The sequence below is a fragment of the Vitis riparia genome, chromosome 8 (genome assembly GCF_004353265.1).
Source record: "Vitis riparia cultivar Riparia Gloire de Montpellier isolate 1030 chromosome 8, EGFV_Vit.rip_1.0, whole genome shotgun sequence".
Classification (NCBI taxonomy): domain Eukaryota; kingdom Viridiplantae; phylum Streptophyta; class Magnoliopsida; order Vitales; family Vitaceae; genus Vitis; species Vitis riparia.
Window position 1 is genome coordinate 5,883,614 of NC_048438.1, and position 72,089 is coordinate 5,955,702.

The following is a 72,089-nucleotide window of genomic DNA, read 5'->3' on the forward strand; positions in this document are numbered from 1 at the left end:
AATTTTCTCAACCGGTAAAGGAATTTCCTCAACCGGTAGAGGAATTTCTTTAACCGGTAAACAAAATTTCTCAACCGCTACGCCTTGTAAGTTTGCAAAAATGTAGGATTCATTTCATATAGGTCGACTGGTAATGAAGTGCTTGAGTTCATGCAATCAACCGACACACACTGCCAATTTTTGGGGTCATTGTATCATCTCTGCAGCCAAATACCCATCTTGAAACCCATTTTTCTCATCTCATCATTTCATTTTGAAAAATGAATGTCACGTTGGTCTTCTATGCATTGAACTATTTTTTTTTTTTTTTTTATAGACTCTATGCATTAAACTATTGCCCCACCATAACCATAAAATCAAGACCGAAAAAACCAATAACCATAAAAATAGAGCCCAATAATCTCCAAACACAATGAATTCTAAAATGTTTAAAAATATGGAAAAAAAAAAAAAACCATCCATAAACATATAAAAAAAAATATTTAAAAAATAATAATTTTTCTTGCTTGATCAACTCTGGAGTTGGATGATGAAAGTGGTTGAAGACGACAAGGATCTGGGTTGAGAGTGAGACGAGCGTGAACTATTGGAACAACTCTTTCTTGCCAAATAATGGATCAAACGGCTACGACATGGTGAGACGTGGTCAAAGGTTTTTGATATCTTCCACGACGGTTACGACGATGAATCTGATGATAAAAAATGGAAGAAGATGCACAAAATGAAGTCATGAGGGAGAAAGAATGAATGAAGAAAGACAAATGAAGAAGAGAGAACAGGAGAACCAGTTACTCCCTTAACAAGTTAACTTGTATTTTTTTTTTTAATATTAAATGGATGGCCAAGATCTAATCTTGGACATCTAACGAAAGAAAAAAGTTTCGGTACAATACCCCCATCGGTACTGTAGAATTTTCCTCATGAAAATCGAAATTTTAAGCACTAAGTCGTTGGTGTACGCAGTAGTAGATTTGTTTTGGGAGAATTATGTTTTACACCCAATTGGGCTTAAAAATTGGCCCAAGATCCTTATATCTTTTATATTTAAGCCCAATACCTAATGAAAGAGTGAAAATTAAGTTGAAGGACATTATTTTTCAAAATTTCCTGAAATGCCCTTGGCTATCAAAAATGAAAAAAAAAACAATGGGCTTCCCACTTCTATCTCATTTTCTCTTTCGCTTTCTCTCTCTCTCTTTATTCGCTTTACCTTTCTCTCACATATTAATTGGTAGAATCATGTAAATTAATTCCTAGTTAAGGAAGTGTCACTATTTCCACCAATTATTTTTCTCTCAAAAAAATATTAGAAATCAATGGTTAAATATGATTATTACTACATTTTTTTAAGTAAATATTTTTTAAACACCTCCTAAATTATTTTTTTTTCAAACTTACAAAATGTATAATAAATATTTTTTAAACACCTTAAAATGGTATTATTCTTTTTTATCTAATATATATATATATATAAGTTATTTTTTATACTAATATCTTTAAGGTTATAGAAAATTATTTGAATATTTTCTCTATTTTACGGATAATACATAGATATTGTCTTAATATATTATTTTGTAACCTGGTCATCTTTTAACTAATGGTGATAATTAATTTTTAATTGAATAATGTATTATAATTTAATAATTTGAAAAATATTAAAATACCCTTTTAAATATGGAATAGATGTGGACTTGACATGATTTAAATTATTAAAACACGATGTCATCAAGTCAAACAAATGTATCATAATTTTTTCTTCTTCTTTTTTTTTTCCTTATACATGATTTCACAAAAAAGGTAGTACCTAAATATTGTGGCTAATTTTCCTTTATATGGGATGTAAATGTACTAAAAAAAAATTGTTAAAACTACTCAAATGAAATATGCAATTACAAATTTTGGATGATGAAATTTTAAAATTCAAATTGTAACCATTTTTAGGTGAAGGAATGTGTGGGAGGAAAGTGTCTAATCCTTAGGTAACAAGAAAAAAAATGGTTCAGAATTGATTGAAATCTTGTATAGAAGGTAGCCTTGTACACCCCTTGTACAGTTAGTATTTTTGTCTTATACAGTTAGTACATTTGTTTTGTATAGTGAGTATAACACCTTTGTACAATAGTGTAAATTTCATATATAATTCGTAAGTGACAAGAAAAATAAAGAAATGATTCAAAATCGATTAAAATTTTTCATAAATGGTAACCTTGTACACCTTTGTACACTTAGTACATTTCTCTTGTACAGTTAGTGTAACACCATTGTACAATGATGCAATATATCCATCTTAAGTTATGTGTCCACGTAGGTATGTTAACCATATTTCCAATGGTTTGGCTGAGAAAATGGTGGATGAATTAGGGCTAATTTTTTTCCCCAAACATTATTATTAGGGAAAGTATCGAAATTTCCATGTGGGAGTTAAATAAAATGCATGATATGGGTATGTAATCCGTAGGTGACAAGGAAAATGAAGAAGTGATTCAGAATTGATTAAAATCTTTCATAAATGGTAGCCTTGTATACCTTTGTACACTTAGTACATTTCCCTTGTAGAGTTAGTGTAATATCATTGTATAATGACGCAATATATCCCTTCTAAGTAATGTGTTCACGTACGTGTGTTAACCATATTTCTAATGGTTTAGCTGAGAAAATGGTGGATGAATTAGGGTTATTTTTTTTTCCTCAAACATCATTACTAGGGAAAGTATCAGAATTTCTATGTGAGATTTAAATAAAGTGCATGATGGGTATGCAATTCATGGGTGACAAGGAAGATAAATGAGTGGTTTATAATCGATTAAAATATTTTACACCTCGTGTACATTTAGTGCATTTCCCTTGTACAATTAGTGAATACCTTTGTACAATGATACAAATTAAATATGATTTTAGTAGTTTGATCAAGAAAAAGAGCGGAAAACTTAAATCCATTTTTTTTTTTTTTGTGAACATATTTGTGGACCCCACATTTCGGCTCATGCGTTTCCCACTCGATGGCGAGCTCGATTTTTATTTGAAAAAAATTGATTTTTATTTATTGTTTGAAAATGGCTTAGAGTCGCCACTTATTTTTGTTTTATTTTTAAAGGGTAAACAAAATAAGAAAGCAAAACCCTAAGTGTGACTCCTTGTTTTGGAAAAGGTGGTCTGTGAAAAACCGGATCGGGTTCGGGGGTCAGGTTACTTATCGGGAAGGTACGGTAAAGACCATAGCACCCCTCTAAGTCCCTAAAGTCAGGTCTCTACTAATAAAATGAAGCCGACATGACAACCAATGAGAAAGTCAATGAATACTCAAATCGATCATGCATGTATGAGAATTAAAACAAACATAAGGAGTGACCATGATGCAAGAAAATACGTACCTGGGTGGCGAACCAATATGCGCTATCAAGAAGAGAGTTAGTAAATCAATATAGGAGGAATATATACGTAACACAAAGCAGAACAAAACAATCACGCATGACAATTAAATCAATCAATCAATCAATCAATCATAAAATCATATATGTGGGGCCCCCACCAAAGCCCGTTTATTTTAGCATGAATTAATTCCATAAATTCCATTATTCGGAATTACGAAATTTAATCTTTGCTTATTTTAAAACATTTTTAAAAAAAATCAAATAACATGTGAAAAAGGCTTGCCAGGAAGAAAAATGACGGCAAATTTTATTTAAAAAAATGAGGTATTTAGAACCTAAAAAAATGTCTAAGGATGAAAAATTTAAGAAGTTAAAATTATTTGAAGAATTTTAAAAATTGGAAAACTATTTGAAAATTGGGATTTGAGGGATTATTTTAAAAACAACAAGGATAAAATAATAATAATAATAATAAAGAAGATGATAATAATAATAAAAGGTGAAATGAATGAAATAAAAATGAAAATATGAATAAAAATTAAAAAATAAAGTAAAAGATGCATGATTAGTGGAAAATGATTGGAATTGATTTATTAAAACTAGATTTATTTAAAAACAAGAGAGAGAAAAATTAAGACTTAAAATCACCTGAAAGTGAGATTTTCTTTTTGAAAATGGGTTTTTGAAAACATGCATGAAAATATAAGGTGAGTCACGTGTGTCCTAAAGATGGCCCAATCAAAGGTGGCCATGCTTAGCATGCTGGAGTGGGGTCCCCTTCTCATCATGTACTTCTGGTCCATTCTCAATTCCAGGAGGTTTTCCTTTTAAGAGGTTACATAAGGAGGCCTCAACGTGTAACCTGGAACCGGTTGAGGAAGAGACAATTTCCAGGTTTTAGACTTTACGCTGACTGTGTGGCAATTCCTCCAAATTACTCTAATCTCATACAAAGGGAAGGAGAAGCCGTAGTTGTAAAGACGAGACGCCCTCCATTAATCTGTTAGTTCCTTGTGCAATCCTTCCCATGACAGCATCAACAAGACTTGGGCTTGTTTTCAAATGCTGCCAAGTGTTCTCAGCCAAGTCCTCTACAGTCGGTACAGTGAGAGAAACACATGAGCATTCCCACTAATGCCATGGCAAACGCCAACTCGCTTGAGCAGCCCACGATTCTAAATTACCTCTGCTGCATCAATAGCTGCTTCCAGAAATCTAAAGAAAACATAACAGTAAGTCAGCAAATGCAACTTGTCAACTCCACCACCTTGTGTCCAATCTTCTTTTAGGCATAAGCAAATCCCAGCTCAGAGAGCTTCAAAAGGGGTTCTTTGTAATCCTCAAAGAAAACATCTTCATCAGCGGCATATTTCTCGACAAGAGGATGGAAGGCTGGGTCTGGGAGAAAAGCTTTATCACTTGGCAGCTGTAGAAGGCCTTCCTTTTCTCCGCTAAGAAGTTCCTTGAAGTAACTGTTATCAAAGAAACCTTCAAGAAGAGCACTCGACCACCTACCCACGGTGGACCTCAACATCAATCTGGAATCGACTTCCAATCGGAGCTGTAATAAGATCTTGCCTACTGATGGTCTTCCTACGAACAGGGCAAAATCCAGAAGTGGGATTTCGCCAACTAGCCAAGAGACACTCTCGGCATACATGATGGGCACAAGGAGTCAACACTGCATCTTCAAATGCCTCAAGACATATATGACATTCTCGTGCCTCTCCCTCCAAGTGTTGGGGACAAGCTTTATAGGCTTGGATGTCCTTATTCACATCTTCACTGCTGACACTCCAGTTGATTAAGAGCCTCGAAAACTGATATCTGCAATGTAGATTCAGCATTTGGCTTCTGAAGTCGATCCAGAAGTGCACAAGCAGCCAGTGGAGTTAAGAATCAACGAGAGCTGAACCGCCTATAGGAGGGGATCACTGTTCCGGTGATGGCGAAGGCGTTTCGCCGTCGGCGGCTCGAGGACAACTTTGCTTGCTTTGCAGCTGCCCGGGCGAATTCCAGTGAGTTTGGCAATGATTTCCATGTCAAGGACCACAAAGCCATGGGTCGGAGGTTGCAGAAGGAGTGTCCACTGAGTGTAATTCATTTTGTAGATGAAATTGGCAATGACAATCTCCACACGCCAATACTCTCTTCTTCACACATAAGGGGCAACCTATATCACCCTCTTCCAAGGCTATTTCTCTGTGTCTTTCTTCAAACAGCTTTCATGAACTCTCTCTAAATAGCTGAAGATATCTTTCATCTGCTCATTTACTTTCTTAAAGATCTCTGCTCCCTCTATGGCTCCTTCCTTGCCCTCAAAACTTTTTCCTCTCACAAAAACCCTCAGAAAAACTTGCCTCCAGCATCTTCTTTCATCTCTTCCCCTCAAACTTGCCCCTCAAACTCAATGAACACCCTTAAAAACATCTTTGTAAAGCAACAACCACAAATGTCATTTCCTTTGCTCCCGTTTTCTCTATACTCTCCCTGTTTTTCCTCTCCTTGGCTCCTCTTTCTTCCTCATCAGAAAAACCTCTCCTCAAGCCAAAGTAAATCCCCTCAAATATCTCCAGGCAGCCTCTCTAAAAGCAGCCTAAGCTCCCCCTTCTTTTCCACTCACAGCCTTCCCCCTTTTTTCCGTAGCAGCCTGCCCCGCCAAGAAAGAATCCCACACTCCAAAAAATATCTCCCTCCAAACGCCCCAAAATCCTCTCCAGAAAATATCTCTAACAGCTTCCCCAAAATCACCCAACGGCAGCCCAGACCACCTCTCCCTGCAGCTGCCAACCTCCACTCACCCTCACATGCAGCTGGCAACATTCTTCCATAACAGAAAGCATGCTCCTTCTTCTAGAATCTTCCTCATCTTTACAGGTGTCGCTCTCCTATTCGTCCTCCAAATCCACTATTTGATTCCACTAATAGCCAACCCGAGAGTGACACGTGGTCAAATATGCTGCAGCAAAACAAGCCCCACATGGGGGTCTACAATATTATATTTTTGTGAAAAAAATATACAATTGACCGATTCATTTATTTAATTGTGAACATATTATATTTTTATTTTATTATTAAAATAACTAATAGGAAAAATAAAAAATAATAATCAATAAATAAAATTTAATTCTTTTTATTATTTTCATACAAAAAAAAAATAGAATTAAACAAGGTATTCAATTTTCATTTTTAAAAATAATTTTCTTTTTTTAATTAAACATATTTTAAAAAAGAGACAATATAGAAAATAAAAATTATTTTTAAAAATAAAAGAAGTAAAAACTAAAAAAAATATTTTAAAACCAAACTCAAACATAATCTATACAATTTTTAACTACTATTTTCATTTAAAATTGGTAAATATACCATTCAACCCTTTTATATGAGAAAAAATCAATCTCTATTATACCATGCATTAATATAATCCATTTTTAAATACAAAAACATTTTAATTGGATATTTAAAATAAAAACTCTTTATCCATCCCCCTTTTTTTTTTTCAATAAATTTTCAATTAAGTCAAATTATTAAGAAAATTCCTTAATAAACAAATTTACAACATTTCAATTAACTTATTAATTACCAAAAGTCTATGTTAAAAAAATTATTAAAATAAAGAAGGAAGAAAATTTAAAAAATAATTTTTTTTATTTTATAATAGTAAAAAAAAAAAAAACTTTAAAATAATTTTTTAATATAAAAGAAAAAAATAGTAAATATATTTATTTTAAATAGTGTTTTAATCATTAAATTATTTACTTCTAAAATGTAAAAGATAATTTTTATTCATTTAATTTTTTTTTAAATAGTTTTTGAATCATTAATATAATTTTTGTTTAAAAAATAATGTTCAAATTTTCAATTATTTTTAAAAAAGTTTAAAAAAATTAAATAGTGGAGAATTTTATGGAAGTGACATATAAAGAGTCATGATATAAATACAAAAATGATGGGTGTAAGTAAAAATGATATTTTTTTCTATTCCTATCTTATAACATTATAATTAATTATGGGTGTTTGAGAGATTTTTTATTAATTATAAAAGCTAAAGCCCAATTCTCCTTTTTGTTTTCAACTACCCATTTTAATAATTTTTTTTTGTCAAAAAAATTCTATAAAACCCCGTCCTTCCTCCTCTCTGCAGCGCTGCAGATTCCACCATGGCAACTGTACGGATGATAGGCAAGTGAAAGAATGTCACTCCTGTTCAATAATTTCTCCTCTTTCGCTCACTAACCAATTTCTCGTCGTTTCCCTGTTTTTTTTTTTTTTTTTTTAATTTCTTGTGAAACCCAATAGACATTGCAGTTAACTTCACAGGTCAGGCATTTCTTCGAACACATGGTGGCCCATATGCTTCTCTATTTTGTTTATGCTTCTCAATCTGCAAATTCAACCTCTGACAGATAGCATGTTCAAGGGAATCTACAATGGCAAGCAGTGCCACGTGTCTGATATTGCAGCAGTGTTGAGCAGAGCTTGGAGTGCCGGTGTTGATAGAATTATTGTAAAGTCTTCCGTTTTTTCACTGTTTGATTTTGTTAATGCTTTTTTTGCTTGAAAAATGTGTGAAAAGAGAATCGTTTCGGTTTTTAATTATTTGGGATATTTGGAAAGTAAAATTTGTTGGTTGCACGGAGGGGGAGCTTGAGGTTCGTGATTTTGTTTTCCTGGTAACCAAACAAAGGGTAGATTGAGTGGAATGATAAAGAGCAGTTTCAAAATCAGGAAAAACCCTTACCCCTTTTGGGTTTATGGGAAAACTGAGGAAAAGAAAAGAACACGGACTTTTTAATATTATAGTATTTTATGGTTCTTTCCTTTTTCAGAAAATGGGTAGAAAAAACTCGTTTTCTTAGGTGGAATTTCCTGCTTGAGACTGGTCGCATTTTGATTCAATATTTTGTTATTTCGTGTTTGATTTGTTTTTTGGAGCTATAATTTGGGTTACGCTTATCATTGTAGGTGACTGGTGGGTCACTTGAGGAATCAAAGGAAGCTCTTGCAATTGCAGAAACAGATGGTGTTTGCCTATACCTCATTGTCTTCCCAATATTTGTCTTGCTTTCTGTACTGTTCTTTATGATTAATTTTCTAAATTATTTGCTCCTAGAAATGGGTTTTCATTGGTTGGTTTCTTGTTTGTCTCAGGAAGGCTTTTCTGTACAGTGGGGGTGCACCCAACCAGATGCAAAGTTGATCATTTTCCTTCGAACTCCTTTAGTTCTTTATTGTACTTTAAATATATGTCCAATGATGTGATTTGGTTAGAGATGTTTATGATTGTTGATTCTTGCTCTTTTATAGGAATTTGAAGACAGTGGGGATCCAGACAATCATTTTCTGGATCTTATGTCATTAGCTAAAGAGGGAGTGGCAAAGGGCAAGGTAAGCTTTATCAGCTTCATTACTATATGGCATTTTAAGTTTAGATATGCTATGAACAATTTCTTCTACACAATATCAGTTTGTATTATATAATCTAGTCAATGTTTGTTGGCTACTAGGAAAATAAGTGAGGTTTTTTTCTCTTATATGTTATATCTTTTAAGCATGCCAATAATAATTGAATACCACATCCATGTTATGTCTTGATCTCAAGTCTTGAGAGTGTTAGAAAAGTACTTGTGTCACATCTCTGGGCTTCAGAGGATATTCCAAACCGTTTTATCTTGTGTTTATATTCTTCAAATAAGGTGGTGGCAATTGGTGAATGTGGATTGGATTACGACAGGCTTCACTTTTGCCCATCTGAGGTTCAGAAGAAGTATGTGGTTTGTTCAGACAAAATTGTTTGGCATATGTTCCTTTCTTAGTATGTTTTAGTTTCTCATTCTTTTTCTTTCAATCAAATGAAGGCATGTTTGCACTGTTCATTCTGTTACATTAGGTACTTTGAGAAGCAATTTGAGTTAGCATATGCCATGAAGCTGCCTATGTTTCTGCATATGCGTGCTGCTGCTGAAGATTTTTGTGATATTTTAGGGCGAAATATGGACAGGTGAGATTGCTGGGCTACATAAAAACCAGAACCAGATTCTTCTGGCTGAAGGTTTTTACCAAAGTTAATTTATATTATTTTGCCCCGTCATCTTTTTGGAATTGAAGTATATGCACTTACAGTAGTACACCACTTATCATTGTTATCATAATCATCTTCATCATTGTTGTCATTTGTTATTACTACATGGTTCATCCTCAAATTTTTTGAAGGATAGAAGAGGTCTGTTGTCATCTATTGTGGGTTTTGTCTCCAATCAAGCATTGCTTGTTAGCTCTCTAAATATCGGCTTCATTATCAACAGTGATCATCATCCTTCCTAGATGAACCTCCAAAAATTCAAATCTTCCTCACTTATCAGAAAAGAAAGCGATCTTTCTTTTTAGTGAATAACACTTGGGATATATGAGCCTCTCTGTATGTTTCCAGACCTCTTCTCCAGAATTTTGGCAACTGAAAAAATTCCTTCCTTTTTGATCTGCAATAAATTGACAAGATTCACCAAATTAAGAATTGAAAAAAAAAAAAAAAATTCAACCCCAATATAATCAGTAATTATTGCACATCATTTTATGGAAGAATTAATCGATTTTGGGCTTGTCACGAAATCTTCAGTTCCAACTGAAGCTTCTAAAACTTTCTCCACAAATTTTGTAATTTGATCTTCAATTTCTTCTATGTTGCTTCTTAAATATCATAATTTTCATGTAACAGTTTGACTCCACGGTTGAAGTGATGTAGGACAACCCTAGGACAGTTGCCTACATTCAATGTAGGTGGGCTGGGGTTTTTATTTTTAGGGTGTAAGGAGAGGAACAAGGTATAAAGTTTATGGTAGAGAAAATAAATTAAAAAAATAAAGAGAAACCAATAGGCATCTATTATTGAATTCACCCGATCATCTCTTCTGTTGTCTGGGCTATCAGAAGAAAAGACAGACAATGAAGAAAAAATGGAAACATTAGAGTCTCACTAACGCCTTTTAGGGGTCTCACCTAAAAGAAAATCAATGGAGTCTCACCATTGAGGATTGCAACACTTACAATAAAAAAAACATAATATTATTGTGGGAAAACGTGAATTATGGTTGTAAATTAATGGCTTGTGTTTTGCTGTGTATAGTAATTATGCTAGTTTAGGAGAGTTTGTTTGTAACAGCCATAATTCCTAGAATTAGGTTGATTTAGTTAGTTTCCTATTTTGTTTATCCCATAAATCATGGGATTTGATATAGCCTAGTAATTAGTTTCCTTTTCTATAGCTAAGACTTTTCTGTATAAAGCTAGTATAGTTTTCTGAGAAGGAAGGAGAATAAAATTATTCCACAATTTTGCTCTCTCAATTTACGTCATGGTATCAGAGCTGAATTAGGATCCTTAGAAGTTATTTTGTTTCAGCCTTCATTGCTGAATATAGTGCCCAATTTTTCTTCTGTTTTTGAAACTCAAAACCAAGCATTTGTTTCCTCTCCTGGAATTTTCATTTTCTTCTTGGCCTTCATTGCCATTCATTTGCCTTTTTTTTTGCCTTCATTGTCAATCTGATCTCTTGGTCTTCAACGTTGTCTATTGTTGACCCACGTGCTTTGCCTGAATCACCTAGAAATTGCAGTTTTTTTTTTGTAAAAAATGTCAGAGATTGCAGAAACAACCACTACAGTCCAATCAAAGGAGATTATTCGACCCCAACATTCCGGAGAATTGCAGAATATCCAGGCTGCATATAGGCTGGATGGAAAAAATTATCTGAAATGGTCCCAACTTGTTCGTACCGTGTTGAAAGGGAAAGGGAAGATCAGCCATCTCATGGGTACAGGGCCGAAACTAGGAGATCCTCATTTTGAAGCATGGGATGAAGAAGACTCCATGATTATGGCATGGTTGTGGAATTCTATGATTCCTGAAATCAGTGACACATGCATGTTCCTAGCTACTGCCAAGGACATTTGGGATGCAATCCAACAGACGTACTCTAAGGCGAGAGATGCGGCCCAAGTATACAAGGTCAAGGTGAAAACTGTTGCTGCTAAACAGGGAGATAAAACTGTTACTGAGTATGCTAATCAATTGAAATCTTTATGGCAAGAACTTGATCATTACAAGGTAATAAAGACCAAGTGTCCCGAAGATGCTGCTATTCTCAAGGATTTCATAGAACAAGATCGAGTCTATGATTTTCTTGTTGGACTCAATCCAGAATTTGACCAAGTGCGAATCCAGATTCTTGGCAAGCAAGAAGTTCCGTGCTTTAATGAGGTGGTGGCATTAATTCGAGGAGAGGAAAGCAGAAGATGCCTGATGCTTAATCCACAGAACACGGACAGCTCGGCTATGGTGGCTGGCAGTGGTAACAATTCAGCCACAAATATGGAAAGAGTACTAGTTTCTAGCAATGGAAGATCTAGTCAACCAAAGACTCAAAATCGTGACTACAAGGACAACTTATGGTGCACTTATTGTAAGAAGGCACGCCATACGTTTGAGCGGTGCTGGAAACTACATGGAAAACCACCAAGTCGAGAGTGGGGACAGAAGGGAGAACAACCAAGTAATAATGGTCAGGCCCATGTTACAACAGTACAACAAAATGGAGCAACACCGCAAGAGATAGGCAGTCTTAATCAAGAAGAAGTTGAGAGGGTGAGGTCTCTTATTTGCAACCTTGACAAACCAGCAAGTCAGTGTTCATTGGCGTATTCAGGTAAGTTTCCATTCTCTATTGGATTAAAAGTCTCGGATATAACCTTTGCCAACTCCTGGGTCATTGACTCAGGTGCTACCGACCATATGACTCATTCACCAAACATTTTTTCCACATATTTCCCATGTTCAAGCAGTAGAAAAATAGCCACAGCTGATGGCTCCTTGACCACTGTAGCAGGTATAGGAGATGTCAAAATAATCCCATCACTGATGTTAAAAAATGTTCTTCATGTCCCTAGGTTAACCACGAACCTCATTTCTATCCAAAAACTCACTCAAGATTTACATTGCAATGTGGTTTTTTATCATAGTCATTGTGTATTTCAGGACGAGGATTCGGGGAGGATGATTGGACATGCTAGAGAACGGGATGGACTCTACTATCTCAAAGCACCAAGTCAATCAAACATTGCCAAAGGCAAATCATCTCATTCTTTTGTCTCAGAAGTTTTTTCATTCAATAAAGAAAAAGTTTGGCTTCATCATCGCCGACTTGGACATCCATCATTTAGGGTTATTAAAATTCTGTTTCCTTCCTTATTTAAAGGTCTAGACGTCGAACATTTTCATTGTGAAGTGTGTGAACTTGCTAAACACAAACGTGTGTCTTTTCCAGTTAGCAATAAAAGAAGTTCTATTCCTTTTTATCTCATACACAATGACATTTAGGGTCCTTCTCCTATTCCTAACATTACTGGGGCTAAATGGTTTGTTTCATTCATTGATGATTGTACTCGAGTCACTTGGATTTTTTTGCTCAAACATAAATTTGATGTCGGTACTGTCCTTCCAAATTTTTGTTCTATGATTAAGACTCAATTTGGAGTCAATATCAAAAGATTTAGGTCGGATAATGCTAAGGATTATTTCAATCAAGTCCTAACTCCATACTTTCAGAGGGAAGGAATAATACATGAGTCATCTTGTGTTAACACTCCACAGCAAAACGGAGTGGCAGAAAGAAAAAACGGTCACCTTCTTGACTCAACCCGATCCTTCATGTTTCAAAAAAATGTGCCTAAATCCTTTTGGGGAGAAGCAGTTCTTACAGCTGCTCATCTCATAAATAGATTGCCTTCTAGGATCTTGGGATTCAAAAGTCCAATGGACATACTTTCAACATTCTATCCAAACCTACACACTACAAACAATCTTGTTCCTAGGATATTTGGGTGTGTAGCATTTGTCCATGTTCATAATCAAAACAAGGGGAAGTTAGATCCACGGGCATTAAAATGTGTTTTTTTGGGTTATTCTTCAACTCAGAAAGGGTATAAGTGTTACCATCCTCCATCAAAAAGATTCTATATCTCGGTAGATGTTATTTTCCATGAACAAGAATCTTATTTCACTATTCCTTATCTTCAGGGGGAGAATTCGGTAATGGAAGATAAGGATAGGGGGGATTTTTTATTCCTTGATCTGCCATCACTTCCCTTGTCAAAACAATCTCGTCCCATTGATCCTTTGATTGAAACCTTACCTAAATTGCCCGATCAGCCTGAACCTGTGCCTGAAAATCCAAAATCTGCCCCTAAGAATGTGAGATTTGACAAAGTGTTTTCGAGGAAGAAGACAGTTGTCCCTGAATCTGTGCAAGTCCAAGACTTCAACCCAAATTCTGAGAATGAGCTAACAATTTCTAATCCTTCATTCAATCTGAATTTCATGTGAACAATGATGACCAGGACCTCCCTATTGCTGTTAGGAAAGGGATTAGAGAATGCACAAATCGACCTCTATACCCTCTTACACACTTCCTATCCTTTAAAAAATTTTCACCAGCTCATAGAGCCTTCCTTGTTAGCCTAAACACTATTTCTATCCCTACCACCGTATCCGAGGCTTTGACCGATGAAAAATGGAAACAAGCTATGAATGTGGAGATGGAGGCATTAGAAAAAAACAAAACTTGGGAGTTGGTAAAATTGTCGACAGGAAAGAAACCCGTGGGGTGTAAATGGGTTTATACTGTGAAATACAGAGCAGATGGATCAATAGAAAGATACAAGGCTAGATTGGTTGCCAAGGGTTATACTCAAACCTATGGGATTGATTACCAAGAAACTTTTGCTCCGGTCGCAAAGATGAACACTGTTAGAGTCTTGTTGTCATTAGCAGCTAATTACAATTGGGATTTGCAGCAATTTGATGTCAAGAATGCTTTTTTGCATGGAGAACTAGAGGAAGAAATTTATATGGAGGTCCCGCCAGGTTATGACAATAATTTAGCTGCTCATACTGTATGTAAATTAAAAAAGGCCTTGTACGGACTTAAGCAATCACCACGAGCCTGGTTTGGAAGATTCGCAAGAGTGATGATAACCATGGGATATAGGCAAAGTCAAGGAGATCATACGTTGTTCATTAAACACTCATCTTCAGGGAGACTCACAGCTCTCTTAGTGTATGTCGATGACATAATAGTGACAGGAAACGATGACAAGGAGAGACAGGTTCTAAATCAATGTTTGACTAAGGAATTTGAAATCAAGGCATTAGGGAGGTTGAAATATTTTCTTGGTATTGAGGTGGCTCACTCTAAGCAAGGCATTTTTATCTCCCAACAGAAGTATGTTACAGATCTTCTCAAAGAAACTGGCAAGACCGCATGCAAACCAGCAAGTACTCCAATAGATCTGAATCTTAGACTCGGAGAGGCAGAAAATGATGCTACGGTATATAAAGAAATGTATCAACGCTTGGTGGGAAGGCTCATTTATCTATCTCATACACGACCAGATATAACATATGCAGTGAGTGTGATTAGTCAATTCATGCATAGTCCAAAGGAAGCTCATCTGCAGGTAGCTTATCGAGTGTTACAATATCTCAAAGGGACACCAGGTAAAGGTATTCTGTTCAAAAGGAATGGAGGGTTAGTACTTGAGGCATACACAGATGCTGACTATGCTGGCTCAATTATTGACAGAAGGTCAACTTTTGGATATTGCACCTTTCTTGGTGGAAATCTCGTGACATGGATGAGTAAGAAACAAAATGTGGTAGCGCGGTCTAGTGCGGAGGCAGAATTCCGAGCAATGGCTCAGGGTGTGTGTGAACTACTATGGTTGAAGATCGTTTTAGAAGACTTAAAGATTAAATGGGATGGCCCAATGAGACTCTATTGTGATAATAAATCTGCAATCAGCATAACTCACAACCCGGTACAGCATGATCGAACGAAGCACATTGAAATTGACAGACACTTCATCAAAGAGAAGTTGGATAGTGGATTGATATGTACACCTTATGTGTCTACACATGGTCAACTTGTCGATATACTTACCAAAGGGCTAAGTGGTTCAGTGTTTCAAAGCTTTGTATCCAAGCTGGGAATGGTGAATACCTATTCACCAGCTTGAGGGGGAGTGTGGGAAAACGTGAATTATGGTTGTAAATTAATGGCTTGTGTTTTGCTGTGTATAGTAATTATGCTAGTTTAGGAGAGTTTGTTTGTAACAGCCATAATTCCTAGAATTAGGTTAATTTAGTTAGTTTCCTATTTTGTTTATCCCATAAATCATGGGATTTGATATAGCCTAGTAATTAGTTTCCTTTTCTATAGCTAAGACTTTTCTGTATAAAGCTAGTATAGTTTTCTGAGAAGGAAGGAGAATAAAATTATTCCACAATTTTGCTCTCTCAATTTACGTCAATTATTAACATCAATCAATTCTTAGCCTTATTTATAGGTTTTTCTAAGAAATCTAAAGTCTACTAATATTCTAATAACCCATTATGACTCTAATTCTTATCATAACATTCGAAGTCTACTAAGATTCTAATAACCTCCTAATTCTAATTGTCTTATAACCTAATTAGCTAATCCTAACTTGACTCCAACAAATACTAATTCTCATTTAATTCCAACTAATAATAATCCGACTCTAATCGCAACTAATACAAATTCCCTTTCTTAATGTATATCTTATAGATTCATCCTCATCAACACTTGTTATTACATAGGATGTATACCTTTATATTCACAACTAAGGAAAACCTAGAAGCTGCTTGGTAAAAGCTTCGCATAATGTAATCACTGTGTGCTCCCATCATCCACTTCAAACACCCCAAAGAACTAGGTTTCTCCAATGAAAGGAAACAAGAACAGGTTGGCTCTTAAATACTATTTAAAGAAGGCTAAACAATGAACAAGAAAATGGAAAAGGGATCACAAGAATTTGAAAGAAAGAAAAAAAAGTTTGAAGAGACAGAGTATGGGCTGCCTTAAAATATGAATAACCCCTATCTCTCAAGTTCTTATTAAGAATGATAAGGGGACAGTGATATCTATGTCTTAGGGCAAAAACATAAGAGAAATAACGTAAGAAGTAATCTGTAACAATTGCTAAATCAAATTCTGCAAATCCTTTTTTTTTCTGTTTCTTCTCTCTTTCTCTCTCCCTCTTGTGGTTATTGTAGATGAAAATCCAGCATTGCCTGATGACTTGGGCCACAATGTGCATGGACTTCAACACATTTTCTCTTCTTGATTAACAGATTTGGTGGTGGGGTTGCACATTCATTCACTGGAAGTGCAGAAGATCGTAATAAACTTCTTTCATTCAATAATCTGTTTATAGGTGAATAAACTCCTGTTCTTACTTCTTAGCTTTTTAACACCTTTTCTTTAGGATTTTACATATAAAATTTTTAAGACCTGTTGGATGGATCTAATATAAGAATCAATTTCTCCCAAAATTAACCTGTCTGGAAGATCTCTGTTGATATAATTGAAAATTTCATTGGGACTATTTGTCTTGAGGATACTTGCTGCAGAGCATACATGCCAAACACACCCTTTTCAGACTGATTACAGGTATAGGCATATGGGATTTATCTTTTAATTAGAATTTTAGTTATGTTTTCATTTATCAAATTATCATGATTTTTATTTTTTTATTTTTTTTATTTTTTTATAGTATTATCATGTTTTAAGTTTACTACTGTTGGGATTTGTTTTAAAATTTAGTTGATTTGTTTTATCCATATGTACTTTGGACTGCCTATATAAAAGCCACTCATGGTGAATAATAGATCAGCTCTGGAGATTCATTAAACTCATTGATTGCTGCCTACTTTTCTTCCCCTTTTTCCTCCCTTTGTTCTAACTCAATTCTAACTCTTGTTTGGCATACCCTGCATCATTGCTCAGATTGATCATTATGGTTATTTGATTCTCCATTTTATTGATGTAGATTACAACACAGATAAGGCCCCTGAAGTGTTCTGTTCAAAACATTGCATGCATTGTTTACAGATGAGATTTTAATCAAATGCTTGAAAGGTTTATACAAGTGAGAAATGCAGCTCACGTTGGCATTCCTGACAATTTTTTTATTAGTGTGTTGGTTAAAGGAATGCAAATCATCATGTGTCAGTTTTGGAGGGACAGCATGTCATTTAGTGGTAATACAGATTAAAAAAATCATTAAGCACCATTAACTAAATTAGTTTGAGGAGAAGCACATGCTTGTAAAGAACAGAGATGACACCCACTGACAGTTCAGTACCTTATCAAAGAATTGGCTTTTCCAGCACTCTACTAGTGGAATCAGATATATCTTTAGTGGCATATCTTGTTTCCCTGGATTGGCATGATGTAGATGAAGCTAGCTTTTGCTGGTTATTCTAATGCTATTGTAAATTGTATAGCTATATGGCTCCTTGTAGACTATTAGGCATCTGGAAATTGAAATTTAGAGATTTTAAATATCTTAAAGCAATTTTTATATGAGAATAATTTTCTGCTTTGTTTTTGTTTTCTTGTATATGACTTTTCACTTAGATGCCAGATGAATCTTAATAATCTTTGTTCTTTTTTCTTTGTACCCAATAGGTGTAAATGGTTGCTCTCTGAAGACTGCTGAAAATCTTGAAGTTGTAAGGGGTATTCCTGTTGAGAGACTGATGATTGAGACAGATTCTCCATATTGTGAAATAAAAAACACTCATGCTGGGATTAATTTTGTGAAATCTTTGTGGCCCTCTAAGAAGAAGGAGAAGTATGAACAGGAGTGCATTGTTAAGGGCCGCAATGAGCCATGTTTGGTTCGGTGAGTGGAAATTTCTCATGATGCTTCATATAAACTAATGGTTCTAATATAATTTCTTAGAAAGAAATGCTTCATATAAACTCATTTTTGGTTATTATTTTTCAATGTACATATTATTATTCTCTGTGGTGTGTATGAAATTTGTTATTATGTTTGGCATGTCGGGCACTTGTTGACACCACAGTCTTGTCCAACCTCATCTGAAACCCATTTGAACACTTGTGTAAAAACCTCTAATAGGGACTTGACTTGCATGGTTTATTCAAGATTGAGTGATCTTTCCTCGCAATATTGGCAGCTTGTTTGCAGTAGGTGCATGGCTGCTTTTCCATCATATGCTGTACTTTACCCTTGATAAATTGCTAGAAGAGTTTATAATATATTATAAATAGATTGCCTATAAAAAATGATATATTATAACCTATGGAACCAGGATTGTCCAACTGTACCCAGCACACCCGTGTCAAAACAACACGTTTTCTTTTCTTTGCTTTTATTATGTCGTATCCAAATGTCCATACCCATTATTAGGATGAGTCCTTATACTTTAAAATTTGTAGTTGTGAAGGATTAGACACTTGGACATATACTTGCATCCGATGCGCACACTGAAGCCTATGCAACATATATCATAACAAGATTATGTACTAAAAAATTTAGCTAGTGTTCAAATATTGCATTTTGAAGTTGTAATATATTGCACTATTTTGGTTTTCTCTTCCTACTATATAGAGACATGGGGTTTTCTCTTGCAATGTAAATCTTGACTTTTTGAAACTATCAACTTTTGACCACAATCTCTGATGCTTAAAGTTTATGTTATATAAATGATCGTCTTTGTTGAAACCAGGGAGGTAAACATCTGTTGACATGTTGATTCATGAGATATTCAACACTAATATTGGAATCTTAAAGCATCAATTTTGACATATTGCAACATCTTATCTATGGTTGATATTGTCAAAATGGTTGGCATATGCTTATCAAGCATGCTGAACTATTTATTGATATCCCTGTATCTTTAAACCTCAATAGTACTGTTAATATTAGCATTTTCTTCCTAGTCAAGACAACCTTCACCGTTGCCTAAATCTTGCAGTTTGCTAATTGATATGCTAAACCTAACATTAAGAATCTTTGCTATCACTATAAGCTTTATGAGTTTCATCCCATCCACATTTCTGCTACTAGGGCCTCAATTTATTTAGTAAATGACTTAACATTGTCACTTTGGGGGGGGGGGGGGGGTGGTGGGGGGGTGGTTAGGAGTTTAGGTATTAAGTCACTTGTTCCTTTTGTGTGTGTTTTTCCTCAAAATTTATAATACTTTAATTATCTGTTCCTTAAGTCGTCTCCAGGCAAGTTCTTGAGGTTGTAGCTGGCTGTAAAGGTGTCAGTGACATAGAACAACTAAGCAAGACTTTGTACCACAACACCTGCAGGTAATTTTGTTGGTATATTTCTTTTTAAAGTTCTTTTGAATTCGTATACCATTCAGTCGTTTGTCTAAGAGAAATACTTGATAGAGGTCCAAAAATGCTTACAAATGGATGTTGGGTTGATAGATGATTCTCTCAAAGAACATATGATAATTAGGATGAACCAATTATATTATGTTAACCTCACCAATTCATTCTAGTGTGAGTTTAGATTGATATTAAGTGGGGATGTCCACAAGTTCTCTCTCTTCTGGCTTTGTTAACCAATGCGGTTCCTAATTTCTGTTATTCATGATTACCACAGCTCTTCTGAATAAAACTTGTTTTCTGTTCTGTTCAGAGTTTTCTTTCCTCAAGATTTGGACTCTGCGGCAGATGCTCTTCTTGCTGGCAGTCATGGCACTAAGTGACCAAATCTTTTTGCAATTTTGCTAAATATGGCTTCTTTCTTGCCGAATGATTTGATCAGTTCCTCCATTCTACCAGGAAAGCCATAAGTTTCAGTCGTTTGGTATTTGGATAGAAGGGAATGCATTGAAAATTGAATGTTTCTGAGAGAAATGTGCGACGATGTTGTATTTTGTTTCTAAATTAAAAATGGTACTACTGGCAGTTTTTTGAAATCAAGTTCTCTTGGAGCTTCCATTCTTTTTGGGCATGAACAGAGATTGTTTTGAAGATTGAATAACATCATCCATTGGTATATGTTGCAAGCAAAGCAACCCACAGTGGTTGTGGCTCTGCATGACAAATTTTGGCTCAACCACAGATCTTCTTATGCTTTGTTTTGAATCATGGAAAGTGTGGTGGAAAAGAAAATGTGTGATCAAAACCTCAGCTTTCAACATTCCAACCCATGTGTGATCAACTTGTGAAATACTACTTTCAGACAGCCTTCTTATTCGTCTGTCCCAAACTGAGTGGCACCCAGTTCCCCACCACCTATCTCATTTTTCAGGACATCCCCCCCATGTCCTCAACCATCAGGTCAATGCAATTTGCAGCAAAAGATCGATAAATTCACCTTCTTCCATCCTTCAGAAAGGTACTTATATTTTCCATGACAACCTGTGTGGCCTTATTCTCGTCCACTCCTTCAGAATGTCTTTAAAAGAAACAATGAAATTCAAGAATCCAGTATATTGTGAGCAGTCCTACAGCTTTCGGTTTTGAACATTATGGAATTGGCTGATAATGGTCATTTCCTGAGTGTGCTATTGAAATAGCCTTTTATGTCTAAATATTCATACCATGCATATGCTAAAAATAAAAATGCAACAAGAGACCCCTACTATTTACTGCTCCATCTTGTTGCTTTGATTTGCATATGCCCATTTGAAAACACTGGTACATCCGGAAAAGCAAAAAGGATATCAACATACAGAAGCTGAAATGCTGCAGTTTTTCTTTGCAATATCCCTTTGAAATCATATCCAAACCACCATTCTGTAAACATGTTTGTGTCACGTGCTGATGCTAGAAATCAATTCGCTGTTGTCAACATTTCTTTCCAGTCCTGGTCCTGGAGAAGGGGCAGGAGTGGCTCTTACTGCAGCTAAGTTTAATCGTAAAGGCCGCCCTTCCACCTCCTAATTGCATATTGAAATAGAAGCAGATTACTAAAAACACCAAGACAAGTTAGAAAGATTTGCATTCAAAAGTTTCATTTTTCCAGTCAGTCTCACCACTTCATTCATTGCATTGAGGGCAGACTCTGCATTCTCATCAGATGCAAACGAGAGAAACCCAAAACCCCGAGATCTTCCAGACTCCCTTTCATAGATGACCTTGGCACCCAATAGGCCTGGCTGATCAGCAAAAGCATCTCTAAGCCCCTCCGATGTGAGACGCCAGCTGAGGTTCCCTGCATAGATCTTGTAAGGGCTGTCAACAAAGCCCCTGTAGCTGCTTCTAATCTTTGGCCCCATTACTGCCCTTTCTCCCCCTCTTGGCACTTCAGGGAAGTTAACCTTCACTGTTCGGCCTCCAACTTGCTGTCAAACCATAATAACAATCATCACCCATAACACATTAAATTAACTTAATCAACCATTTGATTAAAATAGTACTAAACTATCCTCAGCTCAAGTATTATTTCCATTTTAGAGGTGAAAAAATGCAACTCCAATTGAAGATTAAAAGGCTAAATAAACCTTCTTTTTTTTTCTTTAAGTTTCCTTTTACATTTCCATAGATCAATTCCAATTTTGGGCATGCAGAAACTTGAGCACAATTAACAACTTCAAAAAGACGAAGAAAAGCAAAAAATTTCATTACTATAGAAGATAAGAGGCACCCCTCTCTTCAGGATCAGGATGAGTAAGGTATGCACTCAGACATATTCTAGGTAAAACACATAAGCAGTCTATCTCATAATCATTATTGTTTAATTTTAACATAGACATCCAATATTTGAGTTTCAAGTTGTAACTCCTCCCCAAAACAATAGGCAGCAGATTGAAATTCAATTTTCAGTTTAGATAATCTTCCAAGTTGTATATTGAATGCAACTGGTAATGGCGATGGAGGTCGCCCATGCCTGTGTTTATCAGCTAGCTGACAATAAGAATGTGTACCTAATTTTCCATTAGCATGGAACAAGTAGTACCGAGATTATTCAGAGAACCAGTAAGCTGCATCTATGCCATTGAATTAGACCAAGCCTTATATACTTCCAACAACACTCATCTAACACCTCGACACTACAAGAACTATTGTATATCAATTTAGGAAAATCAAAGACCTTGTAGAAAAAACACAGAAATTCAGGGGGAAGTGAATTGATCACTAGTAGATATCGGATTCTTCAGGGTCAACATTAACATATTGACAAATACTTAATGTGCCACCCCTCTGGTAGAGGTGCAATTCACAAGTAAATCAATTACACTGGCTACATTCTGGGCACAAATTATCACAAAATCTAGTAATTTGAGAAAGCAACCAGGCAAAATGGAGCATATTATAGCATATTCAAGAGTGGGGGTGTAAATGATTTTTGCAGAATGTGAAGAGAATTTGCACTTACAGATCCATCAAACATTCTAATAGCCTCTTTGGCTTCTTGGACGCTTCCCATTGTAACAAAAGCAAACCCCCTGCTCCTATCTGTAACTCTATCATAAACAATCTGAAAACAAAAATTCAACCAAAAAAAATTACACTCGCCACTGGAGAAACAAAAGGCAAACACCAATAGAAAATATTAAGGCTTATACCTCCACAGAGATAACACTACCAGCTTCATTAAAGACTTCACCCAATTGGGAAGAAGTCATAGAATATGGCAAGTTCCCTACATATAGCCTGCTGGCTTCAGCTGAGTCTGACACCTTAGGGTCCTCCTCCTCTTCTTGTTGTTCCTCTTCCTCTTCTTCTTCTTCTTCTTCTTCTTCTTCTTGTAGTTGTGGATCTTGGTGTTGGGTGGTTCTGCAGAGGTGGTGTGGGAAGTGGGCGGATTGGGTAGTGAGTTTGAGAGGTTTGGGTATCGAGGGGAAGTGGGTGGAGATCGGGATGAGAGAGAGTTTGGAGATTCTGTAGGGAATACGGAGCGAAGGTGAAGAAGAGGCCGCCGCAGCAGCGGCAGCAGCGGCCATGTTAAGGGAAGAGGCTGACATGGATGTGGGATGAAGGAAAAACTGCAAAAGAAATGCTTGAATGAATGATGAATGGTCTGGGAAAAATGATGGATAAGGTTGTAGGTTGGATTTAGGCTTGGGGGTTGCTTTTCTATGGCCCATCATCCAACGTGCCTGGGCTTGAAGATCTTGGTTTTGGTTACACTTGCACCTAACACATTGATTTTACTAATGAAAAATGCTATCAAGGAAAATATTTTTGTTTGGAAAATGATTTGAGCTCCAATTGCACTCTTTCAATTTTATTTTATTTTTTGTTCAAGTAGATTGTTAGAAATTTATGAGAATATTAGTGATTGGAGTTTACCGAAATATCGAAATATATCCAAATTGTATGGAAATTTGGACAAAAAAATATTAATAAGATGAAAAAAAATGTTATATATATATATAATATTTATAATTTTATATTTTTCTTATATTTAATTATTATAAATAGCATATAAAAAATTATTAAATTAATTATTATGATGATTTTATATTTTTAATGAAAAGTTAAATTAAATTTGAAAATAAGGCAATTAAAATTAATTTATTTGCATATAGATATATCATAATGTTACTTTAAGTACATGCAAGTATACACAATAAGGGCAAGTAGCCAAATCAGAGAAGATCAAACTTTCTCCATACTAGAGATCACAATAAATTGTTGAAATTTTTTGTCATAATATATATGGAAATTTCCAAAAAATTTAATCCTTTAGCCTATTAGAGGAGCCTCTTTTTAGGTATACAACAATTTATGGCGTTTGTTAAAGAGGAAAATGCTTCTAACATAATTCTAAGATGATGTCGATTAAAATAAGTGGATAGTTGAATAGTTTAGATCTCCTCTTAAAACTGATTTTACAAAAGTGGGTCATATGATCGTATGCTGCCTGGCCAATCTCTAATGAGAGGATCAAACAAGCGTCTTGATCAAAATTCAGTCACCAATATTGTTTGTTAACAAGTGAGAATTTCCTTTTTAAAATTCATGCCACCCAGGAGAAGAAAAGGGTCTCCTTTGTCATGGAGATGGCTCATGGCTGTGCTGGTCTTCATGGAGTTGCAGAAGTGCATTGTCACCTGTTATTTTTAATTCTTCCAAACCCAAATCCCAATTGCCAAAACTTGCCAAACATAAAGACCCATTAAGCAAAAGGAAATCAAGGCTAATATATATGTAAGGCATCTAAAAATTTGATCAATAATTAATTAATTTGCATATAAAATCAAGGGTGATGAGAATAGCATTATCTAGTAGAGGAGAAAAATGAAGAAGAGGAATGAAAAAGGTTAAAAAACTAGCTCTCCCTCCATTTTTGTCCATCAACTGGTTGTCCTCTTCAACCTCAGCCAGACTATCACATGTCCTTCATTGTGCATCTTGAAATTGCACTACATCCCATGTTCCATGCTTCTGGTTAAAACCAAATAATCTACCATCCTCTGATATCATCCAGTTGCATCGTGCTTCACATCTATTATCATCTCGTTTGTATGAATAAGCATCAAAATGATGCCATACTGAGCCATTCCACTGCACAGCGCAGTAAAAAAGGGTTGTGCCCCAAAAGTTCACATAGAATTTCCATTCAATCTCCCGGCCATCAGGGACTGTGAGACAGCCAAGATCATCATCCTGAGACTGGCAGTGGATCTGCATGCTCCTACCATGTCCCAACCTGTTCATCACCCTAACATGGACCTTTCCTAGGACAAAATTTGAGGTTGACGACAAGCTAGCCAGCAAAAGTACAGAGAGGATGACAAAGGTTATTCTAGTCATATTTCTCATTTTCTTTGGCCTTTCCTTGCTTCTTTTACTAGTACTGCGTTTTCCTTTTTCATTGTTGGGGTTTTAAGATGACTTTTTGCATTATTATATAGACTTCATTTTAACATGCAAGCAAAGCACATGACTAGCTACCTCTCTTTCAATCTTTGTTTTATGTGAACATGTTATTTTTGTTGTTGATTTTGCTCAAAGGAAAGATTATGAGGCCAAACCAAATGGGTAAAGCTGTTTTTTTTTTCTTGGTCATCAACATAGTTATAAACTAAAATATTAGTCTAAAATACATGCATGTGTGTTTGCCAAAGGGATTTTTTTTTTTCAAATATTATATTAAAGCCTTTTCAAAAAATAAGTTTATATTTGGTTTAGTGTAAAAAGCAAACTGATTTTTTTCTTTGGAACTTGTCTTTTAAAAAGACAAATTTTCATGTGGATTTCATTTGGAATAGTTTTAAATATTATCGGGAGAATGGGATTTTTAAAATTTTTAATTTTTAATTATTGTATTTGTGTTAAAAAAAAAAAACATTTGTCAATCATGTCTAAGTACATAGTCAAAACAAATATATTTATTAGAAATTATTAATATATTTAGTTACTATATCTCTTATTTATTTAGAATTGCTATATTGAATTTTTTTTTTCTTTTAGAAATAAGGGTAAATTAATTTTTATTTTCTTTTATTATATTGTACCTATTTGAAAGAGAATTCATAATGAGAAATCCTAAATTTTCTTTTCTCTTTTTCTCTTTGAATCTGTTTTTTTTTTTTTTTTTTTTGGATTTCAACAATATTAATATTTCCTTGTAAAAATTAGATATATTTATTGAGCAAGAAAATTATTTAAAATGTTCTTGTAAAATATTTGAAAGAATAGGTGACAAAACGAAAATAAACATATAAAATTTATAGTAAGTTGAACTTGAGATAACACTAAGAGCGGGAAGCTTGATATTGTTTTGAAACTCAAGAGTTGTATCTACTTTATTGTTCCTTTGTAATTTTTCTATGGTATAAATTATAATGGATTAATTCTCTTATATTTGTGGGTGTAACCATGATTGACCGGATCATGTTGACTTCATGTACCTTTTATCTTTTACGGTATTATACCAACAAATCAAATTATAGCTTTCATTGACATAACAATGCTTTTATAAGTAGTATGCTTCATTTCAAAAAATAAGCCTTTTGTCAGCATCAACTGTATTCATTTAGGACAAAGGTTTTGTATGTCTAATATGTCACGTCCCAAAACCCATTTCAAGGGCATGATGATCATTTCGTACCTCAAACTCAAGACTCAAAGTGAAAACGACACAATATTCATCTTGTAACTTGAAATTACCAATTACCAAATTTTTGTTCAGAATAGTAAAATAAATAAATTCTATAATCCTTAATTCTTAACTTTAAAAACCAACACATCAATCTAAGTGTTATTGTCCAAAGAACTCCAAACTCAAATAATTCAAACGTGAATTAAATTTTAATATTTAAACAATGTCCAAAATAAAGTTTGAACCAAAATCCTAATAAATAAAAATTCATCAATCTAGCCATTACTTTTCACTTGAACTGAGAGTACCTAAAAAATTATCAACAAAAGGGCATAAGTTTAAAAGTCAATAAGGAACATTAATACAATTTCATGAATCAACTATTTTAATTATAATTACTAATAGGAGACATAACATATATTCATTTTCATAAAAACTTTTAAGTTAAACATGCTAATATATTCAAAACTTTTCAACAAAACTTTCTCATATCTATTTCAAAATAATTTCACATCAAAACCAAATCAAATACATTCAAAATATCTTTATTTTGGTTGTTGAATAATAAATGGTGCCCAATTAGGTGAGACTCCACAAATGAGTGACTAGTTTCAAATTTGTTTCATTTAAGGTGAACAAAACCAAACGTCAACAATTATAACATGTTGATTAAGGTCATAAGGTCAACTATTGTAACCTATTAACTAGGATTGAATATGTCAATAATTATAATCCGTTGGCTAAGGCCATAAAAATGTCAATAATTATAACCCGTTGACTATGACTGAATATGTCAACAATTATAACTCGTTGACTAAGGTTATAAAAATGTCAACAATTATAATTCGTTTACTAAGGTCATAAAAACCAGAGTCAAACACTTCATTTCATAAATTCAAACTTATAAAAGAAAATATTATATCTCCACAATTTTCATTTTTCATAAACAAAGAAAATGCTCAAACATATTTTTCATGCAAAACATATATTTGATCCATGCATGGAAATAAAAATAATATTTTTACATATTTTAAAATACAATATAAAAAGAAAATAATTTATTTTACAAAATCTACATGAATTTCCCTTACTTTGTAAAAGCACTCAAAATATTAAAGAATTTAGTTTGAAAAAATTACTCCTTACCTAACATAAATCATAAACAACATTTATTATTGATTATTTATCTAGAGATATAAATTTGACAATCCTAACAATATTTTATATAGTTTTCAATAATTCTAATTAATTTCCTATGTTAACAGTATAAGAGATAATATTATTTTCAACTTCCTAAACAATAATAAATTAATTTAATAAGTTTCCAATTTTTTATAAAATTCATATTTTATCCTAACTATTTATTTTTTTATATATACTTAAATTAGATTAAAACTTGTACATATTATTATTATTTACTTAACCACAATTTCATCATTTCACCCATATTATATATATTATATTTTTTTCAATTACCTACAACACCATTACTCCAAGCCACCAACTATAGCTATTATTATTATTATTTTAATTTATTCCACCCTCAAACATACAAACCACCACCCTACCGCCTCACGGTTGCATATTGATTTTTTTTTTTCACTCAACAATCCGCACACATTCGTTCTTCTTTTCTTTATTTTTATTATTATTATTATTTTCTCAAATTACCGCTCGACATAGTTCCTCAAATTCCAAAATCCAAAAACATGCAATCCTTCTTATTATTAATTTAATTTATTTTTTATTATTTATTTTTTTCAATCTAAAGCCTCCACAAATGATTTATTGATTTATTTTCTAAATCTAAAATTTCTCATCTTCCACTAATTTTTCATTTATTTATTTTCCATTCAATTATGGGTTGTGCCTCTTATGTTGTTACTTTGAAGAAACAAGAGTGCTCAAAGCAAGCCTACGAGGTTGTTCACCTTGGAGACTTGATGTAGTTATGAGTATAATCAGGGATGGGAGGCACTCAATCCTTTGGATTTTCAGGGCCCATTGAGGGTGCATCGGACACGACGCAACGTGTGATGCTCTTTCGGTCGTTGGACCCTACCTCTAGCTGAGTCGTTGGACCCCACCTCCAACTGAGCCGTTTCCAAGGTGGGTGGGTTGCTAAAGAGAAAAGATAAGTCTTCCCAAGACCCTCGACGACGTCTTCGGACTCCCTAATGTTGTTGTCAGCCGCCACATCTAAATTTTCCAATTTTCATCAATAAATTAATCTGCATTCATAAATTTCCAATCTTTTGATCTAAAAAAATTTAAATAAACAAACCCTAATTTAGATTGGAATTTCTAAAGTATCCAAATTTAATTAACGAATATAAAATACTAATCCGATTATTAAAATCTTACATAAAAAATTGATCTTCAAACCCTAAACCTCAAAATCTCCAACCCTATACTCTCTGATATTTCTGATCTTTGTAAAAAAAGGTTTTTTGAATAAAGGAGATAAGAAAATTTTAATTTATACCTAAGGCTTTTAAAAACGAAAAGACTTTTCTACCCTTATTAAATTTATTTAATTAATTATTTTCTAAATTATAAATTTACCCTTATTAAAGACTTTTGCATAGGCCATGTTGCAGCAAGGGTGTGGACTAAGAGGAGGGTTGGCATACATGGAAACCTCTATACATACATTAGTGGGTTGAATGACACGCATGGTCTCAACATAATGTAGCACTTGACGTTGGTGAAACACCAAGCAGGTTGTAGGCATAACAAGCACATGACATCAAGAGATATAAGGATGTGACACTTTTGACATCGGGAGAAGCTTAAGCAAGGGGATGTTAGTGCATCAAGGAAATCACACCTAGGATGAGGGTTGCAAAACATTTGACACATGGCACAAGCCAAGTGATTTTCTACTATGATGGAATCAGTAGAATGCAATGGTACAATAAGAACAAAAAAATGTGGCATAAACAAGAGAGTGGGCTCTTGAGCATGGTACAGGTCGTATGAGCAAAAGCAAACAATGTAACTATTGTGAAATCTAACAAAAGCAGGAGTATGGAATGCAATTGTAATGTGTTTACACTGAAGCATGAGCTGACCCACTACCTAAAATGTGGTTTGTGTTAGTGGGTTGATTCCTAGAACATGAGTGTAATTATTGCCTTCATGTAATGTGTTTTATCAAGCCTTCCCACTAGCGAAAGTTGTGAAGTCTTATTCAGAAAAGACCTTGGTAATTTTCTTGTAATTGCTTGAGAGTTAATGCTAGTTGGGGGGTTGTTGCTTGTGTCTCATGTGGAGCTTGTAAAGAGTTGAGGGCTTCTAAGGGCCACACAACACGAAAAATTGAAGGTAAATTTCATGCTTGTGACAACTTCCAACTCCATGCCTTAGAAGTCATCCTACAAACAATATTCATAATAATAGCTAACAAGTTTAATTTGAGCTCTACTTTATCTAACAAAAGAAAAGATATAGAAGAGGGCTTCTTGCTTTAAAGCATAATGATACCAACCCTAGTCAAGTAACGACAAAGCTTATTTAAAAAAAATTAACATGGTGATAACATCAACTCTGCACATTTGCTTGAGGATCACTGTTGTAGTCAGGATGGAAAGCTAAGATGTGTTACTTTCCCTGCTCTATTTTTCTAGGAAGATTCCACAGGCATCCCTCCTTCACTGTGAACTTCAAACAGTGACTCAATAAACTGGCCCCACAACCATAATTAGTAAGTTAAAAAAAAAAAGCCCTGGCTATGATCAATTGCCTGCCTATGCACAAAAAGTTTTTTATAATCTGCAAACAGTGAGCAGCAGGGATGCATTATGCAGACAAAGTTACTGAGTACAACCACAAACAAAAGGTTCTACAAAGATGCTGCTTCACTAAAAAAAGACAGAAATTCACACAGTAGATAGTAACTTCAACCACACCAAACCTCAGCATTTTTAGGATCACAAACATGGATATCCAGAGTTCATGCTCTTATTCAGTCAATAGGACAAACCCACTTATAGTAGTCTAGTTATTTTTATAGGGGGCACTAAGATAGCCTCTTTACCACTGAGTGGTGAGGAAGAACTTAGTGCCACTGAGCCAAGGATGAATTACCATTCAAAGAGCAACCAAGTACTGATGGAGCAAACTTTTGAATTGAAACCTGTTGCAAAAACCATAACAGCAAATGCAACAGAGCTCTCTATTTGGTTGCAGCAAGGATGGGGTTTGGTGCTAGAAACCTAACACCAAGCCCACAGTCTTCCTTGCTATTAAGCTTTGGGGTTGCAGCGGTTATCTGCTGCTGCAACCCACTTACTGGGCATAACTATACCATGTCCTCTGTCCATCATGTCAACAAGAGTGTCAACAGATGCTTGAACATTATTGACAGGGAACTGATGGAGATATCGCCTTGAATACATACTAGTCACCTCTGATCCCAAAAGTTTTGACAGGTTGCCATTTGCTTCCTTTGGTGAGTTCATATTTCCACCATCAGATTGCAAAACTTCAGAAATCTGAGATCCAGTAGGCTGAGAAAGTTGCCTGTTAGCAACCTTTTTCATGTCAGTTCCACACTTCCCACCATTCAGATTCTTTTTCAAAAAACGGCCACCACACCCCCTTGGTCGACGCATTGCATGGAGATGGCGTGATTCATGCATATATGGCTGTGGAACAAAAACCAGAAATAAATCATTCAAATAGGAGAAGTTGAATTTCCATTTCAAGAGAAACCAAAAAAAAAAAAAGAGGTTCAAATTTTGATAAAAGGACAATATGAAATCCTAAATAATCAAATATATTTTAAAAGACTAAAATTTATGAAAAAAAATCAAAATTTAGTTGGCTTAAAAGTGGAATGAAGACTTGAAATTTTTGGAAATTTTGTAGAATTTTTTTTTGATAGGTGGAAATTTTGTAGAAATTTAAAACCATAATAAGGATCCAAGGTACCGAATTTTAATATTCAATACATTCAACTTAAAATCCAATTGGCAAACTGAATTAAATGATCCCAAAACCAAAACCTGAGATCCTTATGTATGTTACTGGGTCTGGTGGATGGCCAATAGAAAATTTGATGGGACAGACTTTAGGCTATGTTTTATAGAGAAACCCTTCAAAGATGGGCCTTAAATTGCAAGCTTCAATAGAATGAGCTCCAGGCATGGGGCAAGTAAAGAAGAAAAAGTTATTTCCCATATAGCCTACAACAAAACTAACTTATATTATGTTTCCTCTCAAGATAATACTGAATTAAGGAATTATACCTTGCGAGCCCTTGTCAGTTTATTCTCCAGTTCTGCCTTTGCACGGGACTGCCGTCGCCGAATGATTCCATGATACTGCTTAGCATTTACATATATTGGTCCATCATCTGTTGTCAAGCTTAGAGGCAGCATGATACGTCCCTAATTCATTGTAAAAGGGGAAGAATGTAAATCAGAATCTGTTCCTAGACTTAAGAGTTGTAGCCAATCACAGGTGATAAATAGGATAAACAAAAGATGTCCATATGATGCATATAGAAAATGCCACAGAGATATAAAAACCCTTATCACAATGAAGTATCTTTGTTGAGCTACTCCCTTTGTCTTTTATGGCCTCTTATTTGTCCTATGCTCAAAGTGAGTAGTTGTGGAATATTTGGGATTTATATAGGTCATTCTCTGCTGTACTTATGTAAGAAAATATGAAAACTCCATGTGTGGGTCCATGGGCTGGGACAAACTGAACCCTGAGCTGAATTCATCACCTGGGATCACAATTAATACAAAGCATTTAGAGATTACTAGTGCAGGATTTTATATTGTGGGACCTGACAGTACATTTCAAATACAACATCTTGTTTCTAACTAAACATTTGGGTATACATGGTCCTAAGCCAGGGGATGGAATGGGCATAACTTGGAAATGGTTACAATTTAAGTGCATTCTTCATCTTTTGTTTTGATCTTGTTTGTTTGATATTATTTTTTTCCCCTTTCTTGTGGGAGGGAGCAATCTTTAGCCTAAAAATTAATTTTAAAAAGAGCAACTTATTTCTATTGGGAATGCAGAGAATGTGAGAGGTTCTAGCATCTCTGCTGGAATATGGGGATATGTCATTTCTAAATACTTGAGTAGAAATTGATGTGAAATTGAGGAATACTTCAAGAACAGGCTTGCCACTTGGAAGAGGTAATATCTCCCTAAAGGAGGTTGTTTGACACTAATTGTCTCTATCCTGTTTACCAGTCTAGGTTATGTTCTACCTTTTTAATGCCAGTATCAATTATAACAGACTCAAGAAATTCTATAGATAGTTTCAGTGGGGAGTAGGGTTCCTGAAAGAAAAATGTGCTTGGTAAATTGGTCAACTATGTAGGAGCCTGCTCATCCTTAATAAGGCTTTGCTACAGAACTGGTTTATGGAGATTCGCCACTGAGAGCGGTAGATTGTAGAGGAAGGTCATTTTGGGCAAGTTTGCTGAGGAGGAAGGAGGCTGGTATTCTAGAGAGAGTAGGGTAGATTTTGCTTTGGGGGCTTTAGAAGGCTATTAGAGAAGGATGAAACAATTTCCATTCTCTAACCATCATCTCCATACAATCTAACAAAAAACAAGCTTTTGATGAAATGTTAGATATGGGGGAGTCTACATTCAAGGGCCAATATATGTATTTGGTCAACATTTCCTCCAATAAAGAAGTGGCAGCAGCTGATATAGTGTGTTTTCTCTTCTATGGGTTGGATCAGTCTTTTCTGTCCTACCCCATCTTCCTTATTGATTCTTTTGGGTGTTGGCTGTTCCTTCCAAGTACCATGGTTGCACCTCATTTTTTCTGGGCACCTTTTTTAATCATATATCTTTCTTGTCTCCCTATTAAAAGTAGTGCAAACTTAACTAACTAGAAGAGAATCCTCAAATATCCATATATTTTTCCAGGTGTAAATTCATATGCAATTTGAATGAGTGTATTTAACTGATATTCAATTTCAACAACTGATACTCTTCACAATTGTGAATTAAAACTTATAAATTCAAATTCCTTTTCCAGACATTAGATTTCAAAGAAAAAATGGGACTGCTTCACAGCAAAAATCAACCATATAACTTTACCCTTAAACTATTGTATAGCACATTTTTCCATTCAAATACGTGAGCATGGGTTCTAACCCCAAAGTAAGAAAGAGAAAAAAGAGAAGAATTTCAATTAGACAAAATACTAACAAAAAAGACCCCAGATGTAAGATGATTCACAGTACAACAAGAACTTTGAGTAGACAATATAATTATAATTTGTTTTCCCATCATTTTATGAGTTAGAAGGAAAGAGAGATGAACAACCATAACTTGATGTCCATAAGCTGAGAAGACTCCATAACATTGATCCGCATAAGGATACTTCACACAGACCTACAGTTTTGTGGTTCAGAAACCAAGAAGAAACAATAAGCATTCAGTCACTTTGGGTAATGAGTTGATTGTGAAAAAACTTTACCATGGGCTGACCAAATCCAAGGTCAAAACGAGTTTGATATTCTGGGATAGTTGATTGCATAGAGATGGTTGCCTGGAGTGGCTGAGGCTTTTGTGCATCCTCTGAATTTTTGCATTCACCTGAAGAAAAACCAGTCAATTAATCATAATCAAACTTAAAGGCTCTGGCATAGAAATAATTTGTATATGCATATTTTTGTATAGATTAGTTCAGCATCAGAAACTGCTTGCAATAGCTACCTTTATGACCATGAATCAGCTAAATTTAGCAAACTTTACAGGTTCAGAAATTTCCATCCTAGTGTTAAATGTTGCTTGATAAAGAGGTTTTCGATTAAATCTACAAGGAAAGAAAAATCATCAAACAGCAAAAAATTGTTTACTCTCCTGAAATTTTTGGCTCATTTTCTCATCAGGTGGGGACTAACAGAGAGAGAATCTGTGGCAACCAAGAGCACACATTGAATGCTAACTTTTTTCTAGCATCATTCTGCCTCATCTCACCTATTATCAGCATCACCAACTTGTCCTTGTAGGAAGTCTGAAGCCATGAAAGATGAAATATAAACACAAATATAACCACTAATCCATCCAACACAATTTAAGTTCATTCATTCTTTCATAACATCACCCGGCCAATCACATCATTAATAAACTGATTGCTCTAGGTTCCTTAGGAGTCACTTTCGTCCCATCAACCTACTTATTTGTCAAATTATTTTCATTTCACAGGCTACTACATCTCAATCCTGGATGATGATTTCATCTTCTCCCAAGTCTAAGGATGACATTCCTCGCCAAAAATGTTGACTAATTAAAAATCAGGGTTCATACAAGGCATCCTCAGAAGCAATTTGCAACAAGAGCTCATTTTTTTCCCCCAGCATGCTAAGCAGATGGAAGAAAATGATATAAAGGGAGTCCTAACCACTTCAAAAGTCTTTTCAACTAGCCAGTGAATAAATTACCTAAGTAAGTTGAATGGAGATAAAGCCGCTGGTCCAGATGCCTTTACTTTGGCCATTTTGCTCTAGAATTGGGCAACTCTGAAGAGTGACTTGGTTTTGAAGCCCCCATTCCATGTTTCAGGAAGGTCTTGAGAGGAATTTGAATGATATTTTCATGCTGTCGGTTCCAAATGGGAGATGTGGGGAACTGAAACATTTCCGACCTATTGGCTTGGTGGAAGTGTGTACAATTGCTAATTTTCTAGCTCTAAGAATTATAAATGTAATTAGTAAAATAACCTTAAAATCTCAGAATGCTTTTGTAGAAGACCATCATATCTGGATGCAGCATTGCTAGCTGATGAGGCAGTAATTTCATGGTTGAAATGTGGAATTCCAGAAGAAGCGTGCAAGGTGGTTATATATATATAATAAAACTTATCATCATGTCAATTAGATTTTTCTTGTATCTGCTTCCCATATGAGGTATGGGAATAGATGGGTTAGTCAGGTGAAAGCCTGCATTTCTTCACTCTGGTTCTTATGTCCTAATCAACAAATCTCCACCCAGATTCTTTATAGTTCCAGGGGTTTGCTTCACGCCAATCCATTGTCACCTTTCTTGTTCATTGTACTATGGAACACTAAGTGGTAGCCTAATTGAGAGGATTTCAGGAATTATTGAAAATAAATAAATGGGAATGGTTCTAGAGTTTTATCAGTGTGGTGGTACTTGGACCACTTTAATGGTTTAACTATTTGCTGTTAAGAAGCTTGTCTTCTTAATTTCAACTCCTTGTTAGACATATGTTTTCCTTTTTATTTCAGAGGTGAAGATAGAAATTTAACCCACTACCTTAGTTGGCATCCAAACTTGTTCCCTTTCCGTTATTTTGTGGGGGGAGGGCAACTGTGACATCCTAATTATTGATATACTGCAGAGGTTGAACCTCAAAGTTTTCCATTACACTCACAACATGCTTGAATTGGATAGTCTTATTCCCATGCACCTTGGTAACTCCCAATCAGATTGTGCTAGCATATCTTCCATGCCAGTGTTTTGACTCAGATACCATATTAGTTTCATCTCAGGTAGGCTTAATCGAAAATATTCAAGAGACCAAGAACACTAGTCTCCTAAAAAGGGATCAAAAGTTTAATGCAACATATAGTAAGACAAAAATATCAAATTCCTTTTTTTTTTTGTCTCAAATATCAAGTAAAGAAACACTCAGTTGGTCTGAATGATGAGAGAATAGTTAAGAGATCACATGTTCAAGTCTGTATTTCTTTCCTTTTGACAGACTGCATAGTATCAGTAATCAGGCAATTGTTCATTTGGAGTTTTAGTGCAATAAGCTTTAGCCTTAACCATGCCAAGCTTCTTAAGAGCCAATATAGGAAGGTAGAGGGAGGGAGGGGGGAGAAGCTTCAGCAGGTAAAAAACTAGTACTAAATGATGGTTAAATGATCACCACATGCAGCATGGACACAGTGTGTCTATTTAAAGCATGGTGACACAAACTGTAGACAGATTTACATGGCTACCCGTCTGTCTTTGAAGGACAACAATATTGGTTATACAGAAGTAGCAAAATGACTTCTCTTTAACAGAATAGTATGTATGATAAAATAGTCTACTCCCTAGCCATGCGACTGATGTCCTTAATTCAGGGTTTTCATGTTGACCTAGTTACCACATACCAGTTAACAATTTTCTGCTCTCACTCTGGGTAGCCATTTTCAGGAACTGTTGAGTTTTGAGTCCACAGCCTGTACCTATAAGGTAACTGTATAGATAATGTTTTTATGGTTGGTTATTCCATAATACCTGTCCCACATACACATACTCCCTTCTAGTTTGTAATATATGGGCCTATCAAATAAGAGCAGCTAAATCCAATTAATAAATTCCAAGTTTATTTACACCCAACTAAGTGTTAGAAACAAGTACATTTATAATTCATTCATGTTAACAAAAATAGGTTATTCCACAATAATTGTCAAATTTAGTCCATCCATCTAGGCTTTTTCTTCCCCAATTAAAAGTAAGTGAGCAAAATTGATATACAGGCCAACACATCTCTTCATCAAAACATACTCTGAGTCACTGCTATGATATCTTTCAGCATTAAGCTCTCATATTGCTTCTAACCTTCCAAAGCAGGGCAGCTTCCCACCAACTGAATTGGATCTAACAATAAGTTTATCCATATCTTCATAGTTCAAAGACTGAACAAGAATCAATCTATGATATTATTATCACCACAAGCAACTCATTCCTTAAAGATTTCCAAGTTTCTTTGATGCCATCAAGTAACAAGCAAGAAAGAAATGGAGGGAGAAATTAAACCAAGGATTTGGATCATCTCCTATCTGCCAACACTTGTACTAAACAAACTTGCTACCAGTAGATCTCTATATTTCCTTTGTAAATGTAATGTAGCTCCAGTAAGTTATATTCTCATCCTACCATTGGATTCTGGACAAATTCTACATGCTATTAAAGAAACATGGTGGATCTTTATAGTGCAAGAGACAACTAGTCACTACCATATCTCCATGCAGACAAACTTCAGAGTTTTTAAAGCTATACTCATAGTCATAGCCCTAAATAACAGTACATGACAAATCCAACAAAAAAACAATCCTCTAAAATGGCATCAATGAGCATGAGGGAGGACATACCGGAAAATATAGTGAACTGAGTGGAATTCCCCTTGTCAGTTCCATCTTCTGCACCCAGCTCCACTTGTTTAATGGCAGTGAGTTGGTCTCCTTTACCGGGATGTTCCATTGATAAAGACTTCAATTGAGCAAAAGATTCCTCATAAACTGATTGAGATCCAAGCCCACTCCACCAAGGCACTGCTGCAGCGGACGATAATTGCCCAGTGGGATTATGGGCACTTCCCGCATGTTCCTTGAAATAGGTGGTTTGCATTGTCATATATACCCTCTACACCACTCCTGGCAACAATTTATAACTAGCTTTCTCTCTATTCTTCAGTCTAACTCCTGCAATTTTGAATTTACAACAAAATTTCCCATTACAATTTTGCTCAATTCACGTCCAGCAAAGGGGAAAAATGAAGAAAAAAAGCAATTCATTGATTTCCACCAAAGATGTTCAAGAAACCAGTTTGAACAAAATAAATTACATAAAAATTATTGAGAAGAAAGTTTTAAACACCCAGATGTTAAAACCACCCAAACTTGAGACCACCAACAATTTGAAACAAAATATTCAAAAAATTGGAAAATTCTAGCTACCCACGTGAAAAGAGCAGTTCACATGGCACAGACAAGCACTCAAACAACCTGACAAACAAAGTGAGGGGACAAAACCCAGAAAGATAGCGCAAATGATATCAGCAGAAACCAAAACCACAAACGGAAAAGGGGAAAGAGTAGAGGCACAAAGTGAAAAAGGAGTGCAGATGCTGATAAGACCCAGCAACTCACCCATACGAAGAAGCAAGAGAAAAAAGTACAGACAAGAGAGTACCTGAAGCAGCTTGGAATCCTAGACTGCACGGAGAAGAAACCCCATTTGGTAGGAGCTGTGTCGGAACACTTTCAAGCAACAGAGAGAGAGAGAGGAAGAGAGAGAAGATCCAAGGAATGCGTATACCCTATAAGAGCAACAGAACTACTAGGCAACAACCAATGGGGTCTTGTTTTCATGCTCGCCTTTGTACTATTTCCAAAGTAGAAAATACCAGAAAAGATAAAAACTTTATATAAAACCGCTTTCTTTCTCCACTTCGGGATTTCATTTCCATCTCCATTTTAAAATTCGCTCTATGGCTTCTTATGGAAACTTGCATTTTTATTTCCATTTTTCACTCATCAGGTGGCCTGATAAACTATAAGGGCACATGCCAGTAAAGGAAATGCTCAGTGTCTATGCCCTCTATATAGTAAGTCCATTATTGCTGTTGCTTTAGAGTGAGCTCGGACAGTTGCAATTGGACCCTGGTCTGCTCCTTTCTTACTCCATTCCATGCCCACCATCCCACATCCAATGCCCTTTTTCAGATAAAATTATTTAGGAGATATAAATATCTAACAATTTAAGATTTTTAATTAAATTAATAACTTAAAAGATGATATCAAAGTCTTGATTGTTAAGATATCATAAGCTCAAGCCTCACAGCACACATTTATTTCTCCCAACTATGTCTACCCTTGTCCCTACAAAGTTGTTCATGGCCCTACTATTTTAAATATATAAATATAATAATTTTTTATTTTTTTATTTTTAAAAAATAATTACTCGTTCATGTTTCTTCTTTGGTCTATCGTTTTGATCATTCCTATTTGTTACATATGTGTTCCTACTCTTTAACATAATCTTAAGAAATGGTCATTTGAAGAGAGAGGGCGTGACATTGAATTTGAAATAAAAAAACTATATTTTAAAAAGTGATTTATGGTTTATTGAAATGGAATTATTATGAGACATTAGAAACTAAAAAATAAAAGATTTTGAAGTGGAGGATGATGAGAGGAGAAATGAGAAGCTATTATTACCCTTGGTAGTTTTAAGTATGTGGTTGTGTACTTTAGTTGGGGTGATTTCAAGGGGAAGTCAACCTGTGGCCCTTGGATTTTAGCGACTGAAGTGGATGCCGGGAGCATTGGGCTTCGTGCTTCTCCATTTATTACAAACATTAGAATACAACAGTTAGAGGGCAGCTTTGTCAACTTTACCCATCAAAGCAATTAAAGTATTTATAGTGGATTAATGCTTCACTAAAACTTTTCTTTTGTTTTTTTTAATGTTGGATGATTATAACAAGTCTTACCAACGCGATTATATGTGCCATAGAGCAGTCCTTGTCACTCATGGTTGGTCCTTGTCAGCATTCTTTTTAAGGTTGAGTACAACTAATCCTCTTTAAATTCCCATGAAGCTTTTTAACATCCTTTAGTTTTGATTAAACACTTCATAGATATTTTCTCTCTCTCTCATTTAATATTACTTAAATTTTATATTAAAGAGACAATTTCGGGCAACAAAACAATTTTAGCTTAATTATAACACTTTTATAAATTCTTTTATTCTAAGTATTATGGAGATGAGTTAATATTTGAATATAATTTTTTTTTCTAAATTATATTTTTTTATATAGTGTGTTTGATAATACATATGTTATATAATAAAAATGTTTTAAAAAAATCACTTTGATATATTTACTAACCGGTTTTAAAGGCAATTTTGAGAATAGGTTTTAAAATTAATTTTTAATATTTTGTAAAACAAAAATCTATTTAAGGATCTAAAATATTTTTATCATTTTTTAATATTTGTAAATATATTTTAAAAATAATTTTTATATCTAGTGTTAATTTTTTAATCATTCTTTATTATTATATAATTATTTTTAAAATAATTTAAAAAAATAAGTGAAAATAATTATATAAAAATACTTTATTTTTCATTTTTAATAATAGAAAACAATAAATAGTTTTGGTTATCAAAACGTGTACGTTTTCATTTTTTTCTTTTTAAAAAAAAAAACAGAAAATCGTTCCGTAGTCGTCAAACAAAGCCTTAGATTTTATAATACTCAAATCACCCACTCTACAATGTACAAGTTTCTTAGACATCAAGGCTGGGTATTGGGTATATTCTATTTCCATCACATCTGATCTCCTTAAAGACTAGTGGGTAAGCCTCTCCTCTTCAGTCAATCTTCGTTCATGACCTGACTTTTAACCTGTTGACCTTGTTACGTAACTGGAATTTTTCCCTTAAAAATGGTTTTTCTATACAAAGAAAAATAAACAATATGCCTAATCATTGATTCATGTTTGCATTGTCCGATGAGTTTCCCAAAGTGGCCTGAATTTAAAGTCCAAACAAAGAAAGTACTGGGTCCTCTTTTTATCTCCATCATTGAAGGTTGTAAGGATGGTAGTATTGGTGGTTAGAAGTAGCCCAAGTTGCCTCCTCCGTTTTAAGCAAAGTCAGGTGGTCCAACAAAGAACAAGCCGTTCACTCCCTCTACATGCATGTCCCTTTTGCTTTAACTCCTGTGGGGAATGACGTGTGCCACGTGTCGTTGCTGGGCTAGAGGATCGAGTGGCTGCTGGCGTGCCAGCAGATGCCTCCGAGTGGAATTCCCTCGCATGCAAAGGGGATGCATGAGTGCAGATATACCATGTAGAACAAAAGAGGTCTGCTTTTATCTCTCCCCCTAGATTTGCATTCCACATCAGATCCTCCCAATCTTTCACTTGTTTAATTAATACTGGCCTCGTGTGTTTGAATATATATATGTTGAAAGAGAGGCAGATAGGTTCAAATCTCTAAAAGCTAGCTAGCTCTATTAACATCAGCACTTCCAATATATGGATATGTTTAACCTATTTGCTTTTGTGAAAGTGATGCTTAAAAAATTTGATTTATTCGATCCAGTGTGAGTGGATTCAAGATTTTGCTTACAAGAGAAAAGAGTAGGCTTAAATAAGGGGGAACAAGGGAATTCGCTCCATGCTCATTACTTTTCCCTTTAGGTAAAACAAGTGATGCAATATTACACAAGTACAATATTTTTGACCGCTGACCCAATATTTTTTAGATAGGTTAATTAAGACTGTTGATATATATATATATATTATAGATAGATAGATAGGGGTGACAATTTGTATTAACAGGTCTGTTTGCGTCAAGTCAAAACTTAGGTATTTTATTGCATAGCTCAACCCAAATCCAACATAAATAATAATCATGTCAAAAAATATAAACTCAAATACTTCATAGTTACTAAACAAAAAATATGTCATATAACTCATTTAATAATCAGATCTTTTTATTTAATAATTAGATTGAATTAATTCTTATGTATATTTATATAATTAATGTATCAATCAAATATGTTTATAATTCAGTTGACCTATTTATTTAAAAATAAATTTAAAATAAGACAAATATGAGTTAAATAGTTCAAAAACATAATTAAACTAATAACGAGACTATTAGATAAATTAATTCAGATCAAACTCGAGTTATAAAGGTTGATCCAAAAATTACCCATTTATTAAATGAGTTATGCAGATCAACACAAATTTAACCAAAACCCGTGAAAAGCATGTTGGGTATATATATATATACTCATCAAATTTCAAAAGGATGTTCACAATGTTAATTAACAAATATTAATTAGAAAATATCAATAATGGTTTTTTTTAGTTGCTTTTAATAGAAAATTTAACCTAAAAGTAATATGCAGAAGAGGGGTGGATGAAATAGGATTGCCACTAAGAAAGCAAGTGGATTTGCATTTCCACTTAGTGGTGATTAGATCTCATATATGATGGAAGGCTCAAACTTAAAATATCCATTAGAATCTTCCCCAACATATTTTTAAAGCATATGAGATTCCTTTTTGTGATGGAGAGCAACAAGCAAGTGGGAAGTTCCTATTGTTTTTGTAGTTATAATAATGGTATTGACAATGCTACTAATGCATATATACTATAATTGCAGTCTTAGGTGAATTAAATCAATTAATGACAGCTCATACATTGTTGGATATCGTAATTAGCACTCTCAATGATATGGAGTTGACTTCCTTTGGCTCTTGGTTTTTAGCTTAACTACAAGCAATGAGGGCACTTGATAGCCTAGGGTGCATGACTGATAATCTAACCCTTGCCCCTGCACCCCCCGCAATAATCGAATGGTCCCGAGCTTCATTGGCAAGCCTAAGCGAATAAAGGAAAGAAGCCGAGTACCTTTAAAATACTACTAATCGTGCCAAGCAATGGGATTAAAAGTGGTTGAGCTAAGCTGGATCATGCTAGGGGATCGATCTTATTATATATAGACTGTCATGATCATTCAATAATCTTGATTGATGAATGGATTTGCTGGCTAGAACTATATATGGAGCGCAACCATAGGATAACAAGTATTATTAATTAGGAGATCATGTCTCACACAATTGAGGAGGGCAAAGTTAGGACTATTCATTAGGAGAGCATGTCTCAACACGGTTGAGGATTCCACTACAACACACCAAAGTGAAGACCTTATCCTAGGTATGTATAGCTGAATAAAAATATCAGGGATCATGAATTACAATATTTCCATAGTGGATAAACCATCAATGAGTGGGATGATATACAAGTGATTCTAAATCATAAGAGGATGATATTTGGAACTCAATGTTGCAGTACTAGTACTACAACCTCATAAAGAGAGTACTTGAAAATTTGTCTTTGTCATTGTCTTACACAAACTATTATCACTACAAAAGGAATATGCAAAAAGGGATTTCACACATAGGATGATCCATTTGATTTATTTCTACTGCTGGCAAGAGCTTAGAAAGACATCCTAGAATTAATTTATTATTTTTGATTTGTTGCCCTAGTTGCAATCCTAATGGAAAATCAATTTCAAGCGGTTATGACTCCTTGCCTTCATTGATACTTTTTATTTTGTTATTGTTTGAAGTAGGTTTAGGTGTCCAAGTGAGCTAACCCAACCTAACCAATAAATAAGAAAGAGATGGAGCAATTTCTTGGAGTTTTTAAACTGTTTGAAAATTGGCTTCATTGATACTTTTATTTTGTTATTGTTTGAATTAGGTTTAAGTGTCCAAGTGAGCTAACCCAACTCTACCCAATAAATAAGAAAATGATAAAGCAATTTTTTTGGAGTTTTTAAACCGTTTGAAAACTGTCACTGTTATTCTTTCTCTATGGTAGCTCTTTCTTTCTTAGAACAAATCGATTAAATAATATGTTTTCTTTTCTCTCCCTAAAAATAGGAAGAATACAATCCCTTTTTACAAAAAAACAAAAGTTTTTTTTAAAAAAATTTTTATTGAAGTTTTTTCTTATTTTCTCAATGAAAATGAAAGTCAAGACACTTGTATTGTGGAAATAGAATGACTTTTGTTTTGCGATTCCATTTAGGAATTGAAGTGAGAAAATTGGTCAATGAAACAACTAATGAAAATTATTGGATATCTCAAAAAATAACCTGAAAACCTTATTTTTCATTTGTTATATATAATATTTTTTGTGTTTTTCAATATATTTTCATCATTTTTCTAATCCGTAAATTTTGTTATGCATAATCACCTCACCTATCTTTGAAGGCAGAATGAAGTAACATTGAAGTTGCTTCAACTATACAATATACAATGGTGGAAGAAAAGCTATTTGAATAATAAGGCAAATAGAGTTTGAATTCCTTTAGGAATGACTTCTTAGCCCTATTTTTCTATAACAAAAAGGTTTTATAAAAAAGCAAAAAGAAAAAATAGAAACAACCATAAAATTCTATTATCTCATTTTAAATATATGATAAACAAAAATATATATATAAAATTTATTTTTTAAAAAGTGTGTTTTGGTACACACTTTTGAAAAGAAAATGAAAAAATAATTAAATTTATAAAATTTAAATTTAATACATTTAATTAAAAAATAATTAAGATTTCATATATTTTTCAATCAAATATATTAATTTTGATCATTCCCTCCATCTTTTAGAGATGTAAGTACTACCTTTTCCATCAATGGGTGTTACTCTTCATCTCAGAGTATATAAAATTTAAATTATTTTTACAAATTTCTTATTTTTCTTCATTAAATATGCTTATCAAAACACAAATTTTCCCATTTATTCAATAATTCAAATTTAAGATATATATATGGATTATATTTGGAGATGTTGAAAAAGAATTCTTCTATCTTAAACTTTTATTTTTTATTAAATTTTTTTTCTTACTTTTAATTTTCAAACTTTCTATGATACATAAATGAAGCCTTTCTATGAGTTAAGAAGCTTCGTTTGGTGATCTTCATGTAAAAGTAGTATAAAGAGGATTAATTGTAAGTGCATCACCTAGCTACAATGGCCCAAAATTAAAAAATTAGCATAAATATTTAGGATATTGAAGTCTATCCCTTTCCATATTGCTGCCATTCAAAGAGTGCAGTGTACTTAAATAATATAATAAGAATAAGAATAAGAAATGCCACTGCAAATGGCTTCAAAATGGCTCTTGGGAGTCTGGTGGGTTCCAACTGAAAAAGAATCTATGTTGGTCCGTACGGACATAGCAATTCATATCTTACTCATGTTGGAGGACTTTTTACAATGTTTAGGTAATCTACTCTCAAACTGGATATTTAATCAAATTGAAATACTTAAATAATTCAAAATGATTTAAATATTCACATTTTTTTTTCTAAATTGAAAACTATTTTATCCAAGTCAAAGCCAAGAAATTTGTGGGCCTGGCCGGGCTAGGCTCCTTTTGGACTCAGAAGGACAGAAGCCCAAATGCAACTCAATTGAAGAACCCTTAACATCTCCAAGGGCAAGGCCCAAACAAAACATTTGCAATTAAGAGCTTCTTTGAGAGTGATCATGGTAAAAGGTTTTTTGGTTTATACTATTTTTGTACATGATACTGCTATGATAAACAATTTTATGAAAAATTAGCTAGTATTTGGATATAAAAAAGAAGGTGTTTTTGTAATTTTATTAATAATGTGTTACATAATAAATAATAAATAACTTTTGGACAAAGCAATCAAGTTTTAGTTCAACAATCATTGTCAATTTTTTATATCGATTTTTAAAACCTTTTCAAATACTTAACTTTTATAAGGTAAACGATTCTAAATTAGAAAATTGCTTTTAGGCTCTAACACCTATGTTTAAAATAATTGGGAAAACTACACCTACCTATATTGAGGATTGTGACAATTACAAGGACTTTCTTCCTATTTTATGAAATTACATGGACCTCCTTTGTTGGTACTTTTCACTTAGTATCTATTAATGGTGGCTTATGATGTCAAAATGCCCTCACTTAGACAAGGTGCAAAATATTATGTTTTGCACAAAACATTGCATTTCACCAAAACAAAAATCTTTATCATAAAAAACCATAGATTTTTGTTTTGGTTTGGTTTTTGTTTTTTTGCAAACAAAGCCTTTGATTGAATTAATCCACATTGGGAGGATTTAGCCTAGGACCTGGGAGGATCTAGCCCGGTAGTTTTTGAGACAATTTGCTTTTAACACTATTATTGATGTCTCTAAAAGAGAGCTTGAGTCTTTAGGGTAAAGGTTTGACAAGTTGATTGCTTCTTTTATCTCTTGCTGAAGGGGAAGATTGCTGAAATTATAGATTAGCCTACAAAGAGAGACAAAATCGATATGGTTGTGAAAAGTCCATAGCCAGGATCACCCAACATTTGATGATTGTAGCTTTTGTAAATTTTAGATCTTTGGTTTTGGCCCTTTTTAGTGTGGACGAGGGTATCTCTCGAGGATTATGGTCTAACTCTTCCTCTTTTGATCCTAAGAGGAAAATGCCAACAAGAGGACAAAAATCAAGGGATGTTAGTGCCATTTCTTCTACTAGTCAGAGGCCTTCTAAGCGTCGCTAGCTAACCCCATAGACTGTCCAAGCTTATTTTCCTTACCCTTAGCATCGATATAGACCATTGGTTCCCCCATAGCCTTTTCCTCATACATATCTATATCTTGCTCCATTACAATCGTGTTATACTACTTGGGCTACAAAGAGGTTGTCTACCTTATTCCCTAGACCTAGAGCTTTGTAGACCCCTAATTCATTTTGCTTTGAGAATGTCCTAATAGTTCTATCAGTTAAGTATGTCATTTGTCCAAGCTTTTTAGAAGCTTATGGATGTCGGATTGTTAACCCCTTTGGTACTCAGGACATTTCCTCAACCCATTCCATTGAGTTTCAGATTAGGCCTTATTGTTCACATCATCAGGGACTAGGACATGACACAGACCACTACACTGATCTTTGTTATGCTATTCAAGATCTCATTGATTCAGGTTCGGTTAACTTGGGTTAGCCAAGTGTAATCGTTAACTCCTTACCTACTCATGTAGTTCCTCCTCCCACAGGTGGTATTCACTTCATTGATATTGGTAAGGATGATGATAGTATGCATATGTTGAGTTGGGAGGATACCGAGTTGGAGCCTATAATACTAGATGAGAGTTAGCTTCGAGATTAATGAAATTTTGTTGAGTCCACAAATTTCTATATATGATAAACAAAAAAATATATATAAAATTTATTTTTAAAAAAGTGTGTTTTGGTACACACTTTTGAAAAGAAAATGAAAAAAATAATTAAATTTATAAAATTTAAACTTAATACATTTAATTAAAAAATAATTAAGATTTCATATATTTTTCAATCAAATATATTAATTTTGATCATTCCCTCCATCTTTTAGAGATGTAAGTACTACCTTTTCCATCAATGGGTGTTACTCTTCATCTCAAAGTATATAAAATTTAAATTATTTTTACAAATTTCTTATTTTTCTTCATCAAATATGCTTATCAAAACACAAATTTTCCCATTTATTCAATAATTCAAATTTAAGATATATATATATATATATATATATATATATATGGATTATATTTGGAGATGTTGAAAAAGAATTCTTCTATCTTAAACTTTTATTTTTTATTAAATTTTTTTTCGTACTTTTAATTTTCAAACTTTCTATGATACATAAATGATGCCTTTCTATGAGTTAAGAAGCTTCGTTTGGTGATCTTCATGTAAAAGTAGTATAAAGAGGATTAATTGTAAGTGCATCACCTAGCTACAATGGCCCAAAATTAAAAAATTAGCATAAATATTTAGGATATTGAAGTCTATCCCTTTCCATATTGCTGCCATTTGAAGAGTGCAGTGTACTTAAATAATATAATAAGAATAAGAATAAGAAATGCCACTGCAAATGGCTTCAAAATGGCTCTTGGGAGTCTGGTGGGTTCCAACTGAAAAAGAATCTATGTTGGTACGTACGGACATAGCAACTCATATCTTACTCATGTTGGAGGACTTTTTATAATGTTTAGGTAATCTACTCTCAAACTGGATATTTAATCGAATTGAAATACTTAAATAATTCAAAATGATTTAAATATTCACATTTTTTTTCTAAATTGAAAACTATTTTATCCAAGTCAAAGCCAAGAAATTTGTGGGCCTGGCCGGCCTAGGCTCCTTTTGGACTCAGAAGGACAGAAGCCCAAATGCAACTCAATTGAAGAACCCTTAACATCTCCAAGGGCAAGGCCCAAACAAAACATTTGCAATTAAGAGATTCTTTGAGAGTGATCATGTTAATAGTTTTTTTAGTTTATACTATTTGTGTACATGATACTGCTATGATAAACAATTTTATGAAAAATTAGCTAGTATTTGGATATAAAAAAGAAGGTGTTTTTGTAATTTTATTAATAATGTGTTACATAATAAATAATAAATAACTTTTGGACAAAGCAATCAAGTTTTAGCTCAACAGTCATTCTCAATTTTTTATATCGATTTTTAAAACCTTTTCAAATACTTAACTTTTATAAGATAAACAATTCTAAATTAGAAAATTGCTTTTAGGCTCTAACACCTACTTTTAAAATAATTGGGAAAACTACACCTACCTATATTTAGTGAATAAAATATCGGGATATTTCGCCGATATTTCGGTGTATCGGTACATGTCGACACGATATTTGCCACAGAAATATCGGCGGTCAACGCGGGTCAACGCTCCATTTTGCTTCTCACAGGACTTGAACCGCCGACCAAAAGGATGGGGAAGACACCCAGCGACCATCCAGCCAACGTTGCAACTTGTTTATAATGTGGCACCATACATATATATATTAAAAGTGTTCATATACACAAAATATTAAAACAATCCTTTAAATTACGAATTAATTATAATTATTTTATAAGTAAATAAAATTTTTCATTTAATTAATTAGCAATAAGTTTTTAATATCATTAATATATTATTAATTAAATATTAAAAAATTATACATTTATTATCATTTAATACAATTAAATTAAATATATCATAATTTTAATATTAAATATATTTTAAAATTAAACATATTATAATCAAATATCACAATATTATTATTGAATAATATTTGATGTAATTTAATAATCAATGTATATATATATATGCATGACATGTTAGAATTTTTAACCAATATTGTCTCCAACAGCAAGACGGGGTTCCTTCATCTATCAATCCCATTGAACTACATCGATCCTCATTTTGGTACTAAAGGGACATTGCAATGTAATGTATACAAATTATTGATATTTAATAAAATGAAGTATTTTATGTAACTTTATAATGAGAACAATTACAAAATTATCATTTCTTATAGATCGACAAAATATAATTACATCTAATATCGTAAATTATATCATATGTATATCAATTTTTTCAATAAAACAACTTTAAAATGTCTATTATACTTTTAATTATATTATTATGAGGTTTTCCTTATATTTTCATGAGTTTTTAACAATTTTGAGTCTATCGATATTTTTTTCTAGAATATCCGCCGATATATCTCCGATATATCCGTAAAATCGAAGTACCGATATATCCGTGATTACCGATATTTTCCTCCTTGCCTATATTGAGGATTGTGACAATTACAAGGACTTTCTTCCTATTTTATGAAATTACATGGACCTCCTTTGTTGGTACTTGTCATTTAGTATCTGTTAATGGTGGCTTATGATGTCAAAATGCCCTCACTAAGACAAGGTGCAAAATATTATGTTTTGCACAAAACATTGCATTTCACCAAAACAAAAATCTTTATCTTAAAAAACCATAGATTTTTGTTTTGTTTTGTTTTTTGCAAACAAAGCCTTTGATTGAGTTAATCCACATTGGGAGGATTTAGCCTAGGACCTGGGAGGATCCAGCTCGATAGTTTTTGAGACAATTTGCTTTTAACACTATTATTGATGTTTATAAAAGAGAGCTTGAGTCTTTAGGGTAAAGGTTTGACAAGTTGGTTGCTTCTTTTATCTCTTGCTGGAGGGGAAGATTGCTGAAATTATAGATTAGCCTACAAAGAGAGATAAAATCGATATGGTTGTGAGAAGTTCATAGCCCAGGATCACCCAACATTTGATGAGTGTAGCTTTCGTAAATTTTAGATCTTTGGTTTTGGTTCTTTTTAGTGTGGACGAGGGTATCTCTTAAGGATTATGGTCAAACTCTTCCTCTTTTGATCCTAAGGGGAAAAAGCCAACAAGAGGACAAAAATCAGGGGATGTTAGTGTCATTTCTTCTACTAGTCAGAGGCCTTCTAAGCGTTGCTAGCTAACCCCATAGACTGTCCAAGCTTATTTTCCTTTCCCTTAGCATCGGTATAGACCATCAGTTCCCCCACAACCTTTTCCTCATACATATCTATATCTTGCTCCATTACAATCGTGTTATACTACTTGGGCTACAAAGAGGTTGTCTACCTTATTCCCTAGACCTAGAGCTTCGTAGACCCCTAGTTCATTTTGCTTTGAGAATGTCCTGATAGTTTTATTAGTTAAGTCATTTATCCAAGCTTTTTAGAAGCTTATGGATGTTGGATTGTTAACCCTTTTGGCACTCAGGACATTTCCTCAACCTATTCCATTGAGTTTTAGATTAGGCCTCCATTGTTCACATCATCAGGAACTGGGACATGACATAGACCACTACATTGATCTTTGTTATGTTATTCAAGATCTCATTGATTCGGGTTCGGTTAACTTGGGTTAGCCAAGTGTAATCGTTAACTCCTTACCTACTCATGTAGTTCCTCCTCCTACAGGTGGTATTCACTTCATTGATATTGGTAAGGATGATGATAGTATGCATATGTTTAGTTGGGAGGACACTAGGTCGGAGCCTATAATACTAGATGAGAGCTAGCTTCAAGATTAATGAAGTTTTGTTGAGTCCACAAATTTCTAGTTCATTCAATTTGATTCCTAATAGAGTGTTGTTTTCTTTTCATTGTTGTGTTCACTTTTTATACTAGGTCAAGGGTCATTTAGTGTATTACATTATTTGATTTAGGAGCCTTATGAGCCTTAGACTTAGTAGGCATGTTGTGTGTCTAGGCCCTATTTTTTATCTTTTGTTATGACACTTCTATATTGTTGTCATTACTACTATCACCTTTCTTTTCTCACACCATGTTTCATTATTTGTGATTTTCCGTTCCTTCCTTTCTTCATTACTTATTGTAGATCCCAAAATTTGTTATAAATTTATTTTTACATTAATTTTGAGTCCAATTTTATCCTTAAATTTCAAACCCGATTACATTTTATTTTTACCCCTTCATACCCTCTAAATCTTAATTTTTGTAATTATTGTTTCATTTGTATTTTGTATTTTATATTATATTTTTATTTTTATTTTTCTTTTGTTTTCCTTTCCTTTTTTTTTTTTTTCCATTTTTCCACTCTCTCTCATACCTACTCCAACCTACCCCCATGCCCCCACGTCAGGAGACACTCTCCCCATTCCCATCTTTTTTTTTTTCCCCCTCTTTCTTAGTTTTTTCCTTTTTTTTCTTCCCATTATTTGACTCTTTTTTTTCCTTTCCTTTCTTCTTCCTCTTTCCACCCACCTATTTCCAAAGACATCCACATGACATTTTTTTTCCTCCTCCCACCACCCCCCCCAAACCCCTCAACCCTCACTGCTATTGGTAGTACCATCAGCTAGTCACCACCGGCGAGCCATTACCGGTCAACGACTCCCTTTTCCCTTCTCTCATTCTTCCATTTCTCTTACTTTCTCTCTATTTCTCACCTCACCATTTTATTTCCTTTTTTCTTATTTATTTTTCATTTTATTTTATTTTAATTTTTTTTCTTCTTCTTTTCTTCCATCTTCAAGCACCTCCAATGCCACCCTCTTATCTTCCAAAGGGTTGGAAATTGGGTAAGTCCTCATTTCTTTCTTTATTATTTGTGTTTTTATTTTTTTTCTTATTAGTAATTCTTGATCTTGCATTGTTTATGCATATAGAATTTGAGTATGTGAATATATTGCATTTGTTGATTAATTTAGGATCTTTGGATTAGGCCAATTGCATATTATTTATCCTATTTGGACTTGGGCCTATTGCTTATTGATTATTTATTTGGGCTTATTGGATTGAGTTTGAGACATTATTTTCTTTGGCCTTATATATTATTAATGTGGGCTTGATGAATTTTGGGCCCATTTGTTGTGGGTGAAATTTGTTAGCTTGGTTGATAATTGGTATGGGCTTTGTCTATTTGAATTATTTAATTTGACATGAGTCAATTGTGAAATATTTTGGATGTTATTTTGGGTCTGTATATTAAATTTGACTTGATTTTGGCTGTGGATTTTGGGTTCGTATATTAAATTAGACTTGGATTATGAGAAATTAATTTTATGCCTAATTGAATTCTATTTGATTTGGTATATTTGAGCTTGACTAATTTTGCTTGTATTTTGGTTATTAATTTGAAAATTTTGGGCTAAGGCCTATACTATGAGGGGTATTTCTATTAGGTTACATTTGCTAATTTGAGTTCATTTTAATTGGTGAAATTTATTGGACTAATTTTAAGTTTGAATTTGGGCTTGAATATCTATTTTGGACTTTGTATATTTTTTAATATTGGCATTTGAGTTATTTTTGTTTTGCATGGACCCATTCCACTACTTGTATTGACATTTTGTTGGTTGAGTATGAATTTATGACATAATGAATGGAATTTCATGGAAGGAAATGACGCTTAGGAAGGTTGTAAATGGAGCATTAAACTTGTTGCAAGTCTGTTGGGGTCTACATTTTATTTCTCATTTCTATTTACTTTTATTTATATTAGTTTCCGAAAATATAGAATTGAACACTTGATAGTTTAAAATTTTTGTTTTAATAAATAAATAATTAAGTAATTATGTTTTAATAAAAATAATAGTTCAAAAAATATTCTTCTTAAAAAAAGAAAGTTATATCTATTTATATATATATACATAAATTTTAAAAAATGTTTTTAGGAAAATAAAAAAAAATGTTTTTAACAATATTCGAAAAATTGTTTTTAATAATAATTGTTTGAAAATTTATCTATTTACTAAAAATTGTTCAAAAAATTGTTTTTTAAATAAAATTCCCTAAAATGTTAAATTTTAATAAAATTGTCCAAAAATTGATTTTTAAATAAATTCTCTCTTTGTATGTAGAATGGATTTAAAAGAAATTTTTAGAAATAAAGGATTTAAATGATTTTATTTTATTTTATAATGAGAATAGGATGAGAGTTATTTTTGCAAATTAGAGTGGCAGAAATCGTTTTCTTAATAAAATTGGATTGAAAATATTTTTGTAAATAAAATTTGTAAAGAAATGAATTCATTTGTAAATAAAATCAAATTGAAATACTTTTGTAAATAAAGTTGTAAAAAATCATACTTTTTCTAGTAAAAGCAAGTCAAAATCATTTTTTATTACCAAATTGAAATTTTGTAATAAATTCTTTTGATAGCAGAAGCCTGAAGAGTCTGAAGGTCTCGTACACCCAAGGTTTTCCACTTGATGACTTGAAACACAATCTTAACACACCAAAATGTGGGCAATAGAAGGGATGAAGCTTTGGCTCTCTCTCTTTCTCTCTCTCTAGAGGTGGAAGATGACTAACTAAAAGTCATTAGGAAACCTTAACCCATAAGAGAGTATTTATAGAGCTACCTACTAGGCTTAAGTAACTTGAGCCCATCAAGGCTCGGGTCACTTAATCTACCCCAAAACAGGTCCTAATTGATTAATTAACCATATAGGGTTATATAATTAATCAATTAGTCCAATCCAAAGACCTTGTTCATTATCTTATTTGTAAGCTTGGATAATTACCAAAACATCTTGATGTACAAGAATGAACCTAGAGTCAATCAAACCCCCATAAACTATGACATCATGATATATGACCTTAGAGATGAGACCATTAGGACCCATAGGAGTATTGACTCCCTCATAATCCGATTTTGAAGTTGATTCAACATTCTACTAAAGAGAATCAACTGCACTCTAGTACCCTATGTAAAAACCAACGAGATGAAGCTTGGGTTTGTAACCTACTATCCACTGCATACAAACTCTCCATGAATTGATGTCCATAATCTAACAAGGTAGTGTTATCACCTATCAAGATTACATCTCCAATCCTTGAATCACAAATCTTATTTATTATGTGATTGATTGACATACTCTAGTTCCAAGGAGCATATGTCAAATTCCACTAAAGGAATTATTGTGGCCGCATATTTCATGATCACATGTCCTTTGGATCACCTAAGGGGACACACTATCTCCATTCCTTGAGATATCATGGTGCCTTTATTGAGAATACCTATTATCACCAACCTTCATCAATAGTAGCCCAATCCATAGGGATATATGACCACTTTAGGGTCTCACCCATAGGTTAAATCCTCCTGTTGATTTTGATATAAGTTCAATATCCTCTCAAGGTTGAAAGTCCATGTTGTATAGTAGCTTGATGAATCATGATATTTGATAGCCTTGTGTTATGATTCATTGTAGGTCCTGTCCAATGTGCATCACGTACATTAGTGCACTCACCATAGGAAACCCATCCTGACGACCAAGACAAGTTATCCCTCCAATTAGGAGATGATACACTAAAGTCTCTACTAAATTGTTGAAATCCATGAACCGACTATGGACAACTTATCTACTTACATGGAATACATGACTTGTATCTTTTGTGCAACTTTTAGTACACCTAAGTCATGTATAATGTAAGATACATGGGCTGGATGCGCAAATCAATGTCAATACACCAATAGGATAACAAAAGGACAGTTAAGTTTAACTTTGTTACATCATGTCTTGCTTTTAGAGACCTAATCCCAAAAAACTCCCACCACCCCCAAAAGAAAACTAGGCACCACTAAAAAATTCTACTCCATAATCTTATTACCTCTCTATACTATCTCACAATAAGGTAGCATTTCCTCTTTATATGTTTTCTCTTCTAGTGGTACTTTAGTTCTTTAGACCATGTCACCATCTCACTGTTATCACATAATAGGATCTTAGACGATATAGCCAAAAGAATTGCCCATAAGCAAAAAAAGCTTCCTTTGTTGTTGTAAAAACAATAAAAACCACTTGGAATGTACACATACTTAAAGGTAGACCTACGAGAGTCCTTATTAGACTGAAAGCCCAATTTTATGGTACAAAAAGGGTACCAACTCATTGCAAAGACTCACAAACATATAATATATCGTTCTCCAAAGATAATAGAGTATTTGTTTGACATCCGCCCAAATCTTGTATCAGGAAGTGAACTAATATCCACTCATTTTTCCTACAACAAAACAAATATCTTGTCCAATACATAGCATCACATACTTAAGGCTATCCATTGTAGAGACATTAGATATTGCCTTAATTCAATCTCTCTCCATAGATGTCCAAGGACATTGATCCTAAGAAAGACAACTCCAAGTCCAAAACCTAACAAACCCTTTCTTAGAGTTTTGCATCATGTACTTGACCAAATGTTCATCAATAAAGGTGATATAACACAAGTTTCCCATTCTTACAGTCTCAAAGGACCTTAACCCTAAGAATATGTTGCGTCTACCTCTAGATTTTTTAAATAACTACATCTTGAAAAATGACAGTATCCCTATGTGACCCTCACCTGATCCACGGGCCGGCACGACTCGCTTTTTAAAAGAATAAGAAAGTAAGTGTATTTTCGGGTTTTGGAAGGAACGATTTTGTTTGGAGTTGCCACTTACTTTTTATTTTTATTTTTAAATGAGAAAATTTTAAGTAAGAACAAAAACCCCAGCATGACTCCAATCAGGAAAAAACAGTCTACGAAAACTAGATTCTGGGTCCAAGGATCAGGTTGCCTATCGAGAAGGTACCTCACGCGAGGTAGCACCCCTCTAGGCCCAGAACTCGATCTCTACTGATGAACTGGGTATATGGGAGCATATGGGTCAAAGATCAAACAAACCTTATGCTAAAAAAATGACATGAATCACATAGACCCTCCTAGTATTTAGCATGCACATACACTTAACAAGTAAAAATCAGAGTGCATACCTGAGGTCCCCAGCCATGCGCTGTAAGAAAAAGATGAGGCAAAAAAACACGAGCATGTAGTAGGCATTCATGATCATGCATCAAAGTTCACGCTTAAAGAGGAAGTGAATGGAAATGACGACACCCAATTATTTATTTCCTTACACATTCCCTCAAACAACAATTCACCAATCTCCAACATCAAATCAAACCAAACTTACCTGACCCCTAATGCCTCTAGCTCTGAAGCGGGTCTATCCTGATTTAGTTCAAAACCCATTTAAAACTCTAAATGAGGCCCACAAGTGCCTCGGAGCCTAAGGGCTCAAGCCATAACAAAAATAGGGGTCAAAACATACTAAAATGGGGCTGATCATGTAGGAACTGTTGGACCGATTCCTGACCGGTTCAACTGGTTGAGAATTTTTTTTGGAAATTTTAACAATATATTTCCCAGAGAATAAGGAATCCAAAAAAATCAACGACGCTCAATTCTGAGCCCAGATGAGGGAGAACCGGCCAAAACAAGGTAATGCGTTTATAAAACAGGGTTGGACATGTAGGACCTGTTGAACCGGTTCCCGACCTGTTGAACCGGTTCCCAACCGGTTCAACTAGTTGAGAAAAAATTTGAAATTTTAACAGTAGATTCGCCAAAGAATAAAGAATCCAAAAAAAGTAACGGTGCTCAATTCCGAGCTTGGATGAGGGAGAACCGGTCAAAACAAGGCAACAGGTTTATAAAACAGGGCTGGACATGCAACACCTGTTGAACTGGTTCCCAACCAGTTAAACTTGTTGAGAAAAATTCTGAAATTTTAACAGTAGATTCCCCAAAGAATAAAAAATCCAAAAAAAGCAACGACACTCAATTCTAAGCCCGGATGAGGGAGAACCAGCCTAAACAAGACAATGTGTTTATAAAACGGGATAATGATTCAAAATAGATTTTTAACATGAACGAAATCAAATGGGATCAATGGCATCAACTGAATGAAGATCATGGAAAACACACAAAGTACCAATTTCAACATAACATTTTGTGGCCATTTTCGTCCACACCAAGCAATAAAGAATTAAGCATTCTGGAACGATCAGAAAGAGGAACCGAATGCAAACAAGAGTTCTGTGAGGAACCAGAAACGTACCTGAAGAACTAGCCTTTCAGAGGTGCTCATTGAGGATCTCTTCACTCCACTGCCTCAGACCACTAACGAAAAGAAAGCCTCCAAAAACCTCTTATAAAATTCCTCCCCCACGATTCTACAGAGTCCCCCCTCTCAGAAAAAGAAGTCCTTCCAAATCTGATTTTTTTCTTCTTTTATAGTCCCAGACCTCCAGCCATCAAAGACTCTTCATTTTTCTCTCCTTCAAGCTCTGGAAAGAGCTCTAGTTAGTCTTAGAATCAGCTTCCCCATTAACTCCCCTCCTCATTTTCCATGCAAACTGACTATCTTAAGCTTTCAACTTGCTTCCCCACCAAGGATCCATATGGATTCATGGTGGGCTGCAAGGAATCCGAAATAAGGCCCAAAATGGATCCAAAATACAACCCAAAACTGATCTGGAGCCCATGGGCCCAAGCCATATAGGAATTGGGCTCCAAAATCACCAAAATCAGTACTCTATACAAGCTGACTCGATGAACCGATTGAACCGAATGCCAACCGGTCGAGCTGGTTGAGAAAAATTTTGAAATTTTGATAGAATGTTACTTGAAGAATAAGGAGTCCATAAAAAAAAAATGATGCGCGATTCTAAGGTCAGATGAAGGAGATATGATCAAAACAAGCCTAAGTGCTCTGAATTCAAACTTGCTTAAATGAATTCTGCCTAAACTAAAACTTTGGGAACCAATTGAGCTGGTTAAGAAAAAATTTGAAATTTTTATAGAATGTTCCTTGAAGAATAAGGAGTCCATAAAAAAAAATGGTATATGATTCTGAGTTCAGATGAGAGAGATATGATCAAAACAAGCCCAAGTGCTTCGAATTCGGACTTGCTTCAATGAATTCTACTTAAACTAAAACTTTGGGAACTAGTCGAGCCGGTTGAGAAAAAATTTGAAATTTTGACAAAATGTTCCTTGAAGAATAAGGAGCCCATAAAAAAAAGGTACGTGATTCTGAGATCGGATGAGGGAGATATGATCAAAACAAGCCCAAGTGCTCTGAATTCAGACCTGCTTCAATGAATTCTGCGTGAACTGAAATTTTTGGGGGGCCTCACTTCCTTCCCTATAGCATGATGTGAACAACTAGGGAAATTTTCCATGACGGAAATCCAAAATGAACTACACACATGCACTACATTGGACTGCAAATGAACCTACACAAGGCTCAGAAACCGATCAAGGCCAAAAGGGGGCCATGGCGGGGTCATATGAAAACATGAGTGCATGTGACACCCATATGATAAAATGCAAGTATCAAGGGACAAAATTGAGGGTCTACACCTTACCTCATATCCAATGAGTAGATTGTCATCTACCTACAAGATCTTAGAGCATCACCATGCTCCCTTATGCCTTCTTGTACACACAAGACCTTTTTCTATGAAAATGTTTGGTTGTTATATCTCATAAATGAGACACACGATAATAGATATGAGTTATCTGATAGATTTGAGTATGACTACTGTTGAAAAGGTTTTCCATAGTTGAATTTTTTTTTCAAACTATAACCTTTAACTACAGTCTTAGCCACATAAACTCAAGTTTTCCATCTATTTTTGTGTTTTTTTTGTAGACCAACTTACACTTATGAGTTTTATCCATTTTGGTGCTTCTACAGGAACCCAAACTATGTTAGCCCACAAAGATTCTAACTACCTCTTTATAGCTCCTTACCTTAAGTAAGCACAAACACTACTCACTGCTTCATCATAATCTATGGGACATAAACCTCCCATTATGATGAGGTACTGGTGTACTAGAAATCATAGGAATGGTATGTCTTTAACCCTCTAGATCTATAGTAACCTATGCAAATGTGAGAATATCTTCTAATATATCCTTCAATCTATATCACTCTGCCTTATTCCTTATCATAGTCTTCATAAAAAATCTCACATTTGTGTTAACAAATATCTTTTAATGATCCTGACTATAAAGGTAATAACCTAAAAATCCTCTTAGATCTCTTATAAACTGATATATCTCTTAAGAAAAAAAAGTATTACACAGTCTATAAGACATATCCCCAAAGAATCTAGGAAAAGATGAGAAATCTATTCATGATCTCACTATGTACATCCAAGTTTGATATCTTCTTTCCACCTTTCCACTTTGCTATGGAGACCTTGGTGCACATAACTAGGAAATAATCTCGTGCTCCAATGAAAAGAATCAAACTTACTAGACATATCACCTTGATTTAATTGAAGTGACTTGGTATGTATACCCATTAGGTTATCCGATCCTGCCTTAAATTCAATAAATGTATCTAAGGCATCGAATTTTCTATGCACATATCCAAACCTAGAGTAATCATCACTAAAAGTGATGAAATGCCCATACCCTCCTCATGCATGGACACTAAAAGTTCCATACCGGTTAGTATGCACTAACTCCAAACATTCCTTGGCTTTAATCCTCTTAGTCATTTTACCATCTATATAGGATTTGCAAATTGGAAGATCTTTTAGAATCGAAGAGTCCAAACTTTACCAATCCTTGGATATGGCTTAAGACTAGGTACCAAATGTTTAATTAGTGCTAGGTTTAATTTTGAGATCTTACTATTCTCATTATTTGGCAAAGTGATAATGGAATACATATAAAAGAAGAAAATCTTACCTTCCACTAACTTGCACAACTAACCTCACATTTGAAGCTAAGAAAAGTAGAATCCCATCATTTAACTTTTTCACTTGTTGAATATCTTATAAGGACTCACATACAGTGGGCCTAAAATCTGTCCACCATAAATAGTGAAATCCACCACTAAATATTTAATAATGAGAAAATGATGTATACTTTACTTTTTTTCCTTTAGGTAGACTAGACATTTTTTTTTCTAGTGTCCTAAAAGGTCACAAAAGAATCACTTATCCCTGAGTTTGCTCTCTTATTCTTTCTCTTGAACTTTTTTATTTGGTGTTCTTATTCTTCTTCTTGACAGAAGAACCTGAAGAACCTTTGACTTCCATATGAACACCCTATAATCTTTAAGAATCCCCTTGGTCACTTTGAAGGAAAATGACAAAGTCTCTAAGATCATATGAATACTAGTGTTCATAACAGTCATAAAAGTAGCTTGTCAAAGCTGACCTAACCTTATCACCAAATAACCATTGCAAACTAGAAAGATAATATCAAAGTCTCTAGTCATAGACATGTGTTGCTATTGCAACATATTATCCAAAGATCAAAGTATTAGACACTTGGTCTTTTGATTTGTCTAATACCACCTTGATATACCACTCTTTCCTTTTGATAGGTTAGTTCATAAGGAATAACAAACTCTTCTTAAACTAGCTTCTATTCAATTTGTTACTATATCCAGAATAAAATTAGTCCAATTGATTACTTCTTAAACTAACTTGCCTGCAATCAGTTACTATATCCAAAATAAAATTAGTTCAATTGATTAGTTGAGCTTAACCTATTGTGATAAAGAAAGTGATAATAAAACCAACATGATATTTGTAATAAAGAATGTAACCAAGCATATGTCATAATTGAACATTCAAAGCAATTGGTAATTAATTTAACAAAAATGTAGTGCTCTCAAATTACATGCCCTTTTGCAAGGTATCCTAGTATCATAAGAATCAAGCTTATGTGGGGTAGGTCATGACCTTATAACTAGTTAGATCCTCTCAAATTGATCTCCTTGCCTTAACCATAAAGACATCTAAAGGCAAGATCAACATATCTTTTATTTGGCCAATAGACTATGTAAATAGGACCACGTGAGGTGATTTTACTATTTCATATCTAATGTTAAATGTATAATCGTTGTCCTTGAACTATCAATGTCACCTACTAAAGAACCCCACCATGGGGGTGGTCGCTCCCACTACAAACATATCTAGTCTCATCCATGTGGAGAGTTCATATCTTCTTATTCTTAAGGCTAACCCATTGTGAGGGTGATGATGAACCCAAATCAAGATGGGCTCAATAGTGGAGGCCATGGGTTTGCCTAAATCCCTTTCCCACTTAATTGTTTGAGATAAATAAGAGTATTTTAAAACTATTAGTAATCTACTTTGAAAATTTTCAAAAATATTTATTTCCTAATTAGATATATAGTGTAATACGAAAACATGAACATGAAAAATTTAAAATTTCATGAGAGTTATTTTCAAAAAAAAAAAATGATAAAATATTCACTGTCAAAATTTAAAATTTATTTTCATAAAATTCTCCTTTTATACACAATTCTAATTAATAAATATTTTATGTAGGAAACATTTCAAAGAAATTTATTCCATCAAATTACTAAGCCTTTTGGTAATAATTTTTTAATGATAAATTATTTCTAATGAAGATTTCTGAAATATTTGTTTTTCAAATTGGAAACTCTTGTACAATAAGGAAATTGCCAATATATGAGATTTTGAATAATCTTGAGAGCAACTTATCCAAGAAAGGAACTTTTGCTTCTCATATTAAAAAATCCTCATAAGATTTACTTTTCTTATTCCTTACTATTTTCCAATTTAATAAATATTTCCATGGAATTTTTATAATAATTTATTCCATTAAATACTACCTAAAATAGAACATTGTAGTAATTCCTTAATTGATAAAATATTATTTATGAAAAATTCCAAAAAAATGTTTATTTCCAAAAAGGAATTAAACAATCCATTATGGAAAGTATTTTCAAAATATTTTATACGTTCATTAAATTACTAAAACTTTCCAAAGTTATTTTGATAACCCTTCTTATCATAAATTCTCTATCATGAGATTTTCCAAATCCATTATTTATCTTTTAAACCGAAACTCCTATACTAAAAAAATTGCTCTCTTATTACTTATCATTGAACTAATCTAAACAAAACAATTTTCTCCTTCTCTCTGTGAGAGAGAGCTTGGAGGACCAACTATAAGTATAGTTTTCCTTCTCTCATCAAGAAAGAACAAGAAAACTTTCTAAAGCTTAATAAACAGATAGTACTAAAAAAATAACAATTTTCTTAACAATAACTAGTTTAAATAAATATTTTTTTTTAAAAAAAAATATTCTTATAAAAATCTACTAAGAATGCCAAAATACTTTTCTTTAGATTTTAACACTTATTTTGGTAACTTTCTTAATTATAAATTATCTATTATGAATTTCCAAGTATTAACTTATTTTCTTTAAATCAGAATCTTGTGTAAAATACGAAAAATATTATTTTATAAAGATTTGGAAAAAACAAGAGTTTTTCCTTAACAAAAATATTTTATTCTTAGAGATTTCAGAGATTTGAGAAGATTTTAAATAGACTTAAATTCTCTAAGAACTAATTTTAAAAAGAAAAGAAAGCTCATCAATCATTTTCCAACTTATTTTTTCTTAAAATAAAATTCTCTAACCATGCACATTTCAATTTAAATAAGTTTTCTAATTTGGAAAATGTATAAAAATTTATTTCCAATAAAGAGTACCAAATATCTTAAGACCACATATGCAATTAATCAAGAGCATATAACAAAAACAAAGGAAAAATTAAAAAGAATATTTCTCATGGCTTTTAGGAATCCTGTTGCATATTTGGTAATTAAAATTTGGATAAAATCCAAATGATAAAATATAGTATTGCAACCAAAGATAGGGTTAGTGAAAATTGAAAACCCAAAAAGCCCAATTGCTACCAAAAAAGAGCCTAAAAGGAGAGACCCAAAATTTAGCCCAAACAACCAAAAGGAATTGGACCCATATGCAATCCCGTAGCAACATGCTCTTTGTGTAGCATTGCTTCAATTAGCCATATCTTTCGACTCCGAATTGCAATCCATTTGAAGTATTGAATTCTTGACTTCCCAAGATTCAAAATCATATGTGATTTTCCCCAAGAAACTTACTGGAAGTAGCCCTGATTTTGGCTCAAAATTGACATCATTTTGCTGCCATGCACTTTGCACAACCTTGCTTCAATTGGCCATATCTCCCTCGTTTCAAATCCGAATTGTGATTCGTTTGAAGCATTGGATTTCTGACTTCATAAGATTCAAATCCATATGTGGCTTGCCCTAAGAAACTACTGCAAGGTAGTTTCTATTTTAAGTTAAAGTTAACATCACTATTCAACCATGGATCTCAAAACAAAAATTTCCAAGAAACTTTTTTTTTTTTTTAACCACCATGGAATCTAAAAAAGAACCTTTAAGATTCTTTCTTTTCGCTTGGATCACCACACGCACCTTTGAGATATATATATATCTGTGTGTGTGTGTGTGTGTGTGTGTGTGTGTGTGTGTGTGTGTGTGTGTGTGTGTGTGTGTGTGTGTGTGTGTGTGTGTCTGTATGTATGTATGTATATATGTGTGTGTATTTATTTATTTATTTTGGATTTGTTGTAAAAAAAATAGTTATTTTTAAGAATTTCTTTTTTTTTTTTTGAAAATTTAAGAAGTTCAAAATTTTTCAAAAAATTTAAAGGGGAAAATTAAAAAAAAAAGTTGAAAAATGTTTTTAAAAAATAGATTTTTTTATTATAAAAAATTAGGGCCTGTTTGTTTAATGTTTTCAAGAACTGTTTTTTGTTCTTGAAAGCAAAAAACACTAAAAACTCGTTTGGTTGAAAGAGTCGTTTTTATTTTTGTTGTTCCCCGTGTTCTCAAAATGGCACTGTTTAAAGAACAACAAAATGTTGTTTTCCCCATTTTTTTACTGTTTACAGAACAAAATTAAACAACAAAAAAACCATCTGTTCTCCGTGTTTTTTTTTTTCTTCCCGTTCTCATCTCTTCTCCAGCACAGTTGCGTCGCCTCTTCTTGATTTTTCCCGTTTCTTAGTTTTGATTCAGGGTTCGTGAAATTTAAATCCAATGGCACAATAGCAAAGAGACCCCTAAAACGGATCCAGAAAACACAGAGAGCAAAAGAAAAGCAATTTTTTTGGTTTTCCTTGGGGGTTTTGCATGGATTTTCTCGGAAATCAAACGAGGATGAATTTTCCCGGAAATTGAATGGGGCATGGATTTTCTTGGGAATCAAACGGAGGTTGAAAAAAAATAATAATAACATGATTAGATTAGTACCTGCGAGGATTGAGAGTGGCAGAGTGAGAGAAGGGCTTTTTTAGGGATTTTCCCGGCTGGAGGGCAACTTCAGAAAAGGGCTTCTTGATGCCCAAGTGAGAGAAGTGGGTGGCATTTTGAATTTTAGATTTAGTAGAGATAAAAAAAAAATTAACAAATCACGAGAACAATTTTATCTCAACTTAATAGAATATGCTATAATTTTTAATAAAGTTAAAGATTAAATAAAAAAAATATTAATAAAAATGATTTTATTATGTTTGATTTATTTTTAAAAAATATAAAATATATTTTTATTTTAAAATTAGTAAAATAAATAATTTTTTTAATTTAAATGAACTATATATCTAAAAATTATTTATAAATTTATAATATAAATTACTTGAAGAAAATATTTTATTAATTAGAAAAGAAAAAAAAACATATTTCAAACGTGTTTTTTGTTTTATTTGTTCTAATTTTTTTTATTAACTCAACCAAACATGTTTTTTTGTTTTTTAGAACAAAAACTGTTTTTCAAAATTCAGTTCCCAAACACAATTTTTTTAAAAAAAAATACCAAAAACTGTTCTTAAAAACTGTTCTAAAAAACTGTTTTCCAGAACAGTTTTCAAAAACAACAACGAAATAGGCCCTTATTTTCCAGAATTTTTTTTTAAAAAATGAAATAAAAAATGAAAAATGAAAAATTGAACTTTTCTTGTAAATTAAGGAGAAAAGTTAGATTTTGTTTTAAAAAACAAAGCATATTGGAGCTCACATAAAAATGTTCATATATATATATATATATATTTTGAGGGAAAATAAATAAAACCAATGATATTGAAACTTAGAACTTTTAGATAGGAAAACCAATGATTTTGTTTTTGTTTTTTTTTTTTTTGTTTTGGATTTTTTTCTTTTTTTTTTTAAGGGAAAAAAAATAAGAAAGAAAAATCATAAGTGTCACTCCTAGAAAGGAAAAGCATGTTTTAGAAATATCGAGTATGGGTCCAAGGGTTAGGTTATTTATCAAAAAAGTATGATAATAAGTCATAATACCCCTCTAAACCCTATAATCAAGTCTCTACTAATCGAGTCGAGGAAAGTATGACAATTGGCTAATTAATCGATGGATACCGATGAATAAATATGAGATAAGGTAAATCATGCATAGAGCGTAAAATAATAAATAAAATGGAAACTAAAGTGTACCTTAGCATCGAGCAATAACATTCTATATGAGAAACATGGTTAATGTACAATGATGAGTGTAAAACAACTCATGAAAGTCATAGAGCTAAGCAAAGATTAATTGTTAGTCAATCAAGCATAGTAATTAATAATCAAAGGAGAAAACTCATATGTTGGGCCCCACCAATGCCCAATTGATTTTTCATGAATTAATCCCATAAATTCCATTATTTTTAGAATCATAAAATTTATTCATGTTTATTTGAAATCAAGAGAAAATTAATAAAAAGATTAAAAATCAAAGAAAATATGAAAATGCATGTCGAAAAGAGAAATATGGTAGTAAATGATTTATTAAAATCAAAATTTTATTTGCCTAAGGAAAGTTTGAGAATGAATTTTTGAAAGCTAAGATTATTCAATTGAAAACAATTTTGAAAATTTAATTTAAAACCTATAAATTCTCACCAAAATAGGGAAAAAAAACCAAGATGGGGAAGTTGGCCATGGATGCATGGGTCACATGCACGGGGGAAGGAGGAAAAAGTGCGTCCATGCTGATATTGCACTCTGAGTGACGAGTGAGGAGACTAAACAGGTTGTGCACCTCTCATTGCAAATTCATATAAATTCATCTTTTCCTTGTTGAACAGGACAAGGGTGAGGAGCCAATGATAATGCCTTTTGTAGACATAGAAGTGAGTTGGTCATGTCTGGAGCTAGTATCTTCAACCATCGCCAATGCCATCTCTGACTTAAGATACTAGTTTTAGAGCTTTTTGAAGTTGGCTGCCATCATCCATACGAGGAACTCTTTTGATGAACCAAGCAATTCATGCATTCGAATCCAGCTTCTCGCCTCTGGACTGCATTCTCTCCTCATCTATAGGCTATTTTTAAGCCTTATAGTCCTTAACTTCTAGAATCTCCATGGTTCCATGAGGACACAAAAATTCGTCATGCAAAGTACTGATGGTGCTTTGAGTAAATACCTATTGAAGAAGTTATTTTCTTAGCTTAGACATGTTGTCTTATGGATATAAGGAAAATAGTGAATTGGTCCTACCCCAAAACAAGCAATCAAAGAACAGAAAAAGGAAACAGAAACTTATCAGTATTGTTGGTTGAGATAGCACTGTCCTTACCCTTAAAGACAAGCTCGGTGCATTAGGGAACCAATCGTCTACCTCCAAATTCAACAACCAGTAAAATTTCGCCTTAGGTGCACTCAATAGATGAGATTTGTATAGACAGGTGTAATGATGAACGTGGTTGCTGTAGTGGAGATGAACACGCACAAACCGCGTAGGATGCGTGTGTATACGCGACACGCATTAAAGGATTTTGGCCCAAATTGTGGGGAACCCCATTGAAATGAGCTGGGGCCCCTTGGGTGCTTGAGGCTCCCCTACACCTCCCCACAAGTCCAATAGGTTAAGGAAAGTAGGTTAGTTAATATACCCACTAAAGATGTTTCTCTTTTTCCTATGTGGGACAAGCTAAAACACAAAAAACACACTTTATTATACACTCTTCCTACAAGACATTTCATCCAAGGTTTTCATGTGTATCACATTCTCATTGCGGAGTTCCACTAGACTTTCAGAAAGTTCAAAGCATTGCAAAGAGTAGGCTCCAGTCAGGGCATCACTGCTAGGGTTAGAGAAATTGTACATGACATTTTAGCAGTTTCTTTCAGTTCCCTTTTTTTCCAACCTCTCTTGTTTATCAACAGTTTCATCAGTAACTGGGGTATTAGCTTTCTTTCCAATGGGTGAACCAAGTGATTTTGAATCCATTTAAAAACTGCTCAAGTAGTGGGGACTCCCATAGGGCATATGTGATTTAAGGTCTTCCAATGGAGGCGAGGTTGGCGACCAAGTTCCATCAAACCCAAACCTTGGACCTTGATTTCCATTTGATCAACTCTATTCTCAATGACTCCTTGAGTGGCCAACTTAAACGTCACTTCCGTAGATACTTCATAGTGGGAAAGGTTGTCATCATTACCACATTGTTCTTGTTTGGTTGATTGGGAATTACCACCAATGTAGTAGCTACCACACATAGGGATGAAGCTATGCTTCTGCGTATTCATGCAAATGGACCGGTGCCAGTGGCAATAGAGAAGTGGCTGAGATGACGTAGATTGGTTGGAGCTAGAGGGTCGAAGCTGGGTGGCATCTGTGCTCAAGAGACTTCAAAATATTAAGAGAAACAACAAACCTATTAATCCAAATATTCCTTCCATCTATCACAACCCAACCTTCACTTTTGAACTTTTCTTTTTCATTAGAGTGAGAACAACTCTAAAACATTACTCCAGAAATGTGCTCATCAATTCCTTAAACTGGAGGAAGGCCCTATTTGCATTTTTACTTCCAATCTAGTTTGACTAGCTTGCTCAATATGTTTAGGACTAGCCATGTCAACGAGCATCAACCTTCCTCCTACACTCATTGAATTCATGCTGATTAATTTGTCTATTTCCATTGGTATAGGTCCATAATCAACGCCTTCTCATCAGTAACATAGACTTTCATTCCTTGAAATATAGGTGGTAGAGAAGCCAAGGTGGATGCTTCAAATTCAGTTGAATTAATTTTGTATTTTGGAATTTTCTCGGCAATGATAGGCCTTGCTATGTTCTTTGCAGTCTTGCAAGTTGCCTTGTCTAGATAAGACCATTTTTTTTCTTCTAGAAATTAGTTAAATCAATCAATTCAACCATATTCTGGATTTTTCACCTATCGGGGTGTATTTGGAAGCAAACATTGGGGAGTTTTTGAATCTGACTAAACTAGAGAACGAACAATAGGATCCTGCACATCAGTGGGTTGGATGTTAATGAAGAGATAATACCCAATCACAAGCCCAATTGAGATCCTTATTGCACCTCTATAAAGTTTGTTTATGCTCATCTCTAAACTTCCTACCACACATGCCATCACTGCTAGTGTTGCATAAATAGACTCCAGAGTACAGGAAACTGATGATGTTGCATTGTTATATGAATGTTCACATTCATCAATAAACAAGCCTTCAACTCGATGAAATTGATGATCTAAGACCCTCAACAATCTTACAAGAAGATTTTCAGGAACCAAATTTAGAAGCTTTATTGCATGATGGATCCAAAGCCTAGGTCTACATCCTGATATTGCCAAACCTGAACGCTTTCTTTACTTTCAATGGAAGACCCATCAGTAGCCTCAATGTACAACTTCATCACAGACTCAACAATCTACTTTTGTCCTCCTCACAAAACCCAAACTCTTAGTGCTAGAAACTCTCTATCTCTTGCATTCTGCTCATTTGACTTTAACCAACATGACATGGCATTTAGAAACACCAAAGTTAGTCGTGCCTTTGTCATTTGACCCATAATTCCCCTGTTCACCTTCACCATTCTCACTACCAAGGTCTTCCCAAAGTGCACTCAATTGATTCCTTTAGCTCTCCATCTTCATGTTGAGAGTCATGTCCCATCTGAAGCTCACTTGCTTTTTCCATATTAGCTGTAGGACTAAGATCATCTGTTCTTTCCTTCTCTTAGTTACTCATTCAGACACCTTCCCCTTTCTCAGTTTCTTGCAGCTCCAAACTCCCTTCTCTCTAAAATTTTTCTTTCCTCTCAAGTCTCTCAGACTAGCCAAAAAACAAAAGCTCTCCTCTACCTCACACCTGCTCCCTCAGCACTCCCCTCACAACTCACTAACCTACCCAATCGAAGTAGCAATCACCTCTTGAAACGTGCCCTCACCTACAAAGACTCTCTGCTACTCTCAACAAACCACCAGAATATCTTCCTTGTGCCATGTGTCCTCCCTAGCTATCAAAACACCCCCTAAAGGTGGTCCCCAAGACCAAGAGTGAGAAAAAGTAGAGCGGAAAATAAGGGTCTACAATGTTATTTATAAAATTTTATTTTTAATCATTTTTTGTATTTATATAATTATTTTATAAAACAATTCTTGAAAAAATGAAAACAACTAAAAATAATTAAAATTTATTCTTAAAAAAATAATTTTTATTAAAAAATTATCAAACATATCTTCAAATTTAAAAAACAGATTTTTTATTTATTTTTAAGAGAACTATTTTCAAAGGTAATTTGTAAACATGTTTTATGTATCTCATTTTTTTTTAAGTTTACTTGGATGATCAGGGCATATGTCAGTTGCTAGTTATTACTTTCCTTTTCTTCTTTTTTTTTTTTTGTAATATTATACCTTTACTTAAATTTCTATGATTTTTAAGTTACATTTCCTGAAATAAAAAGAAAAATATATAATCCTTTTTTCTTTTGCCTTTTTTTTTAGTTAACGTTATAATTCAAAGAATTCATTACATCAAAAATAAATAAATAAATAAAATAAACGGAGGGAAGTATTTGAAAAGATGGTGATTTTAGAAGGAAACTGTTTTATTTATTAAGTATTAACACGTTTTTTAAATTTACCGCCAAAAACATTTTTAAAACAATAAAAATATAATTTTCTTACTTAGAAAACCAAAAAGCTTTATCAGTCAAAATTAAAACAATTGAGAATGATCCAAAGTGGAAAGCTAATTCCATTAGCATTACCGCCTACCCCCTACCCCCTACCGCCTACCGCATACCGCCTACCGCCTGGCTTATTCCAAATGGAAAATGGAAGGAGCAGAAGATTGAGAGAAAACCGCAGTTTTACATTATTGTTGTTGAGAGCGGAAACAGAGCCAGTATGTTTCATTATTTTAGATTTACTCTTTCCTTCATGTTTGCAGTAAGGGAGAGGAAGAGTGGCAAGCTACAGAGGTGGGAAGCAGAGAGAAGTGGGAGGTGGTGAGTTGTGTCGGTCCACTAGGAAACAAAAGCTTAAGGGAAAGGCAGTGGAGCATCCACTTGGCTCAATATTAAGCTTACTGCTGTTGCATGCAACCTATCACAGCTTGTGACTCTTATGTTGCAAGAGACCAACACCAAGCCTCTTTCTTCTTCGTATACCCTTTTGGCCGGGAGGACCTAGAGTCTGATTATTAGCAGAATGGTGGTTGAATTGCAGCATCCTCTCAGCTTCAATCTGAAATTCACCAAGCAAGAAGAGGAAGTCGGTTCAGACATCATCACCAGTGAGTCTCCTCACTATTATTGCCTCTCAAGTATTCTCTGTATGTACGCGTGTTTGAACTTTGAAGGACTATTTACATAACTTCATTTCTTCTACCTGCTTTTCTTCCGTCACCCTTTTTTTTCCTCGTTGCTGGTGTATTGAGCATTATTCTTCTTGCTGTACGGTATCCATGGTTGCTGGTGTTATATATGCATGTCCTTCAAAAATTATTCTAAATATATTATTGCTTCTATTAACATAAGACACCCACAAGAGAAAACCATAGAGACAATCTTAGTGCTAGTCTCTTTTTATGTTGTTGGTCATTTTCTTTGTTTCTTTCTGCTTTTCCTGGTAAACAGTTACATATATAGTTTGTGCATCCAAACTATATTATTTCATTTGTGCATCCAATCCACCAAACAGTTAAGGTTTGATGATTACTTCCCTTACATAATTAATTTGCAGATTCTCCAGTGTTATTTCCATTGTTAGCATAAATTCCTGGCCTCTATTATACTTAATGTCCCATTCGGTTCACTGGAATAGGGCTGTGACATTGGAAATTTCTGGTATTTTTGGACAAATTTGCAGGGACTCTTGGACTGTCAATCTATTCGATGGATTAATTCTTCTATTTCCATGAATCATTTGGCTCTAGCAAACTCAAACTCCCTGTCTAGCGTGTTCTGGGTGCTAACTACAATTTAGTGTTAATAGAGAGTTGATACCAACCAAGTGGATGGTCCAGGAAGTAGCTTTCACCCAAAAATGGTGCAGGTTGGTGTGCCAAAGAAACTACTTTCAACGAAGATCACTTACAATGAATAAGGTAAGAGCCTGAATGTTGATTTGGTTTTTGGGTCCTATTGAGTTCAAGGGGTTTTATTTTTTATCTTAGGCCTAGTTGCATGTTGAGTGAGCCCAACACCAAGTCATATAAGGGTGCTCGGACTGGATTTTGAGTTCAAAAGCATGTATGGAAAATTGGACGCCTTTTTCCATGTTTAGTTAAGCAGAGTTTATTGTTGGGTCTGTTATCCTTTGATATGAAAGGGGGAAAAAGAAACAAAGAAAGAACAGTAAAAGAAAAGAAGTAGAGGAGGAAAAAGAAGTGAAAAAAGGAAACAGCTGTTTTTCTCCTTTGCTCCCCCTTTCTCATTCACTAATTCTTTGTCAGAACATTCACAAATTGATCCTTGATTTTCGCAAATGGAGTTCAAATCTAAGAAGACTAGAATTTTTCCTCAGTAAATTGTTGATCTACCTTGATATGTTTAATCCTGTAACTGTGAAGAGCATGAACTATACCAAGTAGGGCTTCACTGTCATTATCTCAACTCATAGGTTGCTTGCCTTCAACATCAGTTCTTTGAGAAGGATCTCTAACCAAAGAAATTCATAAACACCATGACCCATTACTCTAAACTTCAACTGCTTCCTACTTTGTCCAGTTACAAGGTAACACTTAACAAAGTCCATATGCCAATATGGATTTTCTACCAACAACAGAACTTGTCTAATGCATATTTATAAAGGCCTATAATATAGTACTTTGTCAGTAACTCAGCTTCCCATAAACAACCTCTAGATGGTGAGAAAGTAGGGAAATCCATACATTGAATGATAACATGCGAAGCATAAACAAATCCCTTGACTAGTGAGAGAAATAGATCAATATTTTCACAAGTCTCTGATAAAGTCGTGAATCTGTAGAGGATTTCTGCCTTGATCAACTTAATTTGCAATTCATCTTAATTGGAGTATTTGATGGACTGCATCCTAGTATCCCCATTTCTTTCAGCAATGGTAACTTATTCCCTCTGATCAGAAAAACTACTTTTCTCATATCAAGCAATCTCAATTCCAGAAGATATCTTAGGTGCGGACTTAAAACATTTTTCCTTAGGTATTCGTTTCACAAGGAAATCTCAGTTGCAGGGGCATATTCCTCCCCACCTTTTTGCTTGACA

At 33.9% G+C, this 72,089-nt stretch overlaps 4 protein-coding genes across 7 annotated transcripts; 2 read left to right on the plus strand and 2 right to left on the minus strand.

The window, feature by feature from the left end:
• Window positions 1-7,469: 7,469 nt before the first annotated feature.
• Window positions 7,470-20,277, plus strand: LOC117920264 (putative deoxyribonuclease TATDN1). Of its 2 annotated transcripts, none has more exons than XR_004652226.1 (12): window positions 7,470-7,553; window positions 7,671-7,691; window positions 7,778-7,878; window positions 8,337-8,394; window positions 8,523-8,566; window positions 8,679-8,759; window positions 9,068-9,138; window positions 9,262-9,372; window positions 16,578-16,660; window positions 17,917-18,133; window positions 19,482-19,575; window positions 19,913-20,277. XR_004652226.1 is itself a non-coding variant. In XM_034837696.1 (12 exons), exons 1-12 carry the CDS (start codon window positions 7,532-7,534, stop codon window positions 19,980-19,982), a joined length of 963 nt encoding a protein of 320 aa, XP_034693587.1. In that variant the 5' UTR covers window positions 7,471-7,531; the 3' UTR covers window positions 19,983-20,277. The 2 variants fall into 2 exon arrangements, 1 of the variants encoding a protein (XP_034693587.1); XM_034837696.1 differs by having other exon boundaries at window positions 7,471-7,553; window positions 19,492-19,575.
• On the plus strand, window positions 11,095-12,578 carry LOC117920265. Its single transcript, XM_034837697.1, has 2 exons — window positions 11,095-12,072; window positions 12,402-12,578. Exons 1-2 carry the CDS (start codon window positions 11,178-11,180, stop codon window positions 12,434-12,436), a joined length of 930 nt encoding a protein of 309 aa, XP_034693588.1. The 5' UTR covers window positions 11,095-11,177; the 3' UTR covers window positions 12,437-12,578.
• Window positions 20,278-20,678: 401 nt separating the features above from the next.
• LOC117920263 (33 kDa ribonucleoprotein, chloroplastic) lies at window positions 20,679-23,264 on the minus strand. Its single transcript, XM_034837695.1, has 4 exons — window positions 22,791-23,264; window positions 22,601-22,702; window positions 21,258-21,566; window positions 20,679-21,161 (listed from the first exon to the last, which is right to left on the minus strand). The coding sequence occupies exons 1-4, from the start codon at window positions 23,187-23,189 to the stop codon at window positions 21,036-21,038; spliced, it is 936 nt and encodes a 311-aa protein (XP_034693586.1). The 5' UTR covers window positions 23,190-23,264; the 3' UTR covers window positions 20,679-21,035.
• Window positions 23,265-30,027: 6,763 nt separating this feature from the next.
• On the minus strand, window positions 30,028-38,408 carry LOC117919534 (nuclear transcription factor Y subunit A-10-like). Of its 3 annotated transcripts, none has more exons than XM_034836688.1 (6): window positions 38,194-38,398; window positions 37,374-37,703; window positions 33,740-33,858; window positions 33,586-33,654; window positions 31,528-31,668; window positions 30,028-30,924 (listed from the first exon to the last, which is right to left on the minus strand). In XM_034836688.1, exons 2-6 carry the CDS (start codon window positions 37,633-37,635, stop codon window positions 30,523-30,525), a joined length of 993 nt encoding a protein of 330 aa, XP_034692579.1. In that variant the 5' UTR covers window positions 37,636-37,703; window positions 38,194-38,398; the 3' UTR covers window positions 30,028-30,522. The 3 variants fall into 3 exon arrangements, with proteins under 3 accessions (XP_034692579.1, XP_034692580.1, XP_034692581.1); XM_034836689.1 differs by lacking the exon at window positions 38,194-38,398 and adding an exon at window positions 37,963-38,110; XM_034836690.1 differs by lacking the exon at window positions 33,586-33,654 and having other exon boundaries at window positions 38,194-38,408.
• Between the last annotated feature and the right edge of the window lie 33,681 nt (window positions 38,409-72,089).

Coding starts and splice junctions, on each gene's coding strand:
- LOC117920264 (XM_034837696.1), top strand. CDS start 7,532: ATGGCAACTGTACGGATGATAG. Junction 8,395..8,522: donor TGCAATTGCAGAAACAGATG/GTGTTTGCCTAT, acceptor TGTTTGTCTCAG/GAAGGCTTTTCTGTACAGTG. Junction 16,661..17,916: donor ATTCAATAATCTGTTTATAG/GTGAATAAACTC, acceptor TGTACCCAATAG/GTGTAAATGGTTGCTCTCTG.
- LOC117920265 (XM_034837697.1), top strand. CDS start 11,178: ATGGGTACAGGGCCGAAACTAGGAGATCCTCATTTTGAAGCATGGGAT. Junction 12,073..12,401: donor GTGTTCATTGGCGTATTCAG/GTAAGTTTCCAT, acceptor TGTGTATTTCAG/GACGAGGATTCGGGGAGGAT.
- LOC117920263 (XM_034837695.1), bottom strand. CDS start 23,189: ATGTCAGCCTCTTCCCTTAACATGGCCGCTGCTGCCGCTGCTGCGGCG. Junction 22,703..22,790: donor GTAGTGTTATCTCTGTGGAG/GTATAAGCCTTA, acceptor TTTTGTTTTCAG/ATTGTTTATGATAGAGTTAC. Junction 21,567..22,600: donor TTAGAATGTTTGATGGATCT/GTAAGTGCAAAT, acceptor ATGGTTTGACAG/CAAGTTGGAGGCCGAACAGT.
- LOC117919534 (XM_034836688.1), bottom strand. CDS start 37,635: ATGACAATGCAAACCACCTATTTCAAGGAACATGCGGGAAGTGCCCAT. Junction 33,859..37,373: donor TCAGTTCACTATATTTTCCG/GTATGTCCTCCC, acceptor GTTTTTCTTCAG/GTGAATGCAAAAATTCAGAG. Junction 33,655..33,739: donor TTGGATTTGGTCAGCCCATG/GTAAAGTTTTTT, acceptor ACAAAACTGTAG/GTCTGTGTGAAGTATCCTTA.